The sequence below is a fragment of the Lactuca virosa genome, chromosome 7 (genome assembly GCF_052849685.1).
Source record: "Lactuca virosa cultivar CGN04683 chromosome 7, Lactuca_virosa_CGN04683_v6, whole genome shotgun sequence".
NCBI classification, from domain to species: Eukaryota; Viridiplantae; Streptophyta; class Magnoliopsida; order Asterales; family Asteraceae; genus Lactuca; species Lactuca virosa.
The window spans coordinates 143,697,284-143,769,372 of NC_136432.1; positions in this window are offsets into that span (position 1 = coordinate 143,697,284).

Sequence of the window (72,089 nt, forward strand, 5' to 3'; positions counted from 1 at the left end):
AACCCTAGATTGAGCCTTTAGAGCAAAAAGAAGATGTTTTTAAGTGCTTTGGAGTATTTTTGGTGCACCTTGGAGAAGAAGGAACTCATTCAAGAAGTGGTGGTTGCATTGGATCTTGTTGATCTAGATTTTGTTCACCTTCATCTTTCTTCTAGATGATGAAATTGTTAGATCTAGCAAGTTTCGAGTGTTATAAGTTTTTGGTCACTTTAAGTGCATAAAACTTAGATTTTGAAAGTTTGTGACCTTGTTATGGATAAATTTGGAAACTTTATCCATCTAAACATCATTTTGATTCAGATATGAAGGTTGGAGACTTGGACTTAATGAATTAAGTTGAAAAAGATGCTTTTTTGGGTCCTTTTGAGACTTAAAGATTAGATCTTTCTTGTTGCGACAATTCTAATGGATAAAGTTGGAAACTTTACCCATTATAGAGTTATTATGAACCATAAAAATGTATTCTTGAGTTGTAATGTCTTATTGGGTTGAGAACTTAGGGTTTTGATAATTAAGCACTTTATAGCGATGCAAAGTCATAAAGTTGGAAACTTTATGACTTAGGACATCATTTTGGGTTTGGATCTGAGTTTTAGACGTAAGGACTTAACAAAATAAGCTCTTAATGGAGTTTTGGGACTGGGCTGTGTACGTTGGGCGTATCTGGTGGTATGTTGCGCGTACACGATCAACGCCCTGCTTTTGGTCAACATTAGTGTACGTTGGGCGTACTCTCTTGGTACACAGGGCGTACTCTGCTAGGGAAGAAATATTTGACTTTTGGACCTTGACCGTAATTTTTTGACCAAGTTTGACTTTAGCTCAAACTTGAGGGTTTTGATTGGTGATTAAGATTTTATTTTGTTCGGCTGTTAATAGATTCGCAGGAGCAAGCAGTGTAGCAGGGAGTGTAGCATAGTGTTTTCGGGTTTCTTCATTTCAGGTGAGTTTCGCCTCATTGTACCGTGGGTCGAAGGCACCAATGTCGACCTACTAATTGTGGTTATCTGTTGGTAGAGGGATGCCTTAGGGACTGTATATATTCATGTAGGATAGACTGATGACTCTTGGTCTAGATTCTTTTACATGTTCCTTGTTTGGTTGTGGTTCTAGAGTAGGATCACCTGTCCGGGTGGCTATCTCACCTCTGAGAATATACGGTTATGCATTTCTGGTATGTTAATATTTAGTATGTTGTTATGGTATAGTGATATGTTAGATCTATATCCTGGTATCGAGTATGTTATTATGCTGTAGTGATTTGTTAGATCTGTATCCATGTATATAAGATGGGTGGCTATCTCACCTCTGAGAATATACGGTTATGCATTCCTGGTATGTTGATATTTAGTATGTTGTTATGCTATAGTGACCTGTTAGATTTGTATCCTGGTATCGAGTATGTTATTATGATGTAGTGATTTGTTAGATCTGTATCCAGGTATATAAGACGTTATGCTGTAGTAATCTGTTAGACCGTTATCCTGGTATATAGGATGTGACTATGCGGTAGTGATCTGTAGAACTGTACGATTATCTGTAATTGTTGGTTATCATCTAATGGAGTGCCATAGGGACTGTATGTAGTCATCTAGAATAGCCTGAGAACACTTGATCTAGGCTTTATTTTATGTTTCTTGTTTGGTTGTGGCTCTAGAGTAGGATCATCTGTTCAGGTGGCTATCTCACTCTGGGTACTTATGGTTACGCATTTCATGGAGGTTAGCTGGTAGCGGGACTTTGTGTTGTGAGAGGACTAGTAGGCGGTGGTGAGTTGTATAATTGTTGTTTGTCTGTATTGTGTGCCTACTTGTTCCTTGTTTGTTTATATGTCAACATATGGTAGTAGTGGTTTGAGGCGGTCCTGCTTTGTGTTGTAGGCCAAGATACCCGGTGTGGGCCGACTGTAAGACGTAGGCACAAAGGCTCGGGAAGAGCAGTTGGGTTGAAGCGGTAGGCCAACAAACCCTGGTTTTTCTAGCCCGATGACTGATTAGACCCGTTGCATGTTGTCATTCTTGTCGAAGGACTGATTAGGCCTGGGCATTCCAACCGGGAGGTTGTGGGCCGTTATGCATGCTTGTATGTTTATCGTATGGGGTATATTGGGGAAACTCACAAAATTTTATGCTTACCCAGTTGTTTATTGTTTTCGGTATCATCGGTGGCTATGGGAAGGCGAAGACGAGATTGTACACACTTATCAGCAACATCGAGGTTTTCACATTTTCTATGATACTCTGATTTTTAATAAATGTAATTTGGAATAAACATTTTTCTTAATAAGAGATTTATAAATTGGAAAGTTTTACCTTAATAAAAATGAAAAATTTTAGTTGTGAAAATGAGACGTTACAATTCGGCACAAAATATTGTTCTTATTTTAAATCATATGATAAGAGATATATTTGTTAGAAAGATGGAAGCCACGATATTATAATAATTATAATGAATTTAATGTAATTTACAAAATAAAATTCAAATTAATATTGTTTAAGATAATTATCTATCCTTAACCGCATTATTTCAATAACTATAATTTTATGCACGGATTGTGTATAAATTAAATTATATATAATTTCAATTTAGCGTCATTCTTAGCTATTGTTATATCAAATCAATTAAGAATTACTTATTTGGCAAAAGATTACATTTTTAAACCTTAACATCATTAAAATAAATTAATAGTGACTTAGAACGGTAACATAGTTTAAGTTGTGTTCCTTATGACCGGTTGGTGTATGTAACATATTTTAGGTTTTGTTCATATTTAGTCTTTTACATTTTTTGTCATTGTTGACATTACATCCGTCTTGTATGTTTCCATTGAATCGTTTTTTAACTAGCTTGTATGAGAGGTGTTTCAGTTTAAGCTCATACCTGCTCAAGCTTTCATCTTCTTTAAACTGTGATAACTCATTCGTTTGATGTCGAAATGTCATATTCGTTTAACATAGTTTTATGTGTGCAGTTCATTTTAGACTATATAAACACCTTATATGTTTACATGTTGATTGAGTTAGGGGCCCCGAAACATAGGGTATCAAAGCTGAATTTATGTTATTTCAACATTGAATTTACTATTTGTACTTCATTTTAGACTATATAAACACCTTATATCTTTAAATATTTTGTTAGTTGATTTGGTATTATTATAATAATTTGGCTTCAAATCATTAACTAGTTTAACAACTACATAAGAACATGTTCCGATTCCAACTGGGTGTCGTATCGAAAACTGGTACTGCCATTGAAACTAGTATAGTCATCCAATTATCTAGTTCTCATTATTAGCCTAAACTGGCTATGGTTCTAAACTCGGTTTGATCCGGTTCGGACTGGTTGCTCACCCTAGTTCCAACTAAACACCATTAGCTTAGTCAGCCTTTATCTCGCCTACTACCTAATACCATGTAGGTTCATCAAACAACGAGATCGGTCCTAAAAAGATCAACCAATTTCTTTAGTCATGTGAATAAACTATTGTAGAAAGGGTTAATGACTTATCAGGGTAACATAGTTTAGATTTTGTTTGGTCTCTTACATTTTTTTGAGAAAACTTCATAAATAGTCATTGTGCTTTCCTAAAATTTGTGATATAGTCCTTAAGTTCAAAAAACCTTGTACATGGTCCCTATGGTTTCAAAACTTTTATTGATCGTTCCTTATTGCTCATTCCATCATATTTTGTGTATAGACACGCCTTCGCTTTGCCCCGATCCTCAGAAGTACAAGACTAAGGCACTCTTCTGCGCCTTCAGTACAAGGTATTGGACCGCTCTCCAAAGCCTTCAACATTAAGTTGGACCGCTCTCCTTGGGCCAATAGTATAAATTGGACCGTCTGAGCCTTTTGGCCTTCAACACATAGCTAGACCACCTCAACCCACCCTCCTCGTTCGTTTCTTCCCAAATCACGCCTCAATTTCCTCCAATTTGGCCTTCTTGATTTTGAAACTGTATGATGATTCAAATTTAAAATAAATCTTCTATTTCCGTCTACTTTTCTCCATAAATCAAAGATAGTTTACAATAAAATGAGGAATTTAATTTCAGTTTTGAAATCATATTTTCCCCTCACCAATGTCCCCTTTGACTCTCCATGTTACTTTTTTTGGTTGTGTTTTTCTTATAAACCCTAACATTTGTGTTGATTTGAATTATGTTTTATTTTTTTCCTTATTCAATGATTTAAGGGTTTTATTTTTATTTTTATTTTTTTATTATTATTATTTTTATCATCCCAAACACCGCCGCTCATCTTCCACCGGATGGTTTAACCATCAGTTTTAGTTTCGGGTGTTTGGAAGATTCCTTCCATTTTTTTTTTTGTAATTCTTCCAGATTTGTCTTTTGTTTTTGGGCTTGAAGAAGAAAGTGGAGGATGTGGTTTCTTTTTCTTCATTCATTTAGGTCGTCAACAACATCCCATCCCTCCCTCCCCTCCCCCCCCCCCACCCCCCCCCCCCCACCCCGACTCCGATGTAATTGAAATATCTTATAAACATAGATTCCCTTCAATTAAAGACGAAAACTATCTTTTAACACAATAACTTTTGATGACTTATAGGGTCCATACCTAAATCAGGCAATGGAAAGACAATGCCTTTGTGTGCTTCATTTTTATATGTGCAACTTACAAAAAAAAAAAAAAAAAACATTATATTTTGAGCAAACTTATATATTTTGGCAACGGCCTTAACTTCGGATCATATAACTACCTTGGATAATCTGCAGTAGATGAATATTATACACCTCAATAATCTGCAGTAAATGAATATTATACACCTCAAGTTATTAACTTTTTGAAGAAATACCTTGCAACCACATGTCGTACTCGTCTTGACATAGGTAGTTTTCTTAGGTAGTTGTCTGGTTCCATGTCCTTTTTATAGAATACAATTCAAATTCACATATGTTACCTTTATTTGTATTGATGTATTAACTATTAAGGCATAATTAATTCCATTGTGTTCTCACATAGTTGTCTGGTTATTGTATTGGTATAGGCGGGTTATTGTAAGCGTTAATCTTGTTGAATTCAAACAAATCAAATGATGCTAAAGCCAAAGAAGAAACATTACCGGTTATAACTTATAAGCAGGCCCGTCTCAGATGGTGGACGATAGGGGCAACCGTCCATGGCCCATCTTTCAAAAGGCCCAAATTTTTTTTTATGAAAATTGTTATAGTTAGAGGATAGTACAAGTAATTTTCTTTCAATTATTGAGTTATTATAAAAAAACTTGATTTCATTTATGTATTTTAAGGGCCCATTATTTTCTCTAGCCCTGGGTCCAAAATATGTTTGGAACGGCCCTGCTTATAAGTTTCCTCCTAGTAGATAGATTTACAGTTTTCGTGTAAATCTTTTCTCATGATAAATTTCAGGTGAATAACATCACATTTTTGTTTTTAAGTTTTTATATTTTGCTTTTTGAACTAAAAGAAATATTAACTGAGGTGATGCAATTTAGAGGGTATGGCACTTTCATTAGTTGGGTACGACTATGTTACAAGATGTAAGTCACAAAAGATGGAAGAATGAGGGTACAACTATGTTACATTGTCATCTTATTATATACTTTTTCAAGAAAGAAGAATCAGGAGTTTAATCACAAAGCAGGTAATTTTACTACGCTTCTAAAATGTTAAATGCATTTCGTTATGTAATTTTTTTTTTGGTTATAGGGTTGTTAGTGTTGGTCCTCACAAAACTTGCTATTAACTTTTTAAACAAAAATAATGCCAAGACATGTTCCTCACAATGCATAAGGATACACATATTTCATTTGTGTTTTAACCATGGTCCACACAAAAAATGTTGTTTATATCCACAAAACAAAAACGAGTTTTTCTTTATTTTGATGAAATGCTCTGTTTTTTTTAGCTCAATCTAGCAACTATATTTGACAATTTTTTTTGCAAAATCTAGTGTTCTCAATTTACTTTGCATAAATAGGGTACTTTCCATGTTTGTTTTAATTTAATAAAAATTGGTACATTGTCTTTTGTATTCTATAGTACTTCAACACTTTTGATAATTGTATCTTGTAGGACCATTGAGGCCTGGTCTTTCTTTCTCTTCATTCATTTGAATAAAAACAACCAAAGTTTTAAAACATCTGGTCATATTGCTGATAACTTTTTGAGTTGATGTGCAAGGTCATTGAATGACACTGCTGATAACTTTTGGAGTTTATGTGCAGGGTCATTCAATGACACTCAACCTGAACATGTTTTTTAATTGTTTTTTTTTTGCCATTTATTAGAACTCATATGCAAATCATGGTACACATAGGCCTTCAATTTAATATCTATTTTCCGATTAGAGATTGTTTTAATACATGTTCATTATACATTTTATTATTGTGCATGTAATACATATATAATTGTATGTTACTATTCTAGAAATGCTAAGTCTAAGAGGATGGATCATGCACACAACTAATGAGAAACTTAGTTTGGAGGGTAATTTGAACACATACGATTCTCTTTCTATTTAGAACTATTGAGAAACTAATTCATGTACAAGGATATCAAAAATGCACCCGCGACCAAACCGGTTGTCTTACGAGGTCAATGGTACAATCGGTTGGGCCGGTCCCAAAAACGATTAACGTCATTATCAAATCATAATTAATTTTAAAACTAATATATATATATATATATATATATATATATATATATATATATATATATATATGTGTGTGTGTGTGTGTGTGTGTATGTGTAAGAGAGAAAAAAATAATAATACATTTTCATATATTGCTGACACTAATGTTTGATCCCAAAAATATACGTATTAAATTAAAAAGAAGAAAAGGGTTATTGTCACTATAGCCCAACAAAGTTTTTAAATGGTCTCTCGTGTTTTTTTTTCTTTTGCGTTTAATGGGTACAAACTTGTGTTTTTAGGCTTTAAAATGTCATTATGGAAAATTTGAAGGGGTCACTCGATTACCCTATCCTGATCATCAATTTGGGTTGTTGACGAGACTCTGACACACCACACAAACACATCACAATCCATTCTCTTTGTTTTTTTAAATTAATTTTGGCATCGAATTTTTATGATCGGAGCATCCAACAATTTCACTTACTTTACACGATTTCTTTTGTTAGTCGACAATCATCGACAACTAAATATTATCACAACCAGATTCTACCGAATCATTACCACTTGTGAGGCGAAATCCACCGTTGGTGAACCACCGCAGTGTTGCCGGTGGAAGTTTTCAATGCTATGGTGCTCACCGCGGAAGAGACGGGAAGTTTCAAGAGGGTGGTTGCCCCTTTCTTTCCATAACATGACTTGGAATCCGATCATTTTGAGCTGAATCACAGACCCCCTCCATTTTCTCGTTGAATCGCCTCTATGTCTTTGGTGTTCTCCTTCTGTTTGTTTCTTTTATTTTTAGCACAGGCAATGGTTGGTGATGATGGTTATATATTAAGTGGTTATATAGAAAGGGTTGGTAATGATGGTTGTGTATCAAGTGGTTTTATGGTGACTAATTGAAGTTGCAATCAATATATCAGGTAAGGGGGAAACATATGTCTTTGGGGATTTTGGTGTTGGGTTTGGATTAATGGGTATGAAGGTTGTGTTAGTCAGGTGTCTTTGGGGTTCTTGATTTTGTGCCTTGCTTTTTTCTCTGATGAATATAACAAAGGAACCAAATGTTTGGGTATTCTTGCTTTTCTCTCTGATAAAGAAGACGAAGCTTAGTTTTGTGCTTAGACTCTTGGATTACGTGGCAATAATGGGTCGACTCATCACTGAGTATTTGTTAACTCACCTGCTTAGTTGGCAGTTGAAAAAGGCAGTGTAACCATCAAAAATAGGTAAAGGTACAAAATTAACCGGTAAAACACAAGTTCTTACCCTTTAAACGCAAAAAAAAAATCACGAGGGACCATTTAAACCGATATATGAAACATTGTTGGGTTACAGTGACATTAACCCGAAGAAAAATTGTAACATCCGATTTTAAGGTATTTTTAATTATTGTTCCCTTATGTCAAAACCCTTGCATTTCAGTCCATACGCTGGGCGTACATGAGGTAAGCGCAGTGTACCTGATCAAGCCTTGGAAACACAGGACTCATGCTAGTACGTTGGGCGTACATGTGGTATGTAGGGCATACTAGCTCAGACCCTAAACCCTAAATTTAGGGGTTTGCTCCCTATTTAATCAACATTATACCTCCTTTGGACCTTTTAGAGACAACCTCTACTCCTTCAAAACCCTAATCTCGAGTCTCATCCTTGTGTGTGAAGATTTTGAAGCTTTTAGAGCTTTTGGTGCTCTTTTGTTGAAGAAGAAGGCTATTGAAGAATATGGAGTTGCTTGCAAACTTATGGATCCAGAAACTACCTCACTTTGTGCCTCTTTTGAAGGTATAAAGTCCATACCTAGCTGATGTTCTTTCCAGATCTCTTTAGACGGGTTTTTATGAGATTTTTGTTCCTCAACTTGGATCTTTGTGAGTATGGTGCACTCCAGAGAATATTAGTTGTCCTTTCACGTGTTTAAGGTCATCTACAGTCATAAAAATGCTTGCTTGATGGTCCCTTTCTTTCCATGAAAGTGTTTGGTGTTTTGAGTATGGTTTAAGTTAAGGTTTTGAAGTTAAGCTTATTTCAGCCATGTAAAGGCATAAAGTTATGTACTTTATTGGTTAAGATATTCTTTTGATGTCAGATCTAAGATTGGGTTGCATGTCATAATAATTAAGACGATAAGAAGTTAAGTTTGGGATTAGACAACGTACTGTTGGATTAGGTGTCTAATTTCATGACTATAATTGGTATGTATTTGATCTGATAGTAGCATGGTCCTTTTGGGTTGCCTTCACCAAAGCATCTGGACAGGATGAGTTTTGGAGAAAGAGGATAATTAATGGTTTATTAATAAATTATAAGAATAATATATTAATTAGAAATCATATTATTTAATTTGTATTAATCATAAATTAATTTGGAATTAATTTAGTGCTCAAAGGAACTGATTAAAAGAACGGGGACTGATTATGTAAATTAGTGATACTTGCAGTTTTGGGCTGATGGACCTTATTGGAAGGAGTGGACGAAAATCTATGGCAAGCCCCATAGAGTTTTCGTCCAAGGCCTCTCATGTGGGGGTTCATGGAATGCTTAGGGCTTAAGTAAGGTAATTAAGGTTTCCATCTAAAAACCCTAGCAACCTCAACTATAAAAGGAACTACACGCCTCTTGAAATCAGCACTTGATTCCCTGGAGAAGCTCCAGCCGATTGTTTGTCTCCTCCTACTCCTTCTTTGCTTGTGGTGTTTGTGACTCCATTAGAGGTGCAACGCTTAGGGCACCAGGCTTTCAAAGATCAAGGAATTGAAGAAGGATTACTTGTTACTACTAGCTAACAAGAAAGGTATGATCCTAACCCTAGTTTAATTGTTGAATTCAAAAATTGTATGCTAGAATTAGGATTATTGCTTTGGAAATTTTATTGCATGTATAACTTGAGAAAAACCTAGATCCAAAGCAATTAGGGTTGCATGTGCACATAGGAATGTTGTAATGCTCAAAACCCATTAGTGGTATCAAAGCCTAGGATGTTTTTCTGTTATATTTGATGCTATTGTGATTTGCCAAAGCTGGAACAAAAATCGTTTTTGCATTTTATCTGACCAACTCGACGAGTCCAAGCACAGACTCGACGAGTTGACTCGTCTGACAGCTGATTTTTTGATTTCCTTATCTTGTTTGGTTTGGGATAATTACCATAATTCATTTTTATCACCATAAACTGAATTTTTGAATGATAATCTGATTTCCTTACCAAATAAGATGGATTAGGTCAAATTTTAAGATAATGACAAAATTATGTGATTAATTTAATTATTTAAAATTTGATCTAGAAGTTTTTGAAAATATTCAAAATTGACCCTTGAGTTTTGGAATTTAAAATTTAATTAAAAGTTTAATTTTAAAATATTGAATTCTAAATCCCAAGTATTTTAAAAGTCTAAAATACACCCTTATACTATTGTAATATTAAAAGTTTAATTTATATATATATATATATATATATATATATATATATATATATATATATATATATATATATATATATATATAAGATGAGTCAGTCTTATCGTTAGTAGGCCTCATTGGTGGTATAAGGAAACTGCCTATAAAAGGGCGGTTGAATGGGCGTCCACTCTTACCCATCGCTTCCTTGATTGGTGGAGGGTCGTTAGCCGAACGGGTAGGATAGAACATTAATTCTCTCATTAGTAAGTATGATGGTAATTATAAAGTAACTAAATGTTTTTATAAATTCCCAATCTTAGTTACTTTAGGAAAATGTGAAAATGATGCTAGTCCATGAAATTGCACTTTGCACCTTGCCAAGTCGTTAGTGGAGCGTGTGTGGTTAACTAGAACACTAACTTAGATTCATACGGGTGGCAAATGGTAGCTCGTAAATTATCGTAGATCAATGGAGTGTGTGTGACTAACTGGAACATTGATTAGGTGGTAAATGACATCGAGAGTACCAAGCTAATTTGCATGGTTATTCACACCTTGTTTGTGATCCTCGGTGTCCCAATCACAAACTTGAAGGGCATAATCGAGATAAAACATGCCATTGAAATGTTCAATGAATCTCAAAAGATCTAGGAATTTCATTTAATAAAAGCTAATTTATTTAAATTTCATTTTTGTGGTGGAATTAGTAAATCGTCATTTATCTACCTTCAAATAATTTGCAATTAGATTACAGCATCCCTCTTCTGAATTGTGAATTATTGTGTTGAGTCCTAGCCTTAATATTTCATTTGGGTGTTATATTAAGGATTTCCTATTTAATCAAAACTTGTTCTTCCTTTTCAGATGTCTGGCTCAAACAACGCTTCTGGCTGAAACTCCTCCAACCCAAACAACGCTTCTGGGAGGGTCGCATTTGATGGATCCAGCTTCAATGATTGGATTCGTAACATATGAATGTCCCTACGTTACGAGGACAAAGAAGACATCCTAGGGAAGGAACTAGTCGAGTTGGATGAAGCCACTGCTACTCCCGAAGAAATGGCTGAGTATAGGGCTAAATGCAAGGAAGCGACAAAGGTGTCGTGCATTATGATAGCCACTGTTACACCTGAGCTCCAAAGGTTCTACGAGGACTATTGGTCTTACGAGATGTGCCAAGACTTGATGGAAAAGTACCCTCAAAGAGCACGTCAAGAGAGGTATGAAATAGTCACCTCGCTCATAACAACCAAGATGAAGGATGGAGAGTCCATCATGACCCACTTGCAAAGGATGCAAAGGTATGTGGATCGTTTGCTCAAGTTGAATGTCAACTTTGAAGAGGAGCTGGCTATAGATATAGTCTTGCACTCCTTGCCTCCCTGCTATGATCAGTTCAAGATGAATTATAACTTGAGCAAGGAGGAAGTCTCATTGAGCAAGCTTCAAGGTTTGTTGAGAACTGTTGAAAGTGGAATGAAAGGCAAAGTTGTCGAATCCACTACTCCTGCTACTACTCCGATCCTAGCTATTGGACATGGGAAGGGAAAGAAGAGGAAAGCTCCCTCTAAGAACCATAAGGGAAAGCCCCATGATGGATCTTCTTCGAGTGGATCCAAAGTGAAAACCGGTTCTGCCACTCCCTCCTCCGATCCAAAAGAAGTAACGTGCTTCCATTGCCATGACAAGGGCCATTGGAAACGAAGCTGCCCGAAGTACTTGAAGGATATCAAGGATGGGAAGATGATGCCCACCTTCGTAGGTATTTATACTATTATGTCTAAAAACTCATCACATGCTAGTTCTTCGGTCCTCGATACAGGATGTGGTTTTGACATTTGTTCTGATTTGTAGTGTCTAAGAAGAAGTAGGGATGTGGAGCATTGGAAGATAAACCTGATAATGGGGAAGAGGAAATTGTCGCCTGTCACCAAGTTCGGGATTTACTCTTTAATGCTTAGTAGTGGGTTAAGATTTGACTTGAATGATTGTTGCTACTCACCAGAAATGACGAGGAATATTATTTCTTTTCATGGTTTGTATAGACAAGGTTTTAGGTTTTCATTTAATAATGAAGTTGGTTTTATTAATGCTTATTATAATAGTTTATTTTATTTTGAAGCATTGCCTTGTAATGGTGTATACGAAACTGTGATGGTTATAGATAACTTAGGAAATAATGTGTTGCATATTGATTCGTCTAATGGTTTAGACAAGGCATGCTTGTAGCATTGTCGTCTTGGACATGTCAACAAGAAACACATAGCCCAATTCCAAAAGGATGGAGTGTTGGAGTCATTTGAACTTAGGTCTAATGACACGTGCGAGTCTTGTTTACTAGGAAAGATGACTAAATCACCTTTCACTAGTTCATGTGAAAGAGGAGAGGGATTGTTGGATCTCATACACACAGATGTGTGTAGTCCCTTCAGATCCACCACAAGGGACACTAATCGCTTCTATGTGACTTTTACTGATGATTATAGTAGGTATGGATATATCTACTTAATCAAGCATAAGTTAAAAATCTTTGAAAAGTTCAAGGAGTTTAAAAAAGAAATGGAGAATCAATTATGCAGGAAGATAAAGATGCTCAGATCTGATAGAGGTGGTGAGTATCTTAGTATCGAGTTCCACGACTATCTTAAGGAATGTGGAATAGTTTCACAATTGACGCCAACTAGGACACCACAACTTAATGGTGTGGCTGAGAGGCGTAATCGAACCTTGCTGGACATGGTTCGTTCCATGATGAGTCAAGATTCATTACCTATCTCATTTTGGGGGTATGCCTTAGAGACTGTCGGTCATATCCTTAATCTAGTCCAAACCAAGAAGGTTGCCAAAACACCTCACGAGATGTGGACATGGAAAGTTCCTTCGTTGGCACATATCAAGGTTTGGGGTTGTGAAGCTTTCGTAAGACGAGAGACTCACGACAAGCGTGAACCTCGAAGTGAGCGATTTATTTTCATCGACTACCCACAGAAATCCTTTGGATATCTGTTCTACATGCCTAGCGATAATGTGGTCTTCATAGCACAGAGATGGGTTTTTCACGAGAGAGAACTAATATGCCAAGAGGATAGTGAGAGGCAAATTAATCTTGAAGATCTTCAAGAATCAAGCGGTGAAGGATCCTCAAACACTGGCACTCAACCTAAGGAGGAGACTACTATTTAACCTGTTGACGAGTCATTACCTCTTAGACGTTCCATGCAAGTTAGAATGACACCTGAGTTTTATGGTTTCCATATAGCTACAGATAGTGATACGTTTATCAGTGATAGTACACTGATAAATTGGGATGAGCCTTCTAACTTCAAGGAAGCCATGGCTCAATCATGTACGCTATGGCATGTACTCTCCCTGATGCGGCTTTTGCATTAAGCATAGTAAGTCGATATCAAGGGAATCCTTGTAGAGCTCACTGGATAGCAGTAAACAACATTCTTAAGTATCTGCGAAGGATGAAGGACTGGGTCCTTGTACTTGGTGGAAGTGAAGACTTGAGAGTGACAGGGTATAGTGATGCCAGCTTTCAAACCAACAGAGATAATTTCCGCTCTTAGTCGGGCTGGGTGTTTACCCTAAATGGAGTAGCAGTAATTTGGAAAACTTCCAAGCAAGAGACCGTGGCTGATTCAACGTGCGAATCAAAGTACATAACAGCCAGTGAAGCGTCAAAGGAGGCAATATGGTTGAAGATTTTCATTGGATACCTTGGAGTTATACCAGCCATAAAGGAGCCCATGAAGATTTTCTGTGATAATGAATGAGCGGTTGCCTTGACTAAGGAACCAAGGGATCATGGCAGATCCAGGCACATCGAGGGAAAATACACTTCATCAGATATCGGGTAAAAGAAGGACTCCTCGTGGTCAAGAGGGTATTGTCAGAAGAAAACCCAGCAGATCCCTTTACAAAGGGTCTGAGTAGGGTCAAGCATGTTTAGCATGCAAGGAAAATTGGTCTAAAGGACGATATTAGTTTTAGTGGTTAGATAGATAGTTAGAAACTTGTAACATTATAAATGTAATTGACATTTGATGATTAAGTAATGGAAGAATTATTTATAAGTAAAGTTTACTATCTTTTGTCAATTGTTTATTTTGTGTTTCATTTTGCCTGTTTTACTTCCTGAATAATAGGATTATTAGAATTATCCACAGTCGATCATACTTTGGAAGTAAGTCAAGAATGAAGACTGTCATGAATTGGCTTGTAGATTGTCTAAGTGCTTAGACATAACAAAAGTTTTCTGCAATGTTCATGAGTACTCCTAATATAATATTTGAGTATTGGATTAAACCCACGCTCACTTAAATCACTTCATGGAATCTATCACGAGTGATTGTGAGACGATACTATCATATAATCTTTAAACTAAGATATATGACCTGTTTACGAGTTGGTTGTGCATTGATAATGCATAAACGCGTCAGTAACTTGATGTTATAAAACGTATTGTTGTGTACTATTTGATAAGTAAATAGTTGTAATGCTCGTGTTTCTGGGCAAAATATTAATGTTGATGTAATAGTCTAGGTTAACCTTTGTAACTCGATTTGAAATAATAAAAATATATTTTTTGAGTATTATGTGTTTTATGCTTAATTATTGTGATTTAATAATTTAAGGATAAAAATAAGTGTCAAAATAAAATGTTAGATAAACCCGATATCTATTAAGGAAGATGTAGTGGTCATGACGAGGATTCCAGATATATAAAGAATGCCAAAATCTGAGTTATAACAAAGAAGTATGAACTGTCGAAGTTTCGCGACAGAATCGACACGACGTTGTGGGACGTAAAAAGTGAATTTACGATATAACGATTTTTAGTCGTAGTGATCTAAATAAAATTCGTAGTATACGTTAAACCGAGAGCGTGCATAAAAAGAACGCCCACATCTGACTTCGTATGAAGAAGTTATGAATTTTCTAAGCTTTTGCATAACAGTATGCAGCTCGGAACTCGAAATATAAATCGAGCGATTTTTAGTCGATACAACCTAAACGAGAATCGAAGATCTCGTTAATAGTAGTGCAACGGTAAAAAGACAGACAAAAACAGACGTCGGATGAAAAAGTTATGAATTTTTAACGGACATTTTGTTTGATTAGTGTCTAAGTCCATAACTATTTTGGTATGTACTTGACCCGATTACGAGCATGGTCCTTTTGGGTTGCCTTCACCAAAGCAATATGTAGGATGAATTAAGGAGAGAAAGGTTTAATTATGATTTATTAATATATTATAAGAATAATATATTAAAGGAGAAATCATATTGTTTAATTAATATTAGTCAAGAATTAATTAAGAATTAATTTTGTGGCTAAAAGAGATTAATTAAACTTAGGGGACTGGATTTGTAATTATGAGATAATTACAATTGGGCTATGGATTACTTAATAATATATAGGCTGGACGAATTCTATGGGGAAGCCCATTAGAAATCGTCCAAGGGATATGTTAAAAGAATCCATGGGCTGCTTAGGGCTTAAGCAGTCAGATTAGGGTTTCCTAGTTGAAAACCCTAATAGCCTACCTATATAAAGGAACCCTATTGCCCCAAAAACGTGGCTAAGACTCCCTCTAGGGTTTGTAGACGTTTTTTGGCTGCCTCCTCTCTTCTCCTCTTCATCCAAGTTGCTCTTGGTGTTTGTGACTCCATTAGAGGTGCAACATTTGAGGCACTAAGCTTTCTGAAGCCAATGATTGATTGTTATTGCTATATAACAATCAAAGGTAAGATCTAAACCCTATTTTATGTTAATATGATTAATTGTATGCTAGATCTAGGGTTTATAGCTTTGGATATTCAATTGCATGTTCATTAGACAAACTAGATCCAAAAGCTATTAGGGTTTGCATGTACACCATAGGAATGATGTATTGCTCAAAACCCATCAGTGGTATCAGAGCCAAGGCTGTTTGTTTGATGTATTTGATGCTATTATGGATTATTCTTGCTTAAAAATTGAAAATTAGGGTTTCTGGGGGCTGGACTCGCCGAGTCCATGGTTGGACTCGCCGAGTCCATGGTGAACTCGACGAGTCCATGCCTGACTCGACGAGTCAACTCGTCAGAAAGAGGTAATTTCGGGATTTTGTGCTATTTTGGCTTAGGATTATTACCAAAAAAGTTTTTGATGAATAAAATCTGATTTTTATTGATTTTGGGTGAATATCCTTACCAAAATAGAAGATAATTACCAATTAATCAAATATTTGTTGTCTTATAAGATAATGTTTAATTATTTGAGTTATTTGATGACTTATCTTGCAAGAATTTGGACTAGGTCAAATTAGATAACCACCAATTAATTATTAATTGCCTTATTTGAATTTTGTGATCTAGAATACTCTTGATAAAGTTTGGAAAAGTTTCAAATTACTCCCTTTAGGTTTTATAGTTTAAATTTGAACTTAAAAGTTTTGTTTTTGAAATTTAAATAAGTTAAACCCTAATGTTTTGAAATGTTTCAAAACTTGCCCTCAAGTTTTGGAATTTAAAAGTTGATTAAAAGTTTAATTTTGAAAATGTTGAATTCTAAAACCCTAGTATTTTGAAAAGTTCAAATTACACCCTTATGGTTTTATTAATTAATTAAAGTGTATAATTAAAAGAGATTTAATAAACCCATAAAGTTTTGGTTTACATTTAATTAAATTAAAAGTATAATTTATTAAATTAGACCACCTAGTATTTTAAAAGTGTAAAATACACCCTATACTATATATAACATTAAAAGTATAGTATTATATATGTATGAGTAAAGTGTCAGTCTTACCGTTAGTAGGCCTCATTCACGAAGCTGGTCTATAAGGGGTGTTTAAGGAAATTGCCTATAAAATGGCGATTGAATGGGTATCCACTCTTACCCACCGCACTCTTGACTAGTGGAGGGTCGTTAGCCGAACGGGTAGGATAGGACAAAACCCTTTCCATTAAAAGTATAATGAAGTATAAAGTAACTAAATGTTTTACAAAATTCTCAATCTTAGTTACTTTAGGCAAAAGTGAATTGATGCAATTCCATGAAATTACACTTTGTGCCCTTGTGAAGACGTTAGTGGAGCGTGTGTTGTTAACCGACACACTAAATGGTTCTAAGCAAAGGTAGCAAAGGGTGACTCATTGTTTGTCATAGTTCGGTGGAGCATGTGTGGTTAACCGGCACATCGAATAGGTGACTGTAACATTGGGGGCACCATGTAAGTTTGCATGGTTATTCATACCCTGTTTTGTGATCCTCGGCATCCCAGTCACAAATCGAGGGGTATATCGAGATTTAAACATGCCATTGAAAAGTTCAATGAATCTCAAAAGATCTAGGAGTTTTCAATACATTTGAAACTTAAGTTTCCTTTTTCGTTTTTCATGGTGGAAATTGGTAAATCGTCATTTACCTACCTTCAAATATTCTGCAACTAGTTACGGCATCCCTCTTCTAGGTTGTAGAGTATTGTGTTGGATCCTAGCCTCGATGTTTCATTTGGGTGTCACATCAAGGATTCTAATCAACTTAACTTGAATTTTCTCCCGTTTTGTAGATGTCAAAGTATGACAACTATGGTCTTCCCAAATTACGTGGAACAAGCTTTCCACATGAAGATGATATTCCACGATTCGATCGAGGAACAAGAGATCATGCTTCACCTCCTCCAATTGTTCTCCCTACCCCACAAGTTTAAAGGCTTGAAAAGTTCAAGCTCACTCAAGCCCTGTTGGAAATTAAGCACGAAGATGGGAAACATGTGTGTGCACACGTCTTAGAGATGAAGTCACACATTGATAGGTTAAGGATGTTGGGTGTCGAGATTTTAGGAGTGTTGGCTATTGACTGGGTTCTTCAGTCACTTCCTGAATTATATTATTTATTTATCCTTGCAATGGCGTGTATGAAAAATTGATGTTTGAATGTTTCTATTATTAGCAATAATGGATTTGATTCTTAATTATGTTATTTGTGGAAATGTCGAAAATTTACCAAATAGGGAGAGTTTCTCATCGCCCAAATTTCAATTGGACAGAAACTTGGAATCATGCAACGAGTATTGTATGATGAATGAAAAAACTTTCACATTTGAGAAATTTAGACTAATTCTTTGACAAAGTGTCAATTGAAGGACTAGGAGATCGAGTACACTAGGTCGTATGTTGATCAAGTCTACCAAAAGAGTGATAGAGATATTCATCATGATTTACTAAAGTTTAGTGAATATGATTATACTTATAAGATTAAGTGTAATTCTGAGTTGATTAAAAGAGTTTCAATCAATAGCAGAACGAATAAGAAGAATCAAGTAGGCAGAAAGATAAAAGTTTCTCTATTCTAAGAAGAAGGGAGAGTAACTTTATTATGTTTTATGATAGGTCTTAATGATTAAGAACCATATCTCAATTGATCCTCTAAGTGAGTCTTAGTACAATTGTATGTCTGAGAAGAGGAATCGAGAATTGAAGAAATGGTTAAATCAAGAAGTCAATCATACTTCGTTCCAAAAACAAGTCTGAGAGTTAAGATTGTGACATTGAGTGACAAGTCTTAAAAAGGTTTATAACATTCATCAAATGTGGAATTTGGAAAAGGTTTTATTATTCTTGCACATTTGAAATTGGAAAGTTGTGATGTCTTGGATAAGACAAAGATCAACTAGGACCAATTTTGTGAGGTGTTTTGTCTTGATAAAAGCTACACTAACTCTTGAATATTTGTTTGTCGAGAAATGTTTATTGACAAGAGAATCTTATATGTCAAGGAGTCAGTGGGAGTCTTAATGGTCTTGAAAGGTTTCAAAACAAATCAAGAATAAACTTTATCGATCATCACTAGCACACGACTTGAGGCTTTTAACCTATCGTGTTGACGTTATTTTGTTTCTGTGCCATTCCAATTGAGTTAATTATGCATGTGAGTTCTATGAGTTCTCATTTGAACGCATAAAAGGCAAGCACCTTGATCAATGAAAAGTACATTGATAGGAAAGGGTGAGCTGCTTAACTACTTGGAAGACATGGTGGGCACCCGTGTTACCATAAGGCAAGAGATCAAGATTGAGAAGGTTCGGTCCATATGAGTTTGGATTTGTCGCAAACTTTGGTTTTGGCAAATTCACATGGATAAGAACTCATACACCATAAAATCTAAGTGTCAGAAGATTACCTCCTTCATGAAAATGACTGTGAGGAAATGCTTTCACTAAGAGAGATTTTAAGAAGATAGTAATTGTGAAAAATTGTATTCTCGAATTCGATTATGGTTACGGTATCCCTTTCCATAATTCGAATTGTGATATTTGGCAATTAGTCTGAATTGTTTAGACACACATATGAGCTATCTAAGGCAAAAGTGTATAAGTTTAAGAAGCTTAGATAAAGGATTATCAAAGCATTAGGTATTAAAAATATGAACTTAAGAAATTCAATAGGTATTGTTTTCTGGAAGTTCAGTTGTTTTCTAAAAACATGTCAAAGCTAGTGGGAGCATAAGTGTTATGCTTATATGATAATGATCATCATGATAGTGGGAGCATAAATGTTATGCTTGTATGATTATTAAGGCAAGTATTGCAATTTAGCAATATTAATTATAGAAAACAAGAGTTATACTTTGCAAAGTCGTAAGGGTTGAAAAGTTGTTTTGCTATAATTAAGGCAGAGAATATTGTACTTCGTTTCAAAATCTAAAGCTTAGATTGAGAAATTTTAATAAATTTAGTCAAGGATACATAGTGTGTTCTCAAATTTCGATTATGATTATGGCATCCCTCTTCATAGTTCGAATTGTGAGAACGTGACACATAAAATATTATGGCATAAGATTGATAAAGTATCACATCTTTATGTAAGACATTATGCATCGTGTCCCATACGCTTCGGGTATAGGATTGATTGCAAATGCTATAATATTTGACCATTCTAAAATTTTCCAAATGTCTAGCGCATTAAGAGGGAAAAAGGACTAGAACCGGTTTTGACTAAAATAATTAAACAACTATCAAAGGACGATCCAAAGTTCACTGAAGATTGGTTGCTTGTGAGTAGTTGGAAGTATGGTATTGGATGGACCATATCGACATTATTATGAATAGATAAGATTCTATTATGAATGAGTTGTCATATGGAAAATATGGAAATGTTTCCATATTGGGAGTTGGATATTGAGAGTCTATGTCTAGATTAGAAAATTTTATGCAAAAGGATGTTCAAAGGAATGTACTTTGAGTGAGAGACATCACGTCTATGGAATTGTCTTGTAACAATATCCATTAGAGGACTTTGTAATTTCATTGGCAATAGTCATTGTGACTTTTGTGCTATGACATTGCGAAAGGATCATTGCATAAAATGTTAGAATCTAGCATATTCTATAAGTGGCAAGAATTTGATATTCTTACACTTGTGATAAGGATTGGGAGTTGTGAAATGAGTATGATTGGAAATGTGTTCATTTGATCTATTTCACAAAGTAAGGACCGTAGGTAAACATTGTGTGCATGCTGAGAGCATGGGACAAGTGTAGTAATAATTCAAGTAATAAGTTAATTAACAGAAACAACAAATAATGAGTAATCGATATGGTGATGAATAAAAGGTGTTTTATTTATACTCAAAGGTTTGGGACCATATAGGATTAGTTTTCACTTTGCATGTTTTGACTTTCTGAATAATTAATTATTTTAGAATAATCAAATTATTCGAATGGTCCACAGTCGTTCATATGTTGGAAGTAGGTATGAATGAAGACTGTCATGAATTGGTTTGTAGATTGTCTAAAGTGTATTAGACATAGCAAAGGTTTGCTGCAACGTTCGTGAGTGCTTATGAATATGATTTTGAGCATTGGATTAAACCCACGCTCACAAGAATCACTTCATGGATTTTATCACGAGTGATTGTGAGTCGATAATATTGTATATTCTTGAAACCGAGACGTGTGAGTTGTTATTTGCTGGTCGGTTGCACATTGATGATAAGTAAACGCACCAGTAACTTGGTGTTATAAAACTTATTGTTGTGTGTGATTCGATGAGTGAATGCAAGCGAGCATTTGAGTCGAAGTTTGTCCATTCCTTTTACCGAAAGTGGGATAAAAGCGATATCTTTGGGCCCCTCGATGATTTAGTGATGACACCCTAAGCGCTTGGCCAAGCCGGGACTAATTTAATGTGTTCAATTGTAGTCTGTTGTCAGTCGTCATAAATCGGAAATCGGGAAACAACACATAGACTGAGAGAATGATTTCAATCCATGTCTCACATCTATGCGATATCAAGAATGGAGGAATATATAATCCCTTATCTAAAGGACACGCTTCTGATAAGATCAGAGTTGACAGCGGCTTTTGAAAGCTACGATTGCTAATCAGGATATGAAGTTCTACGCAGAATAGTTATTAGACTTATCCAAGTGGGAGACTGTTGGATTAGTGTCTAAGTCCATAACTATTTTGGTATGTACTTGACCCGATTATGAGCATGGTCCTTTTGGGTTGCCTTCACCATAGCAATATGTAGGATGAATTAAGGAGAGAAAGGTTTAATTATGATTTATTAATATATTATAAGAATAATATATTAAAGGAGAAATCATATTGTTTAATTAATATTAGTCAAGAATTAATTAAGAATTAATTTTGTGGCTAAAAGAGATTAATTAAACTTAGGGGACTGGATTTGTAATTATGAGATAATTACAATTGGGCTATGGATTACTTAATAATATATAGGTTGGTCGAATTCTATGGGGAAGCCCATTAGAAATCGTCCAAGGGATATGTTAAAAGAATCCATGGGCTGCTTAGGGGTTAAGCAGTCAGATTAGGGTTTCCTAGTTGAAAACCCTAATAGCCTACCTATATAAAGGAACCCTATTGCCCCAAAAACGTGGCTAAGACTCCCTCTAGGGTTTGTAGACGTTTTTTGGCTGCCTCCTCTCTTCTCCTCTTCATCCAAGTTGCTCTTGGTGTTTGTGACTCCATTAGAGGTGCAACATTTGAGGCACTAAGCTTTCTGAAGCCAATGATTGATTGTTATTGCTATATAACAATCAAAGGTAAGATCTAAACCCTATTTTATGTTAATATGATTAATTGTATGCTAGATCTAGGGTTTATAGCTTTGGATATTCAATTGCATGTTCATTAGACAAACTAGATCCAAAAGCTATCAGGGTTTGCATGTACACCATAGGAATGATGTATTGCTCAAAACCCATCACATTTCCTATCTCGGTCTGTTAAAAATATTACTTTAAAATAAAGCCAAACTTAGCCGACGGAGTCTAAACGAAAGTTGTAGAGCGTAGTCTCACCTACACATAGATATAAATAACGTCAAAAACGGAACTCGCATGCGAAAGTTATGAATTTTTGAATTTTGAAAAATGGAGTACGCCCAGCGTACTCGTGTACACGGTCTGAGATTGGCCACGTCGCCCTACTCCTTCGTATGATGGACACGTGACGTTGCCTTGACGCGTCCAGAGTTATCCCTTCGTACACCCAACATACGATTGTACACCCAGCGAAGAGACTCGCGAGGCAGTACCCCCCGCGTACCGGAGATTTACGCCCAGTGTAATTCGAGTGTTCAGCCTCCTATAAATAGCACCTGATGCCAACCGAATTGGTGTTGCACTTTTCATCCTCTCACCCCTAAATTTTCTTCTATATTGCAAAAATTACCCCCAAGCCTAGAATTCTATCCTAGCATCATAAGCAAGCCCCGGAGAGCCCGAAGATCCCGAGAAAAAGAGTTTTCGAGCCAAAACTCTGCCCGCGAGAAGCCCGGTTTTAGAGAAAACATCCTAGTATCATCGAAGAATATTATTTTAAGGAACGAGGTGCTGTCCAATTGTTGTCTTATCAATGTGAGTGTGTAGTCTCTTTCATCTAACACATAGATATGAAGTATTTTCTATAAAATACGTGCTATGTGTTTATATATTATTTGTTTATTTGAGATGAGCGTTGAATGAATGTTTTATACAGGTTTTTAACTATATATATTTTTATCTACAAATATGTTGGGTAAAACACGGGTAGATAGTTGATGTGTGATGAAATAAAATGATGAGAGGCCTCGATGTTGTTGTGGATCCAGTCATCTAGCGGAGTATGGATGATGACCACGGACTTTTCTAGACAGTCCAGTGGAACGTTGGCAGGCTCGCAACCTATAGGTGTTTTTGAACAAGTGTGTTCACCTGCTATACTCCATCCCCCACATGGTTGCCTTATTTGACATAAACTGTTGGGAAACCCCCAAAGCAGTGTTGTCCCCCCGATGAAAATCCTTAGGGTAGGTCCCTTATGATAGTTGTTTTAGGGACGTAAAGTGAGGATAACAGGAATGGGTAATCAGGTTATTGTTGGTTGATGAAATTAATAAAATTATTTATTGTGGGTTGAAAACTCTATATGCTCACCAGGCTTCCAAGCCTGACCCACTCAGTTTTCTTTGTATTATAGGTAGTGGCACAAGAGCATAGTTGGATGACTTGACGAGAGATATTGGATTATAGGCCAGTATATGTAAATAGATGTTGTAAGGCCTATATTGTACTGATTATGCTTTTGGTCTGTATCGAACATGACATCCTAAGGTTGCATATAATGAAATACATTTCTTCGGAAATGCTTTGATAAATATTAATCGTATTTATCTTTTGGGAACAAATTCCGCAACAGTTTTCTTTAAAAGATTACTCTGATTTTAAAACAAAGCATAACCAAATCGGTCTTTTCTGGCCGTGAATTTGGGGATGTCATAGTTGGTATCAGAGCATTAGTTTAAGCGAACTAGGAATTTGTAGGATTTCTATACTTAAACTTAGAATGCTAAGTGATGTTTGTGAGATGAGTGTCTACCATATTTTAGACACGAACACTAGTATATTTTAGGAGAGATGCCTAAAATGCTTTTATGTGCTAAATGCTATATGTTTGCCATATATGATATTATTTGTTCGGATCTACGGTCTGTTGCCGACAGGATCTGGAAACCTTATGTGTTTAGTATTCTAAGCGTATGACCACGATATTAGAACTAACATGTAAACGTTTCGGAGTGATATGGATGATTTAAATATCTATCGTGAATAAAGATCTAAATTCGCGTAATTTGGTGTATAGATCAAAATGGCAAGAACCAGAAGTAGAGTTGGAAACACAAACGGAAACAGGAATCAACAACCTCAACCACTAGTGATGGAGCAAGTACCTGTTGTAGCTGCTGCACCAGAGTCAATGACAATGGCTGGGGTATAAACGATGATTCAGATGATGTTGGATCGTCAAATGGAGGAAACTTGACGTTTGCTTCAACAGAACCGATAGGAACCTACAATGCCTGTTGAACAGCCCGAATTGAATGAAGGACAGGCGGAAGGAGGTCACTATAGTGGGATTGTTGGTCAAGCCAACCCACCGATAGTTAGACAAAGCAACCAAGATGGAGGAAATGATGGATGTGTATGCAAGTACAAAGATTTTCTAACTTGCAAGCCATCGACCTTCACTGGCAAAGAAGATCCGATCGGAGTTATGGATTGGATCTCGGAAATAGAATTAGCCTTCATGACGTGTGGTTGTAGAGACAAGTTACAGACCACCTTTGTAGTGCGTCATTTCCGAGGAGGGGTTGTTCGTTGGTGGAACACTCTAGGGAAGACTCTAAGCCCCAACGAGCCCCAACAACTGACATGGGCAGAATTTTTGGTGCAATTCAAGCGCAAGTACTGTTCAGCCCAAAACCTGCTTGAACTAGAGAACCAATTCCTAACTTTGAAGAAAGGAAGCATGTCAATCGATGAATACACCAACAACTTCACAGAAAAAATGGAGTTTGCTTTGCGCCTTGTCCCAGACGAGTTGACAAAAATTGACAAGTATGTAAAGGGACTTCCATGGGAGTATACGGTGCCAGTACGTCAAGCACCTACTTTAGAGGCAGCGTTCTGGGCTGCCAAGTCTGTTAAAGATATGATTAATGGAAGAGTGGCCAGCAAGATTGAGGTTGGTGAGAAAAGGAAGTTTGATGGACCTTCGAGGTCCAACAAGAAAAGTAAATTCTCGAAACCTGGTTCGAGAGGAGGAGGAGGCGAAGTGAAATGGTGTGAAAAGTGCAAGAAAAAACACTCTGGGAAATGTAGTGAGAAGGTGACTTGCTACAAATGTGGAAAGACTGGGCATTATGCCAACGAATGTCCGTCCAACAAGAGGGTGTGATTTGGATGTAACGAGGAAGGGCACATTTTGAAAGACTATCCGAAGAAGAAGGAGGCAACAAAACCCAACATTCCACCAAAGCCGAAGGCGAGAGCCTTCTAGATGATACTTGAAGTTGCGAAGGAGGCAACAAATGTCGCTTCAGGTACCTTTCTTGTAAACAAATTGCCTACCCAAATTTTGTTTGATTCTGGAGCAAACTACTCCTTTATTTCGCATGAATTTGGTAGAAAACTAGCTTTGCATGTTGATAGACTAGATAATGCTCTAATAGTCGAGGTTGCTAGTGGAAACTTTGTACATGTTAGCCATCGCATGAAAAACATCTTCATTGATTTGAATGGGAATAAGTTCCACGAGGAATTATTGCCTACAGAGCTAAATGGTTTCGACATCGTTTTGGGAATGGATTGGCTTAGCGCCAATGATGCCGAAATATTATGCAAGAAGAAGATAGTAAGAATAAACCCACCAGGGAAAGAGTCATTTATGGTGTATGGGGACAAACACATAGTGAATTCTGGAAGCATCTCCACAATGAAAGCAAGAAAGTGTTTGGCCAACGGATGTACATCATATCTATCATTCGTGATCGGTGCAAAGAATGAGAAGAAGGAGGTGCAAAGCATACCAGTGGTTTTGACTTTCCGAAAGTATTTCCCAAAGATCTTCCTAGATTACCCCCTGATAGACAAGTAGAATTCCATATCGACTTGTATCTAGGAACCACACCAATAGCAAAAGCATCGTACCGACTAGCACCAATAGAGATGAAGGAGCTCATGACACAACTTCAGGAATTATTGGACAAAGGTTTCATTAGACCTAGTTCATCACCCTGGGGAGCTCCGATGTTATTCGTAAAGAAAAAGGACGGGAGTATGAGGATGTGTATAGATTACAAAGAGCTGAACAAAGTAACGATAAAGAATAAGTATCCATTGCCAAAGGTTGATGACCTGTTCGATCAGCTGCAAGGTTCAGGCTATTTTTAAAAAAATCGATCTTAGGTCAGGATATCATCAGCTAAAGGTGAGAGAGCAGGATATTGAGAAGAATGCATTCAGAACAAGATATGGACACTATGCGTTTTTGATTATGTCGTTTGGATTAACCAATGCTCCAGGAGCATTCACGGATTATATGCTCACCAGGCTCCCAAGCCTGACCCACTCAGTTTTCTTTGTATTATCGGTAGTGGCACAAGAGCATAGTTGGATGACTTGACGAGATATTTTGGATTATAGGCCAGTATATGTAAATAGATGTTGTAAGGCCTATATTGTACTGTTTATGCTTTTGGTTTGTATCGAACATGACATCCTAAGGTTTTATATAATGAAATACATTTCTTCGGAAATGCTTTGATAAATCTTTATCATATTTATTTTTTCGGAACAAATTCCACAACAATTTTCTTAAAAAGATTACTCTGATTTTAAAACAAAGCATAAACAAATCAGTCTTTTCTGGCCGTGAATTTGGGGATGTCATAATAGTACAAACATATAAGCGAAAGTTTATCTGTTCCTTTTACCTCAAGGGGTAAAAGCGATATCTTGGGCCCCTCGATGATTTTGTGTTGACTTATGTGTCGGGCCCGGTCAGGACTAAATTGATGTGTTCAATTGAGTTCTATGTCAAACAAATCAGAAATCGGGAAACAAATTGTTGGACATTGAGAATAATTATGTTCCATGTCTTTGTCCACATGATATCTTGAGAATGGAGGATTATATGATCCCTTATCTAAAGGACGTGTCATTGATTAGGTCAGAGTTCAACATCGACTTTTGAGAGCTAAGATTGCTAAGTCAGATTCTGAAGTTGCATTGGTAGTTATAGTTATTAGACTTATCCAAGTGGGAGACTGTTGGATTAGGTGCCTAATTCCATAACTATAATTGGCATGTACTTGATCTGATAATAACATGGTGCTTTTGGGTTGCCTTCACCAAAGGAACTAGACATGATGAGTTTTGGAGAAAGAGGTTAATTAATGGTTTATTAATATATTATAACAATAATATATTAATTATTAATCATATTATTTAAATAGTATTAATCATAAGTTAATTTGGAATTAATATACTGGTTAAAGGAACTGATTAAAAGAACGGAGACTGATTATGTAAATCAGTGATAGTTGCAGTTTTGGGCTGATGGACCTTATTGGAAGGAGTGGACGAAAATCTATGGCAAGCCCCATAGAGTTTTCGTCCAAGGCCTCTCATGTGGGGGTTCATGGACTGCTTAGGGCTTAAGCAAGTAAATTAGGGTTTCCATATAAAAACCCTAGCAACCTCAACTATAAAAGGAGCCCCATGCCTCTTTAAATCGGCACTTGATTCCTTATAGAAGCTCCAACTGATTTTTTGTCTCCTCTTACTCCTTCTTTAATTGTGGTGTTTGTGATTCCATTAGAGGTGCAACGCTTGGGGCACTAGGCTTTCAAAGGTCAAGGAATTGAAGAAGGATTACTTGTTACTACTAGCTAACAAGAAAGGTATGATCCTAACCTTAGTTTAATTGTTGATTTCTAAAATTATATGCTTGAATTAGGATTATTGCTTTGGAAATTTTATTGCATGTATAACTTGAGAAAAAGCTAGATCCAAAGCAATTAGGGTTGCATGTGCACATAAGAATGTTGTAATGCTCAAAACCCATCATGTACACCCAGCGTACTTCTGGATACGCTCAATGTAGCCAAGCTTGACCCTGAATCATCTTGTTCTTCGAGTACACGACGCATAGGGGCGTACGCCCAACATACGCGTTGGACGGTTGACTTTTGTTGACTTTGATTTTTGGTCAAAGATTTAGGGTTTTGGACCATGGAAGGGGAAAAATGGTCTTTTGCCCTTATGGAGCATGATTGTGGGGTTTGGACTTATGAGTTGGGTTTTGGGCCTAAATTATTAATTAGGGTCAATTATTGTGTTATTAGGCAGAGTCTAGTTTCGGCAATTCGGGTGTGAGATTTATCTTTCATCAGTATCAGGTGAGAGTCCTTACTTATTCTTACCTGTGTGGTAGAATAGTTGTTTATATATTTACATGTGATGACCAGCTGGTTCAAAATGTTGTTACTATGTATGTGTTGATTATATGTGTTGAGATTGACCAGCTAGGTCTAAGTGTTGTTATTGCGTGTGTCCTGATTATATGTGTTGAGACTTCAGGTAGTCTCCAGGGTTTTTGATAACCCACATCTGTTTAGTTGTGCTGTGCTGTGTGTGGTATTTTGGGGAACTCACTAAGCTTTGTGCTTACAGTTGTTGATTATATGTGCTGCAGGTACTTCTGAGGATCGCGGGAAACCGAAGGTCTGATTATACACACTCATTGGGGGATTTTGTTACTAGGAATTACGTTGCAATCTGATAATTGTAGTGATGATTTGTATTTGATACTTGTGATTTTCTGATGGTTTGGTTTATGAACAATATTTTGGGATAATTAAAAATGAAAATTTTGGTTTTAAATTTGATGTGTTACAACTTGGTATCAGAGCCCTGCTTTGAGGGATTTTGGATGAACTCTGGGGGGATTCCAAACTCAAACTAAGGATCTGAAGATTTTCACAAAACTTTTTAAAGAAACAAATATTTTTACAGGAGATAAACCCAGTGAAGCAGTGTGTACAATCAGCCAAAGCTCGAGCGGTAGTTTCCCAAAATATCTCGAATTATGTCATGAGTAATGTAGAGTTGATATCTTATGAGCTGATAGAAACACATGCAGTCATAGGCTATTTTATAACAAAGGTGTGATAGGGTTTCCTGATTTGTGATGCCTTTAGCCTAGGATTTTTTTCTTGTGAGATTTAATCTATCATTTCTATTTGCTTGGTCTATGTTGCATAATTGTACAAAGTCAGGATTTTATAGACTTAGAATGCCTGATTTAGCCTTTATTCTTGTTCCTTGTTTGGTTGTGCATCTGAGGAAAAATCATTTATTCAAATGTCTATCGAGTCTTATATTGTGTACGATTTGCATGCGCAAGGCAAATAGCGAGGATATCGGAGATCTTCTGAGGCATAACAGTGTTGGGGAGCAGTTTAGAATGAGTACCCAGATGCTTAGTAGTGGTTCTGAGGACCCATCAAGGCGAATGTATAGGTGATTTGTAGAAATAAATTCCTTGTTGTCACACCCCCAAACCGGAACGGCGGAAATGTTCGGCGGCGGAGGACGTCATGTTTAGTATCTAAAGACATGCATCATAGTAATCAAGGTAATAAACAACCATTTCATTAGAAAGAAAGTGCTTACAAAGTATGTGTTCACAAAACATAGACTACATATTTAAATAACAAAACTAGACTTGAAGCTATACTGCTCCATCTTCTGAATCCCAGTGCACGTACCTATCTACTGGTCTCCTGAGAATACAAGTTATTTTGAAAGAGTTGATCAGCATTTAAGCTGGCGAGTTCATAAGATTTTAGTGATGTTAAGTAAGTTGTAAATCCTTTTTAGAAAAGTTCGCCTGTTCCTCCAGAAAATCCTATATTTCCTGCTTTGATGAAAGATAAGTGAAAATGACTCTACAATCCTTTCTATGAGAAGTAAATGGATACAAGTTATATAAAACCCAGAGTAAACAAACAATCGATTGTGTGTATCCGCCCTAAGCCCACAACCAAACAAGGAATAGGGAATGAGGCTGAAGGCACACCTCCCACTGTTTGTTAGATCATCGTTGTATATAACCCTGGCGTATTCACTTGGTACTCACGGAGTTAACTGCAATCGTTCCTTTATATTTGATGAAAACATTGTTTAAGAAAACCCTTATTTCTTTTAGTAAAATGGCAACCACAGTGGTTCCTTCTATAATCACTTAGTTTATACTAGATATATATAATCTAATATCGAATAGATAGTTAATTGTGTGAATCTGCCCTAAGCCCACAACCAAACAAGGAACAGGAAATGAGGCGGAAAGCACACATCCAACTACTTATCAGGTATTAATTATATATAACCCTGATGTATAAACTGAGGTATTATAGAGTTAACCACCTAAGGTCCTTTAAGTTTATATTGGTTTAATAAAATGGATTAAACCCTTTACTGGTAAGTTTCTAGTTTTTTCTACCAAATGTTCAACTTGAAAAGTATGTTTTTGTACTAGAAAACGATGTATTGAATTTGTATACTATGACCTGACCCACACCTGGTACTCCTTATGATTTCTTAGTGTATACGGATTATATATATAACTAAGGTGGGATAGACAGTAGACTGGGTGTATCTGCTCTAAGCCCACAACCAAACAAGGAACAGGAAATGAAACGGAAAGCGCACATCCAACTACCTGTCGGACCCGATTAATATATATCCCGGATGTATACTACTAAGGAATCATAAAGTTAGCATTATAGGCCCCTTATCTAAATGATTGTTCATATGATTGTACGTTGTAATTATAGCTTCTGGTACTTTGCAGATGTACCCTTTATAATTATGTCAAGTATTTTGTAGATGTACTCCGTATATAGCGCCGGTACTTTGCAGATGTACCCCATATGTATTTCCGACATTTGCAGAGCACTACATATATGTATATAAATCATGGCATATTGTAGATGCACCATATACACATATATCCTTATATACATATAAGTCATGGCATATTGTAGATGCACCATATATATATATATATATATATATATATATATATATATATATATATATATATATATAAGTTATACTATTCTTATTATCATCTTCTATTTATAACAATGAGTTAATGATATGTTCCCTTCCTAGGTTGACGGGAATCAATAGTATAAGTTCATGAATCATGATTTGTTCTTCTGTTATAGTATCTTAGTATGTCCTTTCTGTTATCGTGTATTGTATCTACCTCCCTATTTCTCATTATAGTATGTTCTAGTATCTTGTATGAACTGAACCCCTAAACTATACCTATTATAGTTTACTAGTATGTTTACTTGAACTGCTACTGAAAAGACTCATTTGTTTACTAAGTTATGATTGTACTTTAAAAACGGAGTTTTATAAACTATAAAGTAACATAACTTAAAAAGATTTTTTGAAACGCTTTGATCACTTATAAAAGACATAAGCAACCTTTTGGAAGATGTTTATAACAAACATTTACACAATTATCATTGTGTTCAACTTGTATTCCCTCCTTAAAAGCATTTAAAACAGTTGAAAAGATTCATTATAGGGGTATGAACTCACCTTATATGGGTGATTCAAACTAATATGCGCGTAAGGATGAGAAGTTCCACGAATGAAGTCCCGAGACACAAACTAGTCCTAAATGACATATAATGGCATATATTGGCATGAATATAGTGTTTAGAAGCAACCACATTCAAGGAAACACCTTTAGGGACTAGGAAACACTTGGACCAAGTGTTAGAATCACATGTGATTCATATAAGGGGAGTGTACGGCCACAAAGAGGAGTTTACAGCCACACAAGGGTGTTCACGGCCCTAGAGTTTACGGTCAGGGAGTTCACGGTCAGGGAGTTCATGGCCAGGGGAGTTTACGGCCAGGGAGTTTACGACCGTAAACTCCTGGGAATCATCCACCAATTTCTTGTTCCAGGTAGTAAGGCTTGTGATTTTACTAGCTAACAAGTTCATAGAAGGAATACTCATGATTTGGAAGCCTTAGAAGGTGTTTCGGCCACCAAGAATAAGTGTGTGTTCTTGGTGAAAGACGAAGATTTGAAGATCTAGACAAAAAGGGATGTTTTCATGGATGAATCAAAGAATGATACATGTTTAAGAAGGATAACAACAACTAGAGGGAAGAACACTTACATTTTTGGAGGATTTGGATGAAGAACTTGATGATACTTCAGAGAGTTTGAGGAGATTTCGGCCAAGGAAGGAAAAGAATGAAGAAATGAAGTGCCCTCATATATATAGGAGAGAGTTTTCGGCCATGGTTGAGTTTACGGCCGTAAACTCCATGTTTATGGCCGTAAACTCCACATGATGGAGTTTATGGCTTCGTTTGATGGTTTTGAACTTCAGTAGCTATATCATAACACTCCTTCCTTGAATGTATGAGGCTTAGAACACTCAGAAAGTCCCTTAACAAGGCTAAAAGATAGCAGAAACGAGTCTGACTCTCGTTTGACTGGACTTATAAAGCAAAAAAATTTCGGGTTGTCACATCATCCCCCCGTTAATTGGAAATTCGTCCCAAAATTAGCTTTCTTAACAGTACAATTGGGGTTGTACTCCTCTGATTGGCAGAATACTCACTTGTAGATCTGGGCAACCTTGCCCTAATGCTCATGATAGGGTTCATACTTAGTCCATCTATCATTATCTCGTGTGTACAAGTCGTATATAATTAAGATTAGTAAGACGTTCGGATGTGCGGCTCTGCCCCAGGTCCACAACCAAACAAGGAACAGGAGATAGGGCGGAAACACACATAGTAAATCTGCGTAATCATAATTATATACTACCCTCGCGTATCACTCAATAGTGATAGGTGGATTGTATTCGTCCTTAGCCTCTGTGCTTGAACTTGATCTGTTGGATGAGTGGTAGTTCGGGACGGTCTACGGAGTATAAAGCGATAAGGTTTCGGAGGACATGTACTATTCGCACGAGTACTACATGGTTTATAATACGAGGTAGACGATTCGCAGTTTGGGTCGGACGCTAGTGATGAGTGATGAGGGTTTCGTGAACTTGACGGTCGAGGCGTTGGAAACATATGAACTTAGTATGGTGAGGACCACGCCAACTCATGACGAATGATAGAAATGGACTCTTTACTGAACCAAAGTTTGGCCGATTTGAAAGAAACGCTTGTTATGTGATGATGCACCTCGAGTGTGTTCGACAATGTACTCTTTGTAACTATTCTAGTGCTTTCTGTTTTCCCCTTGATGTTAACACTTCTATGTATCGTACTGCGATGAGCGAGTACATACAATAAAAGTGTTTTGATAACTAGTGTCGATATTTTATACTACGATCCTCTTTGGTACAACTACGATCGCCTGTCATATACAAGTTATGAATAATTAAGATGGATAAGACAGTCGACTGAGTAACTCTGCCTCAAATCCACAACCAAACAAGGAACAGGAATTAAGGCGGAATCACTCACTCTAAGTCTGCAAAATCTTAGCTATGCACCACCCTGATGTACACACTAAGCCATCATAGCTTCTCTAAACGAATCTTTTAGTTCTCTTGGATACTGTGACTTGATTCAATACGTGAGTTATTCTAATTACTTTTAAATGTTTTCCCCAAGTTTTAATCTTATATAAATATAAATTGATTTTTAAAGTAATTATTATTTTGAAAACGTACCGCTGCTCGTTGGCGTCTCCGGGGTTGATTCTCCTGCGGTGATCATCAGAATGCGTCCATCCGCGCCTGAGTTCTTCATTATCGGGTAGTCCTTCTGGTAGTGTCCAGTCTCACCACAGCCATAGCAGGCTTGGTTTTCTTCAACTCCGGGGACTTGGGAGATCGGTTGAGCCGGTTCCCTGCAGAAAAGGACTATGTGTCCCTTTCTGTGGCAGTTCAGACATTGAATTTCCCGGCATACTCCGGTGTGGTGATAATTTCACTTTCCACACTTCGGAAGGGTTCCAGCATATCCACTGGTAGATGCTGCAGTAGCAGGTGTTGTAGCGGCGTACATAGTACTTGCTTGTTGTTCTTGCGGTGGTTCCTGTGTTGTTCGCTTCTTCTTCCTCTTGTTCCCCGACTTCCGTTTATAGTCCTCTCCCTTTGATGGCTCGGGAACGGGGACTTCTACACCATGGCGGACTCCATGGTCGACGAGCCTCTGAGCCAGGCGTTTGGCACTATCAAATGTGGTTGGGTTAGAAGACAACACATCTCCTTGGATCGGGGTAGATAAGCCCCAGATGTACCTTTCTATCTTCTTACTCTCTGGAGTAACCATCTCAGGGCATAGTGCTACCAGGTTTCTAAACCTGTCAGTGTAGGTCACTATGTCTGAGCCAACCATGGTATGCTCCCATAGTTCTTGTTCCAATTTCTGAACTTCGCCCCTCGGGCAGTATTCTTCCAGCATCATCTCTTTTAGGTTTTCCCAACCTATCGAGTTAGCCACTGGTAGGGTCAGTGACTTAACATGGCCATTCCACCATGTTAGGGCTCTGCTGGAGAAGGTGCAGGCAACAAACTTGACTTTGCTCCCTTCCGGGCATGAGCATATTTCGAAGACCGAATCTATTTTCTAGAACCATCGCCTCAGAGCAATGACTCCTCCATTTCTATTAAAGGATTTAGGTTTGCAGTTCATGAAGTCCTTGTACGAACACTCGCTTGGGTGTCCGTGAGAATCTCCGGGGTTTGTTTGGAGGGTACCGCTACCATATTTGATGGCACCACTTTCGTTGAGGTGGGTTAAAGCAGCTGTTACTACGGCTGCTATTGCTGCTTGGAGAGCAGCAGGATCGAATTGTTGTGGTGGATTCTCTGTTGTGTTATTGACTCCGCGCCTTACAGGTCTACCGCGAGGCATCTTTTGCTAAAAGAATACGAAGATGAAATGGGATGAGTCTATAGCAGAGGTTATAAGCCGAGAGTTGAAAGACTAAGTTATTCTAGTTCTGGGTGTATCTGGTTCTGACTTTCATAGGGTTCTGGAAACAATTCATAAAGGGAATCTATACGAAATAGACTTTATGAATCTGGAGTGGCTACCACGAATGAATTTTTGTGAATTGAACAACTAATACTGACTGCATGCAACGAAATAATCCTAACACATAGTGTGAGTAGTGAAATCACTAGCTCACCAAATCAAGTAGGGTAATTATTTATTAGTGTGACGTAAAAAGACGTTTTAGTTTCTCCGGCTGATCATTTCTTGGAAAACTCTCTTTGTGCCTCCTTGACTCCTCTGCTGTCTGCCATGATGGAGTGGTTACACCTATTTGGGTTCGTCGTACGAGAATGGAAGTGTCTAAAGAATCTATGAGATTAAGGGTAACTTTATGGGGTGATCCTTACTGGGTCCACCTATAATTACGCAAGGTATACAAGTTGTATATAATTTAAGATTAAATAGACCTTCGAATAAGTGATCCTACTCCATAACCACAACCAAACAAGGAACAAGTAGTGAAGCATAGATGACAAATTCTAATTCTATAAAATCTCAATTATATAGAACCTTGGAAGTATACCCTCCGAAATCATAGATCTACCAGAAGGGTCTTTTGAGTTTTTGTCACACCCCAAAACCGGAACGGGGAAACGTTCTGGGGTGGAGGACGTCATGTCAAGTATCACAACATATGCAGTATAGTAATCAAAGTACAACAACCATTGCATTAATAGTAATAATTTTACATAGGTTACATTTAACGATAACATCGAAGTAAATACAGAGAATAACGTAGAGTGCAACTCGGTATAAGGCTCTTCACAAAAGCTCCCGGAGTGTACCTGTCTACTGACGACTTGAGAATACAAGTTATTTTGAAAGCGAGTATCCGCATTTTAATGCTGGTGAGTTCATAAGTATTTAATGAAATTAGTATAAATACGTGTTTTCCTTCAAAATAATCACATAAAAGTTGGTGGTTTTGAATTTACAGAGTGTTAGAATCCTTTCCAGAAAATCCCATATTTTCTAATAAAAAAGTAGTCTTCTACCGAGACGCAATGGTTTTATGTATAAACTAAGGAGTAACTCTACTAAAAGCAGTCTTCTACCAAGACCCAATTGTTTTATGTTTAAGGAGTATTTTCCCCCAAAAGTACTATCATTGTCAAAATATAGTTTATACTATAAAGAATATGTGAGAAGACCACAAGCAAAAGTAATAGGGAAAATAATAATTTACTTCAGCAGTAACAATGCTGGCTAAAAGTAAATAAAACATAGACTCCAGGTGGTATGGAATGAACCATACGCCTCGCAAAGTCTAAAGGAATGAAATATAGACTCCAGGCGGTATTAAGTGAACAATACGCCTAGGAGAGTCTAAAAAGAATGACATACAGACTCTAGGTGATATTGAATGAACCAATACGCCTTGGAGAGTCTAAAAAGAATCTTTAATCCTAATTAGGTTTATATAAAGATTTAGAACGTGGCCTAGTGTATAACTAGGAAGGTATATATATATATATATATATATATATATATATATATATATATATATATATATATATAAGGATTTGTTTATATATAGAAAAATACAGTGATGATACTTATTACCTTAAAGCCATGAATTATAAGGTAATTCTAGAGATACTCGTAACCATACTGATTGACAATCGAATACTTTGACGACCTGCTGGCATCGGAATGAATGTGACATTTGTCACCCCTTGGCTTGGTCGGCCGGGACTGTAGCTAGCAGTCAGGATGTGGGAGTGTCTGTCCCGTATAGATCTATACACATAATGCCCGCTCTCCCTCCAGAAGACTCTGGTTACCAACTTGACAACGGGGAAGTCCGCGTCATGAGGATGCATCTCGTATTTTGATTTCTATAAACCTTTCCTTTTACTAAAAGTATATGTTTTAGAGTATGGATGTAACTAAGTTCTACTTCACGAGTGTTATGGTCGGTTTCTAAACTGTATCTATTATAGTTTACTCGAGAGGTTATCTAGATGCCTTTGCTACCCAAAGGTGATGAATCTGCTGAGAGAACTTTTATGACCATATATGTATACATGATATATAACTAATATTTAAACGACCTTCGGACGGATAACCGTTACCCTAAAGCCACATCCAAACAAGGAAAAGGAATTAAGGCGAGTTAGCCTTCCTAAGTCCTTTGAACATTACTTATATAACTATACATATACAGGCACGCATTTAACCGTACAAGGGTATAACAAAAGTTTTGGTAAAGAATTTATTAAACTAAAAAGGGATTTTTACACTTTAAAAGAGATTTGAAAAAAAACAAGGTTTGAAAACCCTAAACTAGATAAAGTGGTTTATCATGCAAACATCTATAAATAATGATTTATGACTTGATGTCGGTTTGTAAAACAAGCTTTGAAAACCTTTAGTTGGATAAAACAGTTTAACACACAGAAATCTATTTGCTACAGAGTTATTAATCATATATGATTGATATAATAACTCTATAGTTCAACTTGTATTCCCCCCCCCCCATAAAAGCATTTAAAATCATTTAAAAGGTTAATTCAGGGGTATGAACTCACCTGGCGTGGGTGATTCGGATGAGCGGACGGTATAGGATGCTAAGTGTCAAGTGAGGACTTGAACACACACTCGGATCCTATTTAACATGTAATGATACATTTAAGTATCTAATTAGTCATTTAATAACTAATTATGCAAGTGAGGACATCCTAATGCATGAAAACACTTAACTACGAGTGCTAGGAGTACCAAGGGTTGCATATAAAGAGTGTATGGCCTCACATTGGAGTTTACTCCTCAAATGGTGGCCCTTAGGGGTGTTTACGTTTTCAAGACCACTTCCCCCATGAGTTTACGGCCGTAAACTCATGGAAGTGGTGCCATTGGTTGCTCAAAAGTCTTATATCACTTAAGGAAGTAAGCTAGACTCGAATCTAGGGCATAGGAAGTGACTAGGGCTCCAAATGGAACCTTGGGGTAGTTCAAGGTCGTAAACACATGAGTTTACGACCGTAAACTAATGTTTGCCCATTCATTTTATGTTTTGGTGTTCCTAGATTAAGCATGCAAGGTTCTAGTCAATTATACAAGCCATAGGGGGGTGTTAGGGGCACCATATGACCCTTTTATGGAGTTTACGGCCAAAGGACCATTTCCTTGGGGGTTTACGGCCGTAAACTCTAGGAGGACTTGGTTTCTTTGATGTTTAAGGTCTCTACTTCAATGGTGGTTGGTTCTAGGTTGAGTTCTGGGCATAAGGAAGGAAGAAAGGGCAACTTTGCACCCTTAAAGGGAGTTTACGGCCCAAGAACATCCCTTGGCCGTAAACTCTCATTCATCCATGTTTCTTGATGGTTTCTAAGCCCTAAACATGTTAAACCTAGTGTACAATGAGTTAGGATAAGAGTACTTACGATCTAGGAGCTTGAATGGTCGTTTTTGGCCAAGAACACTAGTGTGTGTTCTTGGTGAAACTAAGAACACTTGAAGATCCACTCAACTGGAATGATTTCACGGATGGAATGGTGTAAGATCACTAGATTAAGTAAGAAATCAACTAATTAAGACAAGAAGCTTACGAGTTTTGAAGATCGGGGACGAAGATCCCGATGATACTTGAGAGAAAAATGAAGTTCTTAGGATTGGGAGGTGAGAAATGGCTTAGAATGATCAAGACTCACTTATATAGGTGGGGGGTTCACGGCCTTAGTGAGTTTACGGCCGTAAACTCCATGTTTACGGCCGTAAACTCCATCTTATGGAGTTTATGGCATGATTTTGGTGTTGGGGCTTTAGTGGTTGCTTTCTAACACTTATTCCTTAAGTGTACAAGGCTCGAAATGCTCAAACAGACTCCTATTTGGGCTAAAGAAATGAGGGTACTTCCTATTCGGTTGGTCCTCACGCTCCCAAGTGAATCCAGGGCTTCGCTTGGCGTACCAGCGAACCTTCACGATTGGAATGCGGATTCGTTTCGTTCGCTTTACCTCTCGGTCCGTGATTCCTACAGGTTCTTTCACGAAGTTTGGGCTCTCATTTATTTCGATCTCGTCGAGTGGGATCTCGAGAGTCACGTCGGATAGGTACTTCTTCAAGTCTAAGACGTGGATAGGTTTGGGTGGATCTCACGGAATTCCAAAGGTAGTTGAAGTCTGACGGGGGTTGGACCAATTCTTATCAAGAATCTCGGATGGTCCTAAACTCTTGGGAAGATAGAGCTTTTCAGTACTTAGAACATAATGTACTTACATGGTTAGATCATCACTCGATGTGATCACCATTTTGAAGTTCCAAAAGTTCCTTCACACTAGGGGGTGTATTCTCCGGTTTGGTTCTTAGAAGGCTCGGATCGTCTTCGGATTCGTACTTCTCAATGGTTGGCTTTCGGAGGTTTTCTGGGTTATCGGATGTATCGGCTATGTTCTGGCCTCTATTGGTTACGTGACATCTATCTCGACCTAGTGCAAAATGGACCTGCACTTCTAACTCTTGAGGTGTTTCTAACGGAAACTCTCGAGGTCGATGAGATAGGGGGTTTTACCAGACGATGCTTAGAAAATTTAAATTTTCATTATCATCTAATAGATGCTTTCACAGCATGATCCCTAATCGGAAAGAATCATGCTCTTACTCGCTTCGTTGTTTCATGGATAGCAGTCTCAGATCAGGGCTAACTTAGCCCTTAGAGATTTTCTGAAGTGCTGGACTATTTCAGGAGGTGATTCTACTATTTCTTTTGAGATAGAATTCTTTGGAACACCTAGTAGTCCAACGAATCTCTAAGACATGTCCCATCCTCTGATGGGTCGGCTCCTTCCAGTTGTAGGAAGCGCGCGTTTCTTGTATAACCCATCGACTAACACCTAGACTGGTGTCGAGTCTACAATCTCTTTATGATCTGGGTTATAAGGCTCAACGCAACATAACGTTTTACTTTATTCAAGTATTCTTGGTTGTGGAGGTGATCATGTGGTTCTTGAAATTCGAGTGTTAACTCTGGAGAATGCAGTCTATCGACTATAGGGCGACGGTGACTTTTCTCGCATGAGGAGGCGGCGAGTCCTAGGCACTTACTCGTCTGTAACTGGATGGACGAAGTGCCTGAGTAGTGCGAGTATTACTTGTAACTACTCTTCCGGTGTTTCTGAGTTTTTTCCATCTAGATAGTATAGGGTTCCGTCTCTCAGAACTTCAAATTTTCTCATCCCCGCCTCTCAGGTTTTAACCTGTCACAACTTTCAGGTCTCTGTGATCTCTGCTGAGATGCTTAACTCGTGGGGTTTACGCGTGAATAGATGGTCGTAGTCAATGTTTGACTCTTACGACTTGAGTTACTTTTCCTGACTGAGGGTGTTAGCTACTATGTTGGCTTAACCGGGATGACGACAAATTTCGGATTTATGGTCATTTTAGTAGCTCAACGCACAGTGGTTTTCTTGACTCCAGCTCCTTTTCGATGGGAGAGGATGAAGGGTCTTATTACATGGTTCGTGGTAGAGCTCATACTCGGCTTAATCACTAATACTCGGTGTATGTAAGTTGTATATAATTGAGATCGACGGGATGTTCAGCTGTGTGGCCCCACCCCAGACCCACAACCCAACGAGGAACAGGGAGTAGGGAGGAAGCACACATCTTAAATCTTATTGATCTAAATTATATACCACCCTAATGCATATACTTAGTAATAATAAGTTAATCCCGTGAGTTCTTTCTCTTGATTCACGAACCTGATTGTGAGGTGTTAAGGGTCTTTCTGGGGGATCTACTGAGTAGGCTTCGGGCGGTTATTGTCTTCTGGGATACCTGTAGAGCCTTTCGCTTTGGGTTCTATCTGTCTAAGGAGGGGTTGGTTAACAGCGCGTGGTACCCTTCTCCTGGGTACTTCGGAAGGCTTGGATAAGAGAGACGACTGGCGGTTCGCATTAGGTTTTCTTATTAGTTTCGGAAGAATCTTTATTTGGCGCATAAGCTATGGTGAAAGTTCTCTTTACACAGCACTAGGAATTTTCACATGGTTGCACCAAGTCGAACCATGATTGACGGCAGTGTTGAAATTAACCAACATCGACATGATATGGAACGAAGATGGATAGGACCATGTGCTGAACGGGGCACACAAGTTCTCAGCGTCTTGGGTTTCATCCATGGTATCACTATCGCAGATACTGGGACTGATAGAATTGGCGCGGAACTCTAGGGGGTCCTGATGTTCTGGAATAATGTACTTTTCATGAATGGATTCCTTACAAGGCCTCTCTATAATCGCCTAGTATACACTAGTCATGCATAATTAAGATTGCAAGGACTGTTGACTGAGCGACTCCGCGCTAAATCCACAACCAAACAAGGAACAGGAGATAAGGCAACATCACTCACTCGAGGTCTATCAACCTTAATTATAAATGGCCTTAACGAATATACCAAGCCATCATAGCTTTACCTGATGGATTTTTGAATTTCACAACAGTGCTGCGACTTTCGCCTTAACGAGAGAGTAATTACAATTTGAATTAATCATTTAATGTTTTCGGTTAGTTACTTAGGATTGAGAGACGTACTAAAATTCTACCGGGTTCATTGATGCTTCCCATAGGCATTAGAGTTAGACTCCTCCTGCGCCTTTGTCATTTCTTTCAGTTGGGCAGTCCTTCTTGAAGTGCCCAATTTCGCCACATAGGTGGCATACTGGACTGGTCCCCACATTGGTGGTTGATGTGATGAACTCAACCGGGGTTCTACAGAAGCGAGCGGTATGTCCCTTCATGTTGCACCTAATGCAGAAAAGTTCTCGACAGATACCATGATGATGGTAGTTACACTTGCTGCAACGGGGGAGGTTTCCTAGGTATGGTCTTCTTGGAGTCGAGGCGGAAGGGTTGACAGAGGCATTGACCACTTCGGCTCGTTGTCCTTCGGAAGGTCCTTGATTCGAGGTACTTCCCTCCTCGTCCTTAAACTTTCTCTTCAGTGGATTTGGTTGGGTTTCTTGGGTGGCTTTGAACACCGGTGCTAGTTGCTGTTGTCCATTGCTTTGATCGGGATTCCCGATAAGGCTCCTGCTAACATCGGCGTTGTTAGCATTCAGGTGAGCCATGACAGCTGCTACGGCTGCTGAAACTGCAGCTCGGAACGTAGCTTCATCGAATTGAAGGACCGGTGTGTTACTAGCGGGTTGGTTATGTTTCTTTGGAGGAATGGGTTTTCCTACACGAAAAAGGGACACAAGCTGATGAGAGACGGTGGTTAACTCTAGACTAAACTTTCTTTACTATGATAGGCATAAATTTTCCCGCGCTTCGGATTATGGTTATCTGAGCGTCGACCTACATCCCTATGATGCATTCTGAGTAACAAGGTAGGAGTGAGTGTATCGGAAAGCCATAAAATGGGTGTCGTTCCTACTAAATTATCTTTAAACTGGAGAAGTTCACTCTCCGGTTTTGAAAAGACCTGAGAGAAGTTCGGAACAAAGATCACAGAAGAAAAGGCTCATGAAAACTTATGGCTAAACACTCTCAATCGGGGTTTTGAGATCCGATCTATTTGTATTACTTGCGACGGGAAAGACGGTTTGCCTAGCACAAAGTGTGAGTAGTGGAATCACTAACTCACTAAATTGTATTATTTTATGGGTGTATTAGCGTGACGATAAGGAGGAAAAGTCACTTCTCGGGTTCCACGCATTGGCTCCCTCTGTCCACCTCTTATCCCTGACTGGAACAGGCGTTGGCTTTCTTCGGGTACTTACCTAGGGTTCTCTTCTCTTGTAGACATACTGAATCTCTACTTCGCCTTACTTCTGATTCTGACCCTGAGTGTCATCACTTCATGATGGACGACTGGAATCTCGGAAATTCAGGCGAATTCCCCACCAATGTCCCTAAAAGGTATAGGCACATGGGGCTTCAATAGTCTCGACCCTGTTCATTTATTTCCAAATTGGAAACCTTCTCAATGAACCTCTTCTGGGTCTGAATCGACTCTTCTGCCGATCACTGAAGTGGATAAGGTTTTCTAAAGGGTTTCGAGCGAGAATGGAAATGTCTAAAGAATCCTAAGAGATTATTAAACATTTCATTGGGTGATCCATATCGAGTCCTGCTACAATTCCATAGTGTATACAAATCATATATAACTTAGATCTGATAGGCCTTCGAATATGTGATACTACTCTATATCCACATCCAAACAAGGAAAAAGAAGTAGAGCGAAACCACACATTCTTAGCCTATGAGATCCTTACTATATATAAACTTGGAAGTATACACTCTGTAATCATAGGTATATCAATAAGGATCTTTTTAGTTCTTCACACAAGGTTATTTATGGTTCCTAAAATACCCCTATGCTATTTTAATTACTTGTCTGATTCTTAGCTCCTGAACATGATTATGGGTTTATTGTGAGTCCTTTAGTATCCTAAAATACTCCCATAGTATTTTAAACTTTATGTTTGGTTCTAGCATTCCTATTTGGTAAGTTTCAGATTTGTTGCAACATCACTACCACTCCCAAGCACACGTCAGTCGCATCTCGAATAAATGTAGTTGATCAGGTTACATTTATTCCAGCTTACGATTACATAACTGCCCAGGTTTGACGGTAATGGTCAACATCCAAAGACTTTTATTCTTGTTCTTCTTGTGATACTTTGTTCGGGTATTTAGATTCTAGATGTTCTTATACTTTTGTAAAATATGGTTATATTTTAAAGTATAATTCTTGGTCAGAGTGTTTTATCCCAATGTATTTATAGGTTGTATATCTTTTATGATTAGATATACTGAGCTCACTATAAACAATGCTCTGATACCAATCTGTCACACCCCAAAACCGGAACGACGGAAACGTTCTGGGGTGGAGGACGTCATGTCAAGTATCACAACATATGCAGTATAGTAATCAAAGTACAACAACCATTGCATTAATAGTAATAATTTTACATATGTTACATTTAACGATAACATCGAAGTAAATATAGAGAATAACGTAGACTGCAACTCGGTACAAGGCTGTCTTCACAAAAGCTCCCGGAGTGTACCTGTCTACTGACGACCTGAGAATACAAGTTATTTTGAAAGCGAGTATCAGCATTTTAATGCTGGTGAGTTCATAAGTATTTAATGACATTGGTATAAATACGTGTTTTCCTTCAAAATAATCACATAAAAGTTGGTGGTTTTGAATTTACAGAGTGTTAGAATCCTTTCCAGAAAATCCCATATTTTCAAATAAAAAAGTAGTCTTCTACCGAGACCCAATGGTTTTATGTATAAACTAAGGAGTAACTCTACTAAAAGCAGTCTTCTACCAAGACCCAATTGTTTTATGTTTAAGGAGTATTTTCCCCCAAAAGTACTATCATTATCAAAATATAGTTTATACTATAAAGAATATGTGAGAAGACCACAAACAAAAGTAATAGGGAAAATAATAATTTACTTCAGCAGTAACACTGCTGGCTAAAAGTAAATAAAACATAGACTCCAGGTGGTATGGAATGAACCATACGCCTCGCAAAGTCTAAAGCAATGAAATACAGACTCCAGGCGGTATTAAGTGAACAATACGCCTCGGAGAGTCTAAAAAGAATGACATACAGACTCCAGGTGATATTGAATGAACCAATACGCCTCGGAGAGTCTAAAAAGAATCTTTAATCCTAATCAGGTTTATATAAAGATTTAAAACGTGGCCTAGTGTATAACTAGGAAGGTATATATATATATATATATATATATATATATATATATATATATATATATATATATATATATATATATATATATATATATATATATATATAAGGATTTGCTTATATATAGAAAAATACAGTGATGATACTTATTACCATAAAGCAATGAATTATAAGGTAATTCTAGAGATACTCGTAACCATACTGATTGACAATCGAATACTTTGACGATCTGCTGGCTTCGGAATGAATGTGACATTTGTCACCCCTTGGCTTGGTCGGTCGGGACTGTAGCTAGCAGTCAGGATGTGGGAGTGTCTGTCCCGTTTAGATCTATACACACAATGCCCACTCTCCCTCCAGAAGACTCTTGTTACCAACTTGACAACGGGGAAGTCCGCGTCATGAGGATGCATCTCGTATTTTGATTTCTATAAACCTTTCCTTTTACTAAAAGTATATGTTTTATAGTATGGATGTAACTAAGTTCTACTTCACGAGTGTTATGGTCGGTTTCTAAACTGTATCTATTATAGTTTACTCGAGAGGTTATCTAGATGCCTTTGCTACCCAAAGGTGATGAATCTGCTGAGAGAACTTTTATGACCATATATGTATACATGATATATAACTAATATTTAAACGACCTTCGGACGGATAACCGTTACCCTAAAGCCACATCCCAACAAGGAAAAGGAATTATGGCGAGTTAGCCTTCCTAAGTCCTTTGAACATTACTTATATAACTATACATATACAGGCATGCATTTAACCATACAAGGGTATAACAGAAGTTTTGGTAAAGAATTTATTAAACTAAAAAGGGATTTTTACACTTTAAAAGAGATTTGAAAAAAAAAACAAGGTTTGAAAACCCTAAAATAGATAAAGTGGTTTATCATGCAAACATCTATAAATAATGATTTATGACTTGATGTCAGTTTGTAAAACAAGCTTTGAAAACCTTTAGCTGGATAAAACAGTTTAACACACAGAAATCTATTTGCTACAGAGTTATTAATCACATGTGATTGATATAATAACTCTATAGTTCAACTTGTATTCCCCCCATAAAAGAATTTAAAATCATTTAAAAGGTTAATTCAGGGGTATGAACTCACCTGACGTGAGTGATTCGGATGAGCAGACGGTATAGGATGCTAAGTGTCAAGTGAGGACTTGAACACACACTCGGATCCTATTTAACATGTCATGATACATTTAAGTATCTAATTAGTCATTTAATAACTAATTATGAAAGTGAGGACATCCTAATGCATGAAAACACTTAACTACGAGTGCTAGGAGTACCAAGGGTTGCATATAAAGAGTGTATGGCCTCACATTGGAGTTTACTCCTCAAATGGTGGCCCTTAGGGGTGTTTACGGTTTCAAGACCACTTCCCCCATGAGTTTACGGCCATAAACTCATGGAAGTGGTGTCATTGGTTGCTCAAAAGTCTTATATCACTTAAGGAAGTAAGCTAGACTCGAATCTAGGGCATAGGAAGTGACTAGGGCTCCAAATGGACCCTTGGGGGAGTTCACGGTCGTAAACACATGAGTTTAAGGCCGTAAACTCATGTTTTCCCATTCATTTTATGTTTTGGTGTTCCTAGATTAAGCATGCAAGGTTCTAGTCAATTATACAAGCCATAGGGGGGTGTTAGGGGCACCATATGACCCTTTTATGGAGTTTACGGCCAAAGGACCATTTCCTTGGGGGTTTACGGCCATAAAATCTAGGAGGACTTGGTTTCTTTGATGTTTAAGGTCTCTACTTCAATGGTGGTTGGTTCTAGGTTGAGTTCTGGGCATAAGGAAGGAAGAAAAGGCAACTTTGCACCCTTAAAGGGAGTTTACGGCCCAAGAACATCCCTTGGCCGTAAACTCTCCTTCATCCTTGTTTCTTGATGTTTTCTAAGCCCTAAACATGTTAAACCTAGTGTAAAATGAGTTAGGATAAGAGTACTTACGATCTAGGAGCTTGAATGGTCATTTTTTGCCAAGAACACTAGTGTGTGTTCTTGGTGTTCTTGGTGAAACTAAGAACACTTGAAGATCCACTCAACTGGAATGATTTCACGGATGGAATGGTGTAAGATCACTAGATTAAGTAAGAAATCAACTAGTTAAGACAAGAAGCTTACGTGTTTTGAAGATCGGGGACGAAGATCCCGATGATACTTGAGAGAAAACTGAAGTTCTTGGGTTTGGGAGGTGAGAAACAGCTTAGAATGATCAAGACTCACTTATATAGGTGGGGGGGTTCACGGCCTTAGTGAAGTTTACGGCTGTAAACTCCATGTTTACGGCCGTAAACTCCATCTGATGGAGTTTATGGCATGATTTTGGTGTTGGGGCTTTAGTGGTTGCTTTCTAACACTTATTCCTTAAATGTACAAGGCTCGAAATGCTCAAACAGACTCCTATTTGGGCTAAAAGATGGCAAAAATGAGTTTGATTCCCAATGAAGTGTTAGACTGAACAGGATGGAAAACTTCGGGTTGTCACAGTTTTCACATAAGTTATTTATAGTGCCTAAAATACTCCTATAGTATTTTAATGTAATGAACTTGGTATGTTTTAAACTTGTTGTTGTCTTGTAGTATCATAAAATACTCCCATAGTATTTTAACCTTTTGTTTTGATCTAGAAATCCCTTGAATAGTGTTCGGTAAGTTTTAAGACTGTTGCAACACCACATCACTCCCAAGAACATGTCGGTCACATCTCAAATGAATATAGTTGATCAGGCTATATTGATCCCAGATATGATTACATAACTGCCCAGGTTTGACCGCAGTATTCAACCTTTAAATACTTATGTTCTGTTCTTCTTGTGATACTTGTACTAGTATGTACATATGTATAAGCAAGTAGGTATAATTTTATAAATTATTGTCATATTCTTAGAATATATTATTATTCGGAGCACTTAAGCCCCCATTGTATTTATAGTTGTATATCTTTTATCGGTTGATATACTTAGTTCACTATAAAAAACGCACTGATACCAATCTGTCACACCCCCAAACCGGAACGGCAGAAACGTTCGGGGGCGGAGGACGTCATGTTTAGTATCACAAGACATGCATCATAGTGATCAAAGGAATAAACAACCATTTCATTAGAAAGAAAGTGTTTACAAAGTATGTGTTCACAAAACATAGACTACATATGTAAATAACAAAACAAGACTTGAAGCTATACTGCTCCATCTTCTGAATCCTAGTGCACGTACTTGTCTACTGGTCTCCTGAGAATACAAGTTATTTTGAAAGAGTTGATCAACATTTAAGTTGGTGAGTTCATAAGATTTTAGTGATGTTAAGTAAGTTGTAAATCCTTTTTAGAAAAGTTCGCATGTTCCTCCAGAAAATCCTATATTTCTTGCTTTGATGAAAGATAAGTGAAAATGACTCTACAATCCTTTCTATGAGTACTAAATGGATACAAGTTATATAAAACCCAAAGTAAACAAACAATCGATTGCGTGTATCTGCCCTAAGCCCACAACCAAACAAGGAACAGGGAATGAGGTGGAAGGCACACCTCCCACTGTTTGTTAGATCATCGTTGTATATAACCCTGGCATAGTCAATTGGTACTCACGGAGTTAACTGCAATCGTTCCTTTATATTTGATGAAAACATTGTTTAAGAAAACCCTTATTTCTTTTAGTAAAATGGAAACCACAGTGGTTCCTTTTATAATCACTTAGTTTATACTAGATATATATAATCTAATATCGAATAGATAGTTCATTGTGTGAATCTGCCCTAAGCCCAAAACCAAACAAGGAAGAGGAAATGAGGCGGAAAGCACACATCCAACTACTTATCAGGTATTAATTATATATAACCCTGATGTATAAACTGAGGTATTATAGAGTTAACCACCTAAGGTCCTTTAAGTTTATATTGGTTTAATAAAATGGATTAAACCCTTTACTGGTAAGTTTCTAGTTTTGTCTACCAAATGTTCAACTTGAAAAGTATGTTTGTGTACTAGAAAACGACGTATTGAATTTGTATACTATGACCTGACCCACACCTGGTACTCCTTATGATTTCTTAGTGTATACGGAATATATATATAACTAAGGTGGGATAGATAGTAGACCGGGTGCATCTGCTCTAAGCCCACAACCAAACAAGGAACAGAAAATGAAGTGGAAATCACACATCCTACTGCCTGTCGGACCCGATTAATATATATCCCTGATGTATACTACTAAGGAATCATAAAGTTAGCATTATAGGCCCCTTATCTAAATGACTGTTCATATGATTGTATGTTGTAATTATAGCTTCCGGTACTTTGCAGATGTACCCTTTATAATTAAGTCAAGTATTCTGCAGATGTACTCCATATATAGCGCCGGTACTTTGCAGATGTACCCCACATATATTTCCGACATTTGCAGAGCACCACATATATGTATATAAATCATGGCATATTGTAGATGCACCATATATACATATATCCTTATATACATATAAGTCATGGCATATTGTAGATGCACCATATATATATAAGTTATACTATTCTTATTATCATCTTTTGTTTATAACAATGACTTAATGATACGTTCCCTTCCTAGGTTGACGGGAATCAATAGTATAAGTTCATGAATCATGATTTGTTCTCCTGTTATAGTATCTTAGTATGTCCTTTCTGTTATCGTGTATTGTATCTACCTCCCTGTTTCTCATTATAGTATGTTCTAGTATCTTGTATGAACTGAACCCCTAAACTATACCTATTATAGTTTACTAGTATGTTTACTTGAACTGCTACTGAAAAGACTCATTTGTTTACTAAGTTATGATTGTACTTTAAAAACAGAGTTTTATAAACTATAAAGTTGGATAACTTAAAAAGATTTTTTGAAACGCTTTGATCACTTATAAAAGACATAAGCAACCTTTTAAAAGATGTTTATAACAAACATTTACACAATTATCATTGTGTTCAACTTGTATTCACCCCTTAAAAGCATTTAAAACAGTTTAAAAGATTCATTATAGGGGTATGAACTCACCTTATGTGGGTGATTCAAACGAATATGCGCGTAAGGATGAGAAGTTCCACGAATGAAGTCCCGAGACATAAACGAGTCCTAAATGACATATAATGGCATATATTGGCATGCATATAGTGTTTAGAACCAACCACATGCAAGGAAACACCTTTAGGACTAGGAAACACTTGGACCAAGTGTTAGAATCACATGTGATTCATCTAAGGGGAGTGTACGGCCACAAAGAGGAGTTTGCGGCCACACAAGGGTGGTCACGGCCCTAGAGTTTACGGTCAGGGAGTTCACGGTCAGGGAGTTCACGGCCAGGGTAGTTTACAGCCAGGGAGTTTACGGCTGTAAACTCCTAGGAATCATCCACCAATTTCTTGTTCCAGGTAGTAAGGCTTGTGATTCTACTAGCTAACAAGTTCATAGAAGGAATACTCACGATTTGGAAGCCTTAGAAGGTGTTTTCGGCCACCAAGAACAAGTGTGTGTTCTTGGTGTTCTTAGTGAAAGATGAAGATTTGAAGATCTAGACAAAAAGGGTGTTTTCATGGATGAATCAAAGAATGATACATGTTTAAGAAGGATAACAACAACTAGAGGGAAGAACACTTACGTTTTTGGAGGAGTTGGATGAAGAACTTGATGATACTTGAGAGAGTTTGAGGAGATTTCGGCCAAGGAAGGAAAAGAATGAAGAAATGAAGTGCCCTCATATATATAGGAGAGAGTTTTCGTCCATGGTTGAGTTTACGGCCGTAAACTCCACGTGATGGATTTTATGGCTTCGTTTGATGGTTTTGAACTTCAGTAGCTATATCCTAACACTCCTTCCTTAAATGTATGAGGCTTAGAACACTCGGACAGTCCCTTAACAAGGCCAAAAGATAGCAGAAACGAGTATGACTCTCGTTTGACTGGACTTATAAAGCAAAAAAATTTCGGGTTGTCACACTTGTGACTTAGAGTCTTGAGAGGTCGACTTGAGACAAATACGAGTTGGTGTGGAAGGTAGTATCGGGCCCGTACTACTGAAAGCACTGAATTCGTACACGGATCAAGAGGAATCTTAAAGAACTAAGAAGCTTGCAGGAGTGTGTGGGTGCTTGTGTATGTGCTTTATCCTTGTTCTGATGGTTTTCTTGTGTGTTTTACTATGGTGGTTACTCGAGGTTCAGGCTCCAGCAATCCCGAGAGGCCGAGTGCCAGTGATGATGAGATATGCAGGATTGTTGCCACCGAGGTGACCACCATGATTAGAGGGGATATACCCGATATGTTTGGGTCTATTAAGACCATGTTGATTGGGATTTTCCACGAGCGCTATGCCTCCGTTACTTAGGCTGCTGCTGCGAGACCGTGGGGAGTGATTCGTTGTGGTACCGAGAGTTCAACAACACGAAGCCACCTGATTTTGATGGGATCCAGGATCTGATTACTGCGATGAGATGGATTTATGATGTTAAGGGTTGTTTTTACACTTTCTCCTGTCCAGAGAATCTGAGGGTTTGTTTTGCACTGAATCTGCTTTGCTTGGGAAATAAGGATTGGTGGAAGTTTGTGACAACTGATTATACACTTGCGGAGTGTTCTGTAGTGACATGGGAGAGATTTGGTGAGATGTTCAGGGATGAGTATGTACCAGTGGTTGAGAGAGAGGTTGGCCCAGGTGTTTCTATCTCTCAAGCAGAAGATAGAGACGGTGACTGAGATCACCAAGATGTTTCATGAGAGGGCTCTGTTTTGCCCTGAGCATGTGCGTCACAACAAGCAATTTAGGGTTGAGATTGTGAAGCTTAAACAACACAATTCCACTATGTAAACCTGTTACATCCAATTAGTGAAATTCAAACTACAATGTGATAAAAATCATATGTGCATACATTTGGGAATCATGTTGAATTAACCCCTAGTAAGTCTAAAATGGATCCAATAGCTAGAAAAAGCCAATTTTGGGCGGAAAGCTTTTCCTTGGGCCTTATTAGACCGAAAACCCATTTATTGGGCCAAGTTAAACCCCAAAAGTCCATACATACTCCAAACCGAAAACCCTTCTATCTTTAGGCTTTAATGGACTGAAAACCTCTTAATTGGCCAAGCCAAAACCCGAAAGCCCATGAACTTAGCCTACTATGGCCGAAAACCCCATGGGGTTTTGGTTTGGGCAAGACAAAAAAAGAGAAAGAAATTACACAAAAAGGTGCCACCTAAGTGCTTTACATTGCATTGCCCAACAAACAACCCCACAAATCATGTTTTTACATTCCATACATCCATACCATGCATCCAATTACTCACCATGCAACCAAGCCAACTATTTCTTCCCCTCTCTTCCTTATGTTCAGCCGAACACCTCAACCCACACACACCAAACATTTTCTCCCAACTCACTCTCAAGTTCTCTCATCCTTTCTCTCAAAAATTTCGAGCATCACCATCATCAAAATCGGTCCTAGGCATTTTGGTAAGTCCTTTTTGAAACTCAAAGTGTTTTTATACATGTTAGTGTTAAGATCATTCCATTTACACACCTATTTTCGTGTGCAGCTTCTTAGAACATCACCCCTTTTCGAGAATCTCTTCAAACTACAACAACTTCTTTCTTCTTCTTCCTAGCACACAAAATCAAGGTGAGCTTCATACCCCCATATTTTCGTGTTTTTCATGCTTTTTTTGGGGGGGAGGGGGATACATGTCAAGTTTTGTTTAACCATTGGATATTTGCATGCACCTATGTGTTTATGTAACGATTTGTGCTTGAAATGTTGATGATCTCATGCTAAAACACCATAAACTCGTGATTTACAAGCTTTATGTAACCTAGATTAAGTTTAACCTTTGGATAATTGCATGCATCATGGTTATGTGTTGAAAAATGGAACAAAATCTTGGGTAATAAGGTTCTAATCATGAGTTAGCTAATTAAAAATCATGTAATGGGGTTGTTAACATATTAGTTGCATAAAAATTTCGTGGACATCGGTGTACACTCAATAATGGCGAAAACATGAGTGTGCAAGCCCAAACATGTTTAACTCATGGATTAATACATGTTCACCTCTTAAACTTACACAAATGTTGAATAAACTAAAGTCTTCATGTTGTTAAAATATGGTGGTAAAAATCGTTACTTACTAAAGAGAAATCAAAGTAAAATGTTTTGTGTTACACAACTTTCAAACCTGTAATAGATTATTAAGAAAAACACAAGGTTTAATATTTTTCTAAAGTTAATCTATTTAGTAAAATAGTCGTAATTATGTTTTCACTATTTTGATGCTTCAAAACTCAAAATGCACTACAAGAAAAAGACCCTTTTACGACACGCAAACCAGGACACTCATTGATTTATGTTACACAAAAGAGAGTGACATTAAAAAAGTGTCATCTCTTCAGAAAATTTAAGGATTTAGGTCACGCATTATTGCGTGCCCTTAAATTAGTGTCATAAGAAAAAAAAATTAAAAACACGGAGGGCGTTGTATCTTAAATGTGCGTCCTCTATAAGTGTCACTTTATAATTTTAATGAACGCGCGTTCCTTAGTTACAAGCGGGAAAAGAAAAGCCAAAAAATTAGAAAAGCCCGCTACCCTCTTTCCCTAAGCGTTTTGACGGATCTTTCATTCTCCTCACACTGTTGTGCAACTTCTTAATCAAAGATCCAAGGTTACGATCATCGACAATCTTGATGCCTTCATCTCATGATTGATTGAGTTTTCTCAATATGACATCGTCAATAGCAGGTGCTTTACCCTTTCACTTCCGGCGAATGGTGGTCCAATGTTCTCTACTTCTTCAACAGGTATGTGAATCAAATTTGCGGTGATGTCGAGAGCATTCGCCTGTCATCCCAATATCCGTCTTCGTCTTCCTCTTCCACTCCTCGAAGTACACCCCTTACTCTTGCTCTAAGAATTTTTGTTTCAAAATTAGTAGTTTATGTGTTGTATCCCCAAAAAGGGGTTCGACTATTACTGGAACTAGGGTTTCGGTTCTTAGTGAAATCGAAGGGGGTTTTGGTCACCAGATCATGAAATTAAGTGGGCTTGATAATGATATACCAGTAAACTTGCTACCAGACTCTATGCTTTTAGAACCAAACTCCGTGCAAAAGTCTTACAAATGGAAATGAGATTTTCTTCTTCAAAATATTTGATAAAGCTGCTTGTATTAAATGAAAGTCTCACCTTTTTCCAGGTGTAGGATTATTAGTAAGCTGCTTATTCTTTTATTTTCAACAGAGGCGAGTTTTGTTGAAGAGACTAATGTCTGCTGCTTTTCAGATTCACTTCCATTTTGTTTCTTGAAATATTTTGATTGGGTAGGAATATTCCCTCTTTCTTTCTCTAAAACCAGCTCATCAGTTGTGGTTCCACTGCATAAGATCGGTAAACATTTTATGTTCAAGCAGATTCCCAAAATTCTGAAGTACAAATAGTGTAATTTTAATATAAAAGATAGTCTCACCCATCCAACAAGCCCATATGAAGCTTGGAAACTGAATCTGCATTGCTCTTACCAACCATTTCCCAAAGAGTCAAATTGCCTTTCATAGTTTTCATGGAACTTCAACATGTGAATCATCTTTACTTTTATTATCATCATCAACATAGCCAATAAGGACATTCTCATTCCTTTCCTTGAACATTTCCCTCTTTTGACTTTCTTAATTAATATGTGTTGATGGATTTTCCAATTGTAAACTTCTATTAGTAACCACTTCATTCACAAGTCTCACAACATTATTAAGCTCACTCCCTATGCTCGGGTTCACCATTCTAACCGAAGTTCCGGATTCTTCTTCTGAAACATTATCTAAAGATTGACTAGATAACTCTTGCATAACTTTTTGAGGTTCTGAATAAGATCTCTCCTCTAATGAGCGAGATTCTTGGGTTGGTTCCTCATGGCTAGATGAAATCATCTGCTCAGATGAAATTGTTGTTTGCATCTCATGTTCCTCAGCAATTGAGTTTTCATATGTTAGCGATTTCAAGTGGTACTGATTTATATACCTTTTTCTATTTTATAATCTTTTTTGTGTTATGACAAAGTTGTAATATATTTATCATAATGCTCTGGTGGCGAACACAGTGGCAAAGCTCAAGTATGATCCAAATATCCCATATCAAATATTCTTTCTGTTTACAATATCTTATATATATATATATATATATATATATATATATATATATCATGCATTTCTAAATGATACTAAATGGTACAAATGTCTATTTCATCAATAGGAGATGTTGATGTTCTTCTTCTTCTAGCTGTTGCACTTCTCTGTGCATATGAACTATGTGCAGTGTATGTTACAACTGGTTCAACTGCCCCACAATGGTATACAAATCATGTTTTCTTATTCTTCATTGTGTGCTCAAATCATTATAGGAAACAGTTTGGATATTGATGAATATGTTAGAAGTGCAAACAAATTTGATTATTCTGACTGTATTGAAGTAGGACCAGTTGCATGTTTACCAAAACCACCAGATCCAAATGAATTATATCCTAGACAATCTAGAAGACAAGTACCCTTTGTTCCTTTTTCAATCTTTCTTATAAAAATAGCATCTATTCATACATTTACATGGTCTTTTCACAATCTTTCTATATTGTTTGGCTTAACAGCAAAGGAGTCAAATTGGCTTGGAGCTATCACATCAGCTGTTGTTATAATTCTTGGTATATATATACATATTAAACCAATGCTATTCCGAATTCACTATCTTCCTTAATATCTTCATTTTCTCTCTACTTTTTTGACAACATAAATCCAATTTCCCAAATTGGAACGTGGGTGCCTGTTTATATGGATCTGAGCTTCTTCAAAGTCGTGTCATTGCTCTGTTTGTTGCTGGTGCTTCTCGTGTCTTCCTGATATGCTTTGGAGTTCATTACTGGTATTTTTCTAATTATCTATTCCTCTAATCTTTATACATACACACACCTTTTAGTGATTGATGTTCATGTGGTGGGGTGGCAAGATGAAATGTTTCCTTACAGGAAGAACTTTTCTGGAAAGATGAAGCCCAAAAAGAAGGATGATCTTGAACAAGTTGGTGGTTTGATGAATAAGAAGCTTAGAATTTTGAATGATGGAATGAATATTATGAAGGTTAGTAAGTTAGTTGCTTTTTCCTCTTTATTTACATAGAAAACAAGATGAGGTTTTAACATAATTTCTTTCAATAAGTTGTTGCTTGATCTATCCTAATGTAGGTTGGAAATACATAGAAAAATGCAAGAGAGAATTTTGCATGTGGAGCTTGTGGTCAGGTATGTTCTACAAATGTTATGCCTTTTTTCCTTTTTAACTAAAAATACAAAGGTCAAGTATGGTCTACATATGTTGTGATGTGATGATTTGATGGTTTGATTCATCAGTTTGGTCACATGAAAACCAACAAACACTGCCCCAAGTACAGAGAAAATTCCAACATCAAAACCCTTTTTTCATAAAAAAAATTCATATAAATTTGATAGTGTTTGTTGCTTGATACAGTACCCTATTCCTTCAGCAAGCCAAAGAAGCAAGATCGGTTACTCCAGAGACTCAAATCAGATGTGTCGCCAAGAACCTTGTGTTCTTTTGTCTCAAGAAGAGCCCTTTAATGTTTAAATTGATGTTTTTGCCCCTATGGATTTGCAGGTATTTGATTCCAGAGCTTGGACCATGTTCTCTTAAGATAACATATTCTGGACATACAGATTTGAGTGTAAAATTCTAGAGTCATCGTAGCAGGTATAAGACAATAAATCTTTCCAACTTGATTTCTTTTTATGAAGTTTTTTCCCCTAACCTAATAAGCTTTATATTTATTCAGGGACTATACAAATGCTATGCTTCCTGTTGTATCTTCAGCAATAGATGCTACTGGTCAGGTAAAGTCATTATTCTTTATAACAGCTTGAAGGATTGTTTTGTAAAATTACTCAACTTTTTATTGTATTTTATATTTATACTTGTATTATGCTTACTAGTTTGTTACTTTTGAAGTTCAGTTTAGGTTTAGATGGAAAGAAGATTGAATCTGAGAGTAATGTTCTTCTTGCTTCTATTGAAAACATGCAATATGTAGTCACCTTAGATGTTGTAAATAGGTATTTTCTGCTTTTGGGCCGGTTTTAAAGATAGCAATGTTTGACAAAATTGGTGGAGTTCAAGCTCTAATTCAATACCCTGGTGAGAGTTAATTAATTTTTTTGATAACAAGTGTTGAGAAGCTTATTATATATAATATAATTTTGTAAAATGTTAAAAAAAATTATAAATTTCAGATGTTTAGACAGCTATTGTAGCCAAGGAAGTATTGGAAGGACACTGTATATATGATGCAGGGTTTTGTAGCTGAAGAAAGATTTTAATAAAAATTATATAAATTTACTGGAAGCCTGTATCAAGTCTGACTATCCATGTGTCCCATTGGAGGAAGCTCAAGGTTCTTTACTTTTCTTACACTGTAATAATCCATCTTCACACTTATTTTGTAGTTATGTTTTTTTTGCAGACAATATAGATACTGTGAGCAAGTTCATAGATTTAAAGTCCTTGAGTGGTGTTATTAAGGAAGAGTGGAGACAAGTGAGGCACACATTTAAAAAAATCAGCACAAATCTTGTTTACAATGAGGCACACATTAGGTTATTAGAACTATTAGTTTGTAAATTTCTGTTACAACTTCTATTGATTTGTTTTATCTTTCCATGGAACGATTATTTGTATGACATTAAATTTTATGTAATGGATTGTATTTTTTTTATATGATATTTTATTTTCAATTATGAGACATTAAATGTAAATTTAATTTGAAAATTGGTAAATCTATAAATAATATTCTTTTTAAACATTTAAAATTATGATACACAAAAAGGTGTGTTATCTTCATTTATGACATGGCCTTTCTTGACAGGGGCTTTAATGATACGTAATGCGAGTCGTAAGGTTACGACACACAAATGCGTGTCGTCTTCCTTTATGACAGGGCCTTCTTTGATACGCATTGCGTGTCGTAATTGAGCGTCGTAAATGTGTGTCGTAACTGAGCGTCGTCTATAGACGACGCGCAAAAGCATGTCGTCTCTCGTTATGACAGGGCCTTCCTTGACACGCATTTGCACGTCGTAAAAGGTTGTTTTTCTAGTAGTGATGTTATGCTATTTTTACAACATTTGTTACAAGTAGAAATATTCATTAGTGACTAGTTATATAAAATGTTATAAATAGCTTATCCGAAATCATGTACAAAACAGATTTATGACAGAAACATTTACGTGTCATAACCTATCTGTCGTAAAACTTATACAACAAAGGAAATGAACTGCATGTCATAAAACCTGTAAAACGCATGTCATAAACTAAATATTATTAAACTACAAACCGCGTGTCATAAAACACCTGTCACGAATTTACACTAGTAAGGTTATTTCATTATTCATTAAAAAGAGTCAAACTTTGCGTAAATCCGTTAATGCTCTAGTGAGACACTACCTTCACCGTACCTATCTAGCGTACACTCTACTTGTGTATAGATCTATACGGGGATTGACAGCCCCACACAAACTTTGCGTAAATCCGTTAATGTTATAGCTAGACGGGGCCAGTCTAGGGTGACAAATATCTTACCGAATTCGACGCCTGAAGAACGTCATGACAGACATAACAGTCACATCAAGCATGGTTATAATGACTCACATAGGGATTAACAACACTATTTCAATTTACGGGAAAACACACACTTCATTGGTTTTATAAAATATAAAATTGCACACCATTTTCAGTACACTACTATTACTACTCTAGTCTTAGGGTTTTAAGACTACAACCTTTCATATATAAGAAAATATAGGATTTTCTGGGGAATGTACATACATATTCAAGATACAATGAAAGATGCATACATACATCTTCAGTCTTTGGTATAAGACATACAACACACTATGATAGAAAATATCATATTTTCTGGTAACATACAACATTTTCAAACAATACAGATACCAACCGTTTTTCATACAAAAATGCTTATGAACTCACCAACATTCAATGTTGACGATTTCCAAAATGACTTGTATTCTCAGGAACTCAATAAGAGGGCCATGGATGTTGGATATTTTGATGTATTATGGATGTTGAGCCAAGGATGTTGGATATTTTGCTGTAGATAAATTAAATATCCTCCTACCTTTTGATCCTACAAATCCTCCTACCCATTTAAATGATGACATGTGTCATATTAGTATCCTAAAATATCATTAAATCTCATTAAATTAGCATTAAATGTTATACATGTCACCATTTCATTGGGTAGGAGGATATGTAGGAACAAAAAGTAGGAGGATATTTAATTTCTCTTTGCTGTATTATGGAATTTACATTTCTGTCACTTTTGTGTAACACTTGACCAATGACAATTGTAAACATATGAAGTTTGTATCTGCCCCCAGACGTTTCCGCCTTCTTGGTTCGGGGGTGTGACAATGTGTCGACTGAGCAGACACGTGTAAGTTGATACCATAGTATTCTGTGGAGGGATATCCATGAGTTTGTGGCGAACACCTCGTATCGGACATTAGCTGAGCTACAGATCAATACCAGGAGGAGAGAGAGATCAAGCTAGAGACCCAGATAAGAGAGGAGGGGGAGATTTAGGTGAGAGAAAGGAGACCGGTGAAGTCGCAACCAAAGACTAAGCGGCCAAAGCTTGCTAACTTGAGTGATGGATGCCAGAAGGGTTGCACTTGGAGCAAGTGCGGCAAGGGTAATGAAGGACCCTACCAATCGGGGACCATCTGCTATATGTGTGGCAAGGAGGGGCATATGGCAAAGGATTTCCCCAAGGGATTTTAGGTTTGCTTCAATTGAAACCAGGCGAGTCATTTGAGGCCTGAGTGTCCTCAGCTTGCATCTAGGGCGGTTCAGACTCCGGCCCTTGCGATCCTGCATATTACTAATGGCTGGCAGGGGAAGGCTGAGGCTCCGAGGGCTCGAGGGAGAGCATTTCAATTGATAGCAGAGGAGGCCAGAGCAGCTCCAGACATCTTGGCTGGTATGTGTTCTTTATTTATTTCTGCTAATTTATTTATGTTGCTTATGATATTGTTTATTTTAGTTACTTTCCTTGTCAATTCTGTACTTACACTTGTGCTGTTTGACTCGAGTGCAAGTCGATCTTTTGTGTCATCATATTTTTATTGTGGTTTTAGTATTGCGTGGGAGGCTTTGAGTAGGCCATTAAGAGTCTCTTCACATGATGAGCATTTGGCTCCGCTACTGACATCTATCGAGGGTGTGATAGAGATTTTTGATGTTGGATATCCGATAGATCTTATCCCTATTGCAATGGGAGACGTATGTGTTATCGTAGGTATGGACTGGTTGAGCCGGTTTGGGGATCTGATTGTCTGTGCGGCAGATGGTGACTGTTCGAGATCCTTGTGGGGGAGTGTTAACCATTTACGTTGAGAGTACTAGGCCAGGATCGACTTTCTATTCTGCCGCCAGGGTGAGGAAGAGTCTACAACATGGGTGTATAATTTATCTGGCATATGTGGTGGATACTCGTTTTGAGGAGAAGAGAAAGGTTTCTATTTATGATTAGTCAATGATCATCTTCATCGATGACATTCTAGTCTATTCGAAGAGCAGAGAGCTGCATGAGGAGCATTTGTGCGAGATTCTTGGGGTTTTGAGGATGGAGAGGCTATACGCCAAGTTCTCCAAGTGTGAGTTCTGGTTGCGTGAGGTCTAATTTTTAGGACATCTCATCAATCAGAACGGTATTTTGGTCGACCCAACCAAGATAGAGGCGGTGATTCGGTGGGAAGTACCAAAGTCTCCATCTGAGATTTGCAGCTTCCTCGGTTTGGCAGGATATTATCGAAGATTCATTTGAGACTTCTCGAAGATTGTAGTTCCTCTCACTAAGTTGAAGAGGAAGGAAGTTGTGTTCATTTGGGGGCCTAAGCAAAAGACATCTTTCGAGACTCTTTGCTAGAGACTTTGTAAGGCACCGGTACTTTCCCTCCATGAGGGATTTGAGGATTTTGTGGTCTACTGTGATGCATCCATTTCTGGAATGGGTGTTGTGTTGATGCAGAGGGGGTATGTGATTGCATACACTTTGATGTAGCTAAAGCCTCATGAAGCGAAGTATCCCACCCATGATTTGGAATTAGGGGCGGTGGTTTTCCCTCTCAAGATTTGGTGCTGCTATCTTTATGGAGTGTGATGTACTATCTACCCGGTTCGGCCTAACCTGAACATGAGGCAAAGGAGGTTGTTATATGTAGTGAAAGATTATGACTGTGAGATCCTGTATCACCCAAGCAAAGCCAATGTGGTGTCCGACGCCTTGAGCCTGAGGGCGGTTAGTAGCTTGATTCTAGGGATGAGCATAACCGGGTACCCGCCTATTTTAGCTGGAACCGGAACCGCTCCCGGAACCGGCGGTTCTTAAGTTATTGGAATCAGAACGAAACCACCTACACCGGTTCCTAGAAAATTGGAACAGCTCCCGGAACCGCCGGAACCGGTTCCGGTTCCGGGTACCAGATTTCTTAAATATAAAACTTTTTATTTATAAATTATAGAGTAAATAGCATGGATATTAAGGTTTACAAGCATCAGAAGTAGAAGATACAAAAATAAAACAATTATAAAAACTTGGTCTTTTAGATTTCCACCTATTAAACTTTAAAAACACTTCCCACAATTAAAAAACATCATAGAAAACATTTGCCATCAACTGAAATTTAACAAGTAGAGATGAAAAAAATAACAAATTACAAACAATAAACATAAAACAGCAACAGGAAAAACAACACATCAAAAACAATATAGCCTTGAATTGGATCTATTGATCTGTCAGCTCATCTGTTGAGAATGGTATACTGCATGGATATAACATAAGATTTAGTATGTGATTGGTAAGATTCCTATAAAGTTATATAGAAGAAAACCATCAGAAGTTAATGAAAATGGTATAATCCATTCAAGATAACTTTTAATAAGCTACCGAAACCTAGATAACTTTTAATAAGCTGCCCAAACCTGCAATTTTAAGTTGTCAAAGCCCATTTGTAATGACTAATAACAAGAATATAATATATTTTTATAATGACTAGTAATAAGAATAGAACATAATGTATCATTGAGGTTTCTATGTACAAATACCTTCCATCAAGTGTCACAATAGCAAGATAGCAAAACACCAATTAAAGCAACCCGCAAAGGCACAAACCTATACGACGACTGAAATAAAAGAATTAGTCATCAATCCATAATCAGGTAAAGATGAGTATATATTTAAGTACTATCTAAATATCAGTATGTATCTCACATTCTCACCAAGCAACCTGTTGGTTTGTTGGTATGTTGGTGTTCCAAGCTACCTGCATAATGCCATCCTTAAGAGTGCACCTCCACCTGATCTAGGATCGAGTCACCTACCAACCAGTTTCATCAACATGCATTGGAGACTTGGATAATCAACTGTATGTTGATTCGGTAGAGCCTTCAAACATCAAACATATTTAATTTGCGATTAGGAGTGAATCGAGATTCACAGATAGATATTAACAAAAAAAATAACATATAGAAATCGAGATTCAACATAAAGAATAGACAAATTAACAAAAAAATCAACAAAAAAATCGAAATTAACAGTCTAATAATCTAATCGAGATTCACAGATGGAGGTTGAACAACCTAAGAAATCGATAATCGAGATATCCAATTTCACAGTCAATAGATACAATCATATTTGAGAGTTACGATTGAGAATCTGACCTTGAAGATGAGAGAGACGAAGGAGAACCTAAGTAGGGATGATCGGAGCGACGTGGTCCACCTTGAAGTGCCGAATAAAGTGCCGATTGAGAGATGAGGGAGACGAGTGAATTTCATGTCCTGGAACAGATTGAAGTGCCGACTAAAGCTTCAATTGAAGCTTGGAGATTGAAGTGCTGACTGAAGCTTCAATTGAGGCTTGGATTGAACAGACCGATGAACGAAGTCTGGAACGATTGAAGCTTCGAATAACTGAAGGATGCGCTTGAGAGGGGAGAGTGGAGAGTGACGAGAAGAGAAGACGACGTTTTTTTGGAATGAAAATTATAAATCCTAAAAACGAATCAAGTCTAGGGTAACCGGTATAAGTTATTTTACCCTAATTTTTTTAAAACAAAGGCACCAAAATATAAAAATTATATATATTTTGTTATAAAAAAATGCAGGTACCCATCAGTACCGGTTCCGGATAACTGCCGGTTCCGGGTACCCGGTATTGGAACCAGAACCGGCGTTTATCCAGCGGGTATTGGTTTCGTAAAAATGAGAATTGGAACCGAAACCGCTTAAGGTGGTTCCTAGACTTTAGGAACCGGAACCAGAACCGCCTAAGGCAGTTCCGGTTCCAGAACCAGTAGTTCCAAGGCGGTTCCGGTTTCGAAAGCAGGTACCCGCTTCCTCTGCTCATCCCTACTTGATTCAGGTTGTATGTATGAGGATGACTGTGATGACCCCAGTTTTGGAAAAAATCAAAGAAGCGCAGTCAAAGGCCATAAAGGAAGAAATTCGGAAGAGTGAATGGGTGATCATCCAGATTCCAACTTTTGATATCAATAGCAGGGGGATTTTGACTCTTCACGGGAGGGACTGGGTGCCATATGCTGGCAGGGCTCGACGAATATTAATGGAGTAGGGCCACAAGTCGAGATTATCCATTCATCCCGAGGCTACTAAGATGTAACTCTATCTAAAACATAGTTATTGGTGGCCATGTGTGAAATGGGATGTGGTCTGGTTTGTAGAGTGATGCTTGACTTGCCAGAAGGTCAAGGCTGAGCACTAATGCCCTCACGGCAAACTGCTGCCTTAAGAGGTTCCACTGTGGAAGTGGAAATAGATCACTATGGCTTTCATCACAAAATTGTTGAAGATTTTGAGGGGATTTGATGCTATCTCGGTGATAGTTAATCATTTGACGAAGACTGCTCACTTCTTAGCCATAAGTGAGGGATCTTCTGTAGAGAAGCTAGCTCAGATTTATGTCCTAGAGGTGGTGGCTCGGCATGGGGTGCTGACTTTTATTGTGTCGGACCGGGATTTTCATTTTACTTCTAGGTTTTGGAAGAGGTTTCATGAGGATTTCGGTACCCGGTTACATTTTAGTATTGCATATCATCCGCAGAAGGACGGGCAAAGCGAGCAGACTATTCAGACGCTTGAGGATATGTTGCGCGCGCTGCATCATTGATTTCGACAAGAGTTGGGACTCCTACCTTCCTTTGGCTGAATTTTCTTATAACAACAACCATCATGCCAGCATTGGCATGCCTCCCTTTGAGCTTCTGTATGGGAGGTGGTGTCAAAATCCTGTTTCCTGGGGCGAGGTCACACAGAGAGTCATGGGGAGCACTGAGATAGTGCTTAAGACGACCGAGCTTATCTAGCAAGTTAGACAAAGCCTGCTGACGGACCAGAGTCGCCAGAAGAGTTATGCGGACCAACGATGCTCTGAGCTAGAGTTTTAGGTCGGAGATTTGGTACTTCTGAAGCTATCACCCTGGAAGGTTGTTATTCGCTTCACGGAGCGGGGCAAGCTGGGCCCCACGTTTATCGGCCCTTTCAGAGTGTTGGTCTATGTGGGCAAGGTGGCTTACAGGTTGGAGCTACCTGAGAATTTGAGTCATATTCTTGATACCTTCCATGTTTCCCAGCTGAGGAAGTTTATAACTGGAGAGATGACAGTGGTCCATTTGGAGGACATTTAGGTCGATGATCGCCTGAATTACATCGAGAGGCCAGTTACGATTCGGGATAGGAGAATGAAGACCTTGATGAACAAGGTAGTAAACTTTATCAAAGTTCAGTGGCAACACCGAAAAGGCTCGGAGTGGACTTTGGAATCTGAGACTGAGATGCGCGAGCACTACCATGATCGATTTCCTGAGGCTGACTTCGAGGGCGAAGTCTGATTCTAATGGGGGAGAATTTTAACATCCGATTTTTAGGTATTTTTCATTATTGGTCCCTTGTGTCAAAAACCCTTGCATTTTAGTACATATGTTGGGCATACGTGAGGTACGCGCAACGTACATGATCAAGCCTTGTAAACGCAGGACTCATGCTAGTAAGCTGGGCATACTAGCTCAGACCCTAAACACTAAATTTAGGGGTTTTCTTCCTATTTAATCAACATTATACCTCCCTTGGAACTTTTAGAGATAGCCTCCATTCCTTCCAAACCCTAATCTCGAGTCTCATCCTTGTGTGTGAAGATTTTGAAGCTTTTAGAGTTTTTGGTGCTCTTTTGTTGAAAAAGAAGGTTATTGAAGAAGGTGGTGTTTCTTGCAAACTTGTGGATCCAAAAACTACCTCACTTTATGCATCTTTTGAAGGTATAAAGTCCATACCTTGCTGATGTTCTTTCTAGATCTCTTTAGATGGGTTTTTATGAGCTTTTTGTCCTTAAGCTTGAAACTTTGTGAGTATGGTGCACTCCAGAGCATATTAGTTGTCCTTTCATGTGTTTGACATCATCAAGTAATCCGAATAACAGTATTAACAATGCTAACACTGTTCCTTATTCATGGATCAAGAATTTGTGTGATTGATTCGAAACCTCAAGAATATCTCAAGTTAACCGTACCTCTATTTCTCGTCCTAAAATTGCAAACCAGTCATTATTCAAACTTCCACCAATCCGTTAACCTATGATGAATACATCTATAACATAAGTTAATGATAAAGTGATATTATCATTTCAACACAAATCTTAACAATGAAATGATTTCAACATATAATTATCTCTCTACATGGGGATTAACAAGTTTAACTTGTGCAACATCCCAAAATTATAAGGTAAAATTTTCATTTTTAATTCAACCATAAACACCATTTATTCATTCCAATAATTCAAAAGTATATCAGATTAAAATAGTTATCAAAGTATAATTCCAAAATCATTAAGTGTGGAAACATGGGTGGATGCACTGCGATCAAGCCAGGCCCTTCCCTCGCGAACTAAGAGTACCTGGAAAACATTTTAAACATAAACCGTAAGCACGAAGCTTAGTGAGTTCCCTAAAATATTGCATACCATACATATCTGCCAGCTCAAGGCTGTGTCGGGTCTATTTCACCCCAAGTCTATGTAAAATTCTATGTTAGTACAAGGCTATACCGGGTCGATTTCACCCCACATACATATAGAAAACAGGCACACATGCATACATATATACACCATGATTCACAAAGATGACAACCACATACAATCCTAGTGTCCTACAGTATAGTGAGCAAACTCACTCGGTCCACTGACAATCCAACTGATGCTCGGGCTAGTAGACCGGAGAATCCCCACGCTAACCAATCAAATACAATCATGATCAATAATCAGGTCATAACCATAATCGAGACTTAATTCACTAATCCCAACTCCTAGGGTTGAATACTATTTTACCTATCCCCTCAACTGGCCTAAAGACCAAGGCCCAAACTCAATGACACTAAAAGCCTAATAACCGGCCTAAATCCAAAAGACACCCAAAGCCCAATAAAGGCCCAATTACATAAAGTCCCAACCAAAAGACCAAAATTTCAACAATCCATCCTCACGTCATGACTAGTCCTTGGTCATGTCGTGAGATCCCACTCAGTAAGATTCTAACTCATCCCGACTCAACTCAGTTAACTCAGTCATGAAAAGTCACTAGAGCCGCAACCAACAGGCTAAGAGCTATCTCTGAACCTCTCCCTTATTGACAAAATGAGAGGGATTCCAGGCAATTAGCATATAAGAATTCCTGCCCTAGAAGATCTAACCTCACATTGTGAGAAGCCTCCTCCCACGCCATGAGCTCCAAGAAGCTAACTAGAAACGAGGTCATTCAACCCTTACACCGTGAGACCCCAAGTGTCACCTCATGAGAATAGTCTAAAGCTAAAAGTCCAACTTTTAAGTCCTCAATCCATTAAGCCTTGAACTCAAACTTTCCATAGAGTCTTATAACTTCTTAATACACTAGAAAGTCGATGCTTTTAATACATATATGTCCAATACATGTATAGATCTCATTTGGGTCAAAAGTTGAAGAAAAAGACATCCAACTTTCATGAAAGGTTCCAAAAATCAACCATTCACAAGATCTGAACTCCATATCACTCTTAAGACCCTAAAAACACATAAAGTTGCCAAATGTATGGTTTATATTCATCAAACTTACACAAATAAGAGGAAAAGTAGGATGAAACCTAGGTCTAGCCTCATAGAACAATAAAGGAGGAATCTTTGATACTTACAGAGGTCCAGAAACAATGTAAGATGATGATGATGATTCCTTGCAAGCCACAACACAAGATCACCTTCTTCCTTTCTCCTTCTTCCAAGCTAAGAAAAGCTCCAAAATGACCAAAGACCAAGAAAGGATGAAGAGTAGGGTTTTTCTGAGGTGAAGGAGGGTTTGCGGTTGATAAGAAACCCTAAAATGATGTTAGAGATGCTTAAATATGAAGGAAACCCTAAAAGATCATGGGCTTGGACTGCAGCAGCTCTCATGTCGTGAGCCTCTATGTCTCATTTCGTGAGACCAGTCCCGAACAAATGTTTTTATGCAACCCATCTCACGTCGTGAGCTCCTATGTCTTACTTCGTGACGCTTCCTTTTCTTCCAAAATCCATTCTTTTGACTCCTTGAAACCCTGATTCGATTCATCCTGGAAAATAGGTGTTACAACTTGCATTAAACTAGAAGTTGACAGAAAACGAATGGTATTGTTGGGAAATGAATTTAGTTTTTTAAAAACGAAAATTCACAGAAAGGATTTGATAGTATGATGCTTTGATGATTTGATCAATCTGCAACATGAAAATAATATTGATCTTCAAGCAAAACATTACCTTGGAAATCTTAGAGAAAGTTAGTGGATTAGAGATGGAATCAGTGACATGGAATGGAAAGAAAAGCGATAATGATGTTTCCCTTTGTGATATGTTATTTTAGTTTTTGTTTCACGTGTTGGTTGGATGTCTCTTCAGTTATCAGATTACTACGAGTCATATCAGTAAAGTATGGAAAATTCAATTTTCACAATTCTATCTTCATTTGTTTATTGATTTGAACATTTTTAGGATTTTAGAGTGAGAAAGAATTGAGAGAGTAGTAGGAGAAAAGAGGATACATTTTTTTTTACTTTTCAAAGCGAGTGTTAAAATAAAATGGGTCAAGGTCTATGTGACTAGGGGTAACCAGGTTACCCTTTCATTTTGTCCAAAGTGACCAAATCGACTTGACAAAAACCACTTTATCCCCTTAAAAGGCATGAAAAAAACTTCAGGGACTTAATGGGAAAAATTATAAAACATAGTAAGGCCATTACGTCATTTTTCCTAAAATAAAAACTTTAATTTTAATAAAAAAAAATAACATATCATTACTTCAAAATAAAAAAATAAAAAACATTACTCATATTAACAAATTAACATAAAACTATACTTCATAGTTTGTATAATAAAAAGATTCATTATTATTGACAAATTCATTATTATCTAGACATCTATCTATAAAATGAAAAGAAAAAAAAAAGTAAAAATAATAATTAGAAAGAGGGAGAACAGAGAGAGACAACTCAAGTGAGAAGAGAGAGGAGGTGCGGCCAAATTTTGTCACACTGCGGCTAGACCGCACATAGGGGCGAAGTTCCCCTGCCGTGGTGGCGAGACCGCACCACCCCCCAATCCTAAAATACATTATTATGGCCTTGCTATAAAGTACAAGAAACAAGATCATTACCAACGATGTTATTAGCGACGACACTGGCTTTTAAATGCGACTCAAGCTTGAGTCATCACTAAAAGCCAGTGTCACCGCTAATAACGTCGCCGGTAATGCTTTGGGGACGAATCCACACTAGCACCTTCTGGTAAATCTCAATCGTTCGATCGATGATCTAATCCAATGACTGAGGCTCATTTTCGCACAATGTCAATATTGGCGACAATTTGTCGCTACTAATTGTCGCCGCTAAAGGTGGAATAAAAAAAACACGGTAACCTTCCCTCCAGAATTGTTGCCGCTAAAGACTTAAGTGTCTCTGGTAAAGGTGTTCACAGATAAAAAAAATAAACGATGCATAATCTTCACTTCCTGCTTCTTTTTTTTGTTCATCCACTCTCGTTTTTCTTCTTCACCTTTTCTCTGCATCAAAGATCGATTCAGCCAAGATTACGAAGAAGGGGAACTTCCCATTGTGAGATTACTAATGAAGGGATTTAGGGTAGCTTCAACTCCGACGAAAATGTGTGCATCTCCGGCGATGGTAGCTTCAGCTTCTGATTTCTCTATCACTTTCTCTTATATCATCTATTTCCAGCTCCATCTTGTGATTAATTGCAAAATACTTGTCAATTTAAATTTTTTTGGTCTCTTTGTCTTGGTCACCACCGGGTATACTGTGACTATCAAGGACCACCACCAACCACTACACCATCTCTTAAATTCCGGACACCACAGGTTCTTTTTACTTTGAATTTCGATATTATAATGCAAAATATGTTTGGTGGTATATATTTTGTGGAATTTGGCATATGTGTGTATAAATGGTGTATTTTTCATCATCAAGTGTTTTTTTGGTGTATTTGGTGTACGTATTTGAAAATATGTGTATTTGGTGTATCTATATGTGTATAACATGTATATGAAAGCATGTACATTTTGTGTAAGTAGGATGCTATTATGTATATATGTGAAATTATGTATATGTGGTATTTATATGTGAAAGTATGTGTATTTGAGTATAGTAAAAATGTCTCTATGATACAAAAAAATATATGCGTTCTAGTTTCAAGTTAGTGATTGTATTTAATTTGTATATGCATGTTTATATGTGTAATTGGGTTTTTGCATGTTTATGAGTTTATTTTATATGTTTATGTGTTTATTGTATGTGTAGTTTTTGGTATGCAATCTATAATGTATGTGTTATAATGTATGCATATGTGTATTTTTATATATTGTGCATTATATATATATATATATATATATATATATATATATATATATATATATATATATATATATATATATATATATATATATATATATATATATATATATATATATATATATATATATATGCAAACAAGAATGTATGTGTGTATAATGTTATGATTTAATTAGGAAAGCCTCAAAATTACAATGCTAAAATTAAAAACAAAAAAAGTAGGATTCTATAACTAATGATTTCATTTAAGACAAAAGTAGGATTCTATAATTCATAATACCATGTAAAATATAATGCTATGATTGAAAAAGAAAAAAAAATAGGATTATATAATTCATAATGTTATTTAATTTACAATGTGATAATTAAATAAAAGTGGGACACTATATATAGCATCCTATCTTTATTTTATTATTTTTTTAATTATAACATTAGTTCTACTTTAAATGACATTTTGAATTATAGCATCCTACTTTTTTTTTGTTTTTCAATTATAACTTTGTACTTTACATGAGATTATGAATTATAATTTATAATGTCATTTAATAATCAATCCTCTAATAGAAAAAAGTATAAGGAAAAAAGGAGGATGACATAATTTACAATGTCATTTAAAATACAATGCTTTAATTAAAAGAAAAGTAGGGTGATATATATATATATATATATATATATATATATATATATATATATATATATATATATATATATATATATATATATAAGTTCCTTAGACTGTTGGTGGAAGAACTTAAACGTTTGTGGAACTCAGGCGTACATATTAAAGGTGCGGTGACAAACACATTCTTCATCATGAGAGATATGTTGTTGTGGACAACAAACGACTGACTAGCTCATAGTAGTCAATTAGGTTGGAGCAGGCAAGGGTATAGAGAATGTGCTAGTTTTAATAAAGACACTCTTTCGTATCGTGCAACAAATAAGGTCGTATATATTGGTCATTACCGTTTCCTAGATGCTAATGATCTGTTAAGAAAGTGGTTGGACTTTAATGGGTTGGAAGAGACAAGACCCACTCCGAGACACTTTAGTAATGACAACATACAAGAGCAAATAGGTTGTCTACTAACTCGTAAACCGGGTAAACATCTTGAGCAAGGAGGTGGGGAGCCAAAGCGGCAAGATGATGAGTTGAATTGGTCGAAACGAAGCAGTTTCTTTGAACTCGAGTATTGGTCTTCTCTGCAGCTGAAACACAACATAGATTTCATGCATGTCAAGAAAAATGTGGATGAGATTTTGTTAGGTACTCTTCTAATGAACAATAAAATTAAAGACACATCAAATGCACGAGAGGACATGAGAATTCTAGATATTCAAAGAAGTAAATAGTATCAAAGAAAAGGTGACAAGTTTCATAGACCCCATGCAAGATACTCTTTCACAAAATCTAGTCGACAACTCTTTTGACAATTTATAAAAGATGTTAAACTGCCAGATGGGTTTGGTTCTAACATCAGTAAGAAAGTGAACGATACCAATACTAATATTATTGGGTTGAAAGCGCAGGACCATCACATTCTTATGCAACATTTGATACCGATTGGAGTTAGAGGGTTGTTAGACAAAGACACTTATACACATATTGAAGACCTTTGTACGTTTTTCAAGTAACTTTGCTCCAGAACACTGAAGGTGGACAATATGAGGAAAGCAAAAGTAGACATTATTGCAATCTTGTACAAGTTAGAATTGATTTATCCTCTAATGTTTTTTAACATTATGGTTCATTTACTTTTGCATTTACCTGATGAAGCGATTTCCGGAGGCCCAATATATATGAGATGGATGTATCCCCTCGAAAGGTATATGAAAAAACTAAAAAACTATGTCAGAAACAAGGCAATGCCAGAAGGTTCTATAGCTGAGGGTTATGTTGCTGAAGAAGCTTTATCATTTTGATCGATGTACCTTGGAGATGTACATACTCAATTCAATCTCCCTGGAAGAAATGAAGATGTTGTCATTGAAAAAACAAAGTTTTGGATGTTTGAGTCTAATGTCGATTGGACAACACAACTCAAATCAAAACTCTTAATTTAACGGAAATGCGTAACATGGAATGGTTTGTATTGAATAGTTGTGAAGAAGTGAGACAGTATATCAAGTAACTATTCTTATCTCTAACTTTCATCCTCAATTTTTTTTTAATGTTTTTACATCTATATCTTCTTGTCATCAATGTAGGAAATTTAAATCTAAACATCCCCAAAGTGATGAAAAGAGAGAATTTCCTAATTGGTTTCGTGAAAAGGTAGCACAAATTAAGAAACAAATTTGTTTCATTGACGTAAAGAATACTTAACACATAGTACTTTATATTTGCTAGGTTCATCAAATGAAAAAAGGAAACTCTCCAGAATTCCAAAAAGAGTTGTCGGCTCTTGCCATGGGTCCGCAAATGGATGCTTATACTTACACCGCATGCATAG